The following is a 72089-nucleotide window of genomic DNA, read 5'->3' on the forward strand; positions in this document are numbered from 1 at the left end:
AAATTTAAAATCATCAAAAAAATCTAAAGAAACTAAAGAACATGTAGATATATAAAACATAAGCACGCACTTGCCAGACAAACTGACTGAATATTCAAAAAGAATAGACCAAATAAAACACGAACGGCCGATTCTTCGCCAGACGTGGCTAATCAAAGCGGATCCTCGGATCCTAATGTAAAAGTAAAATCGATTGCTATTAAAACAATTAGGCCCCTCAAATTATTATCAATGGTGCAAAGGCTTTAAAAAATTGAATGCCCAACTTATCGCAACTATAAAAGACAAGTTCTTTTAAGGATTATAAATAGTTGTTCATATAGTGTAACTGCCTTTGACGCTCTTGATTATCGTTCTGTTACAAAATTGCATTTAAAAAGGAGTTAGTTCCTTGAATAAAAATTGAAACTTTGAAATATATATATATATATACATATATATATATATATAATATATAATTGGCGCGTACACCCCTTTTGGGTGTTTGGCCGAGCTCCTCTTCCTATTTGTGGTGTGCGTCTTAATGTTGTTCCACTAATGGAGGGACCTACAGTTTCAAGCCGACTCCGAACGGCAGATATTTTAATTTTATTTTTATGAGGAGCTTTTCCATGGCGAAAATACACTCGGAGGTTTGCCATTGCCTGCCGAGGGGCGACCGCTATTTTTCTTAATTTTGGTGTTTCACCGAGATTCGAACCTACGTTCTCTCTGTGAATTCCGAATGGTAGTCACGCACCAACCCATTCAGCTACGGCGGGTTGCTTAAGTGATAAGACAACCCTGAAATTACAAAAAGCTTAATTTTTTGATTGATTTACTCATGAATGTCTTAAGATGTTTCCGAAAAATATCTAAATAGTTAAAGAAGTTATTATTATTTGAAAACGGCGGAGGAAAGCGGGAGGGTTCTTTTTATTTTTATTATTAAAATGGTGGGATTGATAACTCAAACAGTTTTCAACCCATTGACCCAAAAATTTGTACACATCTTCCTAAAGTTATTCTATGTAATACCGAAGACAACGATCCCGAGCATCGAAACCGAAGGTGAGAAAATAGCATCAATGGGAAATGTTGCATTGGCCTTCTCAGTCGCCCGATGCCAACTCTATTGAAAATGTTTGAATAATTGTTAAACAAAACTCTAAGGAAAACAAAAATTGACCATCCATTTTTGTTTTACGTTATCACGGCAAATTCAGTTGATTTAGAGCGACAACTTGTGCAGAAATTAACACCCCGTATGACCCGAAATTGTAAAAACCATTATACAGGGTGGGCCATATAGCGTTTGCTTTTTGAACCACCTATTTTTTTGAGAATGGTAACACAAATGACATATCAAATTTGTTTCCAAAAATTGAAGAGGATGACATGGACGACATTTGGTTACAACAGGACGGTGCAACTTGTCACACTGCCAAAGTTACACTCGAACTTTTGGCTACCGTTTTTGAAAACCGAATAATCAGCCGAAATTCCGATATCAATTGGCCACCTCGGAGCTGTGATTTAAGTCCGTTGGACTAATTTTTGTGGGGAGCCGTTAAGGACAAATGCTATGCGAACCATCCCGAGACGATTAATGCTTTAAAACAAGAAATCAAAGTTGCCATTCATGAAATTGGAGCCCAAGCAATCGAAAATGTGCTTAAAAATTGGGTTGATCGATTGGCCTACTGTAAAGCCAGTCGTGGCAGTCATTTGAACAATATTATTTTTCATTCATAATATTCAATCTTCAAAATAAAAAAAAAGTTTGAAAAAATATGAATTAGTTTTTTTCTTATAGCCGATTCAAAAAGCAAATTTTACATGTCCCACTCTATAACAGTAAAAACCTTAATCACTCATGTCATCAAAACCAACCGAGCAAAAAGCGAATCACTTTTCTGAGGATTTGAAGAAAACTTATAGCCTATATATAATAAAGATACTGATAGTGTAGAGCATTTTGGAAACTGCCTGAGTACCATGAATCCAGTTACATCAAAACAAGTTGGTTGGTTGGTTGGTTGGTTGGTTGGTTAAAGTGGTGATTCTTCCAGAATCCAACTAGCGCTTCCGCGCCATTTTGTTGCCACACCCTCGTTACCAACATGTTTAACGGTTATTTACAGCATAACTATATCCAGTCTGTGCAGTTAAGGAACCTCATTAGGTTGTTAACGTCTAAGCCAGATAGTTGTTCGCCATTCTCCATAGGGCAGGGCATTCACAAAGGAAGTGGAATATTGTCTCCTTTTTCTCAGGTTGTTTGCAACTGCGACAGTATGTATTGTGAGGGATACCCATTTTGGCTGCTTGTTCTCCGATAGACCAAAAGCCAGTTATGACTGCCGTTATTCTCCAGGCGTCCCGTCGTTTCATTCTTATTAATGCCGACGATTGCTTGAGGTTGTAGGTGGGCAATAACGTTCTGCTAATTTTGCATTTCGTCTGGACTTTCCACCTACAGTCCGCGATTCGGAGGTATTTTTGGGAAATTGTACTCTTGACTGCACCTAATGGTGTGAGTACCGATTCTGCAAGAGCGTTATTCATGGCAGATCCCCCTCTTGCCAGTTCATCTGCTTTTTCATTACCTTCAATGTTCCGATGCCACGGGACCCAGATTAAGGTAACTTTATGGTGTTCACTTAAGATGGTGAGGCTATTCCTACTTCGTTCTACCACTTTAGAGGTTGTTGTGGCCGAATCCAGTGCCTGGATTGCAGCTTGGCTATTCGAGAGAATAGCGATATTACCCTTAAAAGAGAAATCTGCGATTAGTAGCCTACAGGCTTCCCCAATTGCTAGTACTTCCGCCTGGCAGACACTGCTGGTATTAGGGAGACGCACAGATTTCTCAATTTTAAGACTGTGAGAATATATACCAGCTCCAACACCGCAGCCCATTTTACTTCCATCCATATAGACTGTAGTGTCGAAGTTGTTTAGAGAGAATCCCTTATCCCATTCTTCCTTAGTTGGAAAGAGAGTGGCAAAATTTCTATTGAAAGTTACCATCGGGACGATGTAGTCAGTTCTCACCGAGATTAACTGAATTTGTCGCAATAATAGACTAGCATGACCATAAGTTTTTCCTCTCCAGCGACCCGCTTCGTTTAACCTAAATGCACTCATGGGTGCCATCTTCTTAATATGTAGGTCTATTGGAATAACGTGTGTCAGTGCATTGAGAGCCTCTCTGGGATCTGATCTGATTGCACCGACCGTTATTGCACATGCTGATCTTTGTATTCAGCCGAGTAGTTTGGTATTGTACTCTGTCCCTAGAGCTTTCCACCAAACTACCGAACCATACGATAGAATAGGTCGTATAACCATCTTATACAGCCATAATGTATGCTTAGGTTGAAGACCCCATCTTCTTCCAAGCATACGTTTACAGGCATATAAAGCAATTTCTGCCTTCCTTACCCGTTCTTCAACATTTAATTTCCAGCTTAGTTTGGAGTCCAGAATCACCCCTGAGTACTTTGCGCTGGGTGATAGTGAGTGAGTGTTTTTAGCTACAATACGTGTTCGTTACCTTCTATCCGTTTATAGTAGATATTGTAGGTTTTCCCAGTGAACCCCTTCACCTCGGTGCTCCGCACCCAGGGTTCCTGAATTAGTGCGATGTCCACGTCTTCTTCCGCCAGGAGAACGGTTAGGTTGTCCGTTGCCCACCGTGAATGCTGCAGATTAATTTGGAGAACCTTTAAACCCATGTTTATTGGCTTCCTTTTTCGGACTCGGTGTCATCTAGCTGCATGCCAGTCAGCAGTTCGTTGGCACCATCGACCTCATCCTGCTCCTCTTCCGAGTTTGCAGAACGGAATATCTTCAGCTGGGTCTTCCTGATCCCAAACTGAAGTTTGTTTCCCACTTTCTCCAGTGGTTCCAGACTCTCTTCTGTAATTAGAAGGAGGAATGACCTGCTGTGCCTTTGCAGAGCCTCCGCTTTGATGATCGACCAATCGGTCATCGGCACCGAGCGATTATGCGCCTGAAGGTAGGGGATTAGTTGATTGGCTTCAAACTCCATGTTTGGTACCCAGAAGCGAGCCCTCGGCCTTCGTGGAATCTCGCTAGCCGGAAGTAGCTTGAGTTTCAAGCCTTCCCGGCTGTTCTGGATTTTACCAAACACGTTTGTCAGAAAATGCAGTGAGAATTGGTCAACACATTTAATGACACGGTTACCGCGGACTACCTCCACCGAGTCGAAACCTGGTGTTTGGCCCTCCTAGTTCGCCATGACATGGTCAACGGCTATGCGAGACAACCGTGCCTCAATCTCTTTCCATTTGTCAAGCACTGTTTTTCCGTGGTTAGAGGTTTCGTCTACCAATGCCATTTGGAGATGGTTCCGTGCCACCTCACTAAATCGCTTGATAGGTTTGGAGGCAACTGCACCCTGATCCGATATCTTGTGCTGCTTTGTTACCTTCCCAGTTTCGTCATGCGAGCGGTTTCGTTTTTTGGCATCTGTCCTGTTGGCGGCCAAGTATTCATCAACCACCTTTTGACATCTTGCCTTGTCGGTCTCATCTTTGGGATGAACTTTACCTTCGGTCTCGTTTTTCCGAATCCTGCCAAGGATAGCGAGAGACCTCTGGTAAAGTTTATAACTCGAGGGACCTTTATTACCGCGCTTTTGCCCCATGGCTTTAGCGGATGTTGTTGGTTGATTTATAGTTGTTGGCGTACTGTGGCCCACAGCTTTGCCCTCAACTATTGGCCTCCAGCCAAGAGCTCATCCTCTGAGGGTGACCCCGTCATCCTCAGTTCGTCCTTACTCGTACGTCTTGTCCAACTGTCTGACTGTTTTTTAAGTGCGTCCGTCACTTCCTCCTGTCGGTCTGTTTGCTTGTCCTGTAGTTCTGTCCGCGTGTTTGGTTTTTTATCAGTTCGTGCTGTCGATGCGTCAGTATGTTTTCCCGCCATTTTGTCCGTTTGTTCCGTGTTTGTTTTCCCGTCATCCGAATTTTTAAGTTTTTGTTTCAGCATTTCATCTGGTTCGTACGGTCACCTTCCCCGCCGAGGGAGCTGCGCATGTCGCCATGCGCAGTGACCAAAGAGGATAAAGGGGAAATATCCGGTCGACCATGGCAGCGCCCCATACCATGGCAAGGCCACCGTTACAACCTGAGGCGGCCTGATATCAGGAGGGCTCCGTACGAAGACAGCCTTATTTAGTCCCCCGGCTGCCAAGCCCACCCAATAGGCACGGGTCGCATCACACCTTGGGTTGAGGGAGTTTTTTTAACGAAGTTTACGTCTTCGACCTGTGTGGTTCGCGGGAGACCTTCTCTCCTACCTTCCATATCTGGAAGGCGTTCCCCTATCCACCACCTGGGGATGCGCACTATAGGGATAACAGGTTCCCCCAAGGGAACAAGCTGGTAAGGAAATAAACAAAATCAAGCTTAAAAAGTCCCCTGGATTTGATTTTATTACGGCTGAATTCCATCATAATCTGCCAAAACATTGTATTGTCTATTTGACCTGTTTATTTAACAAGTGATTCAGCTTTAAAACCAGTTACAACAATCAACAAACTTAAATTGTAATCAACAGAATCGCTTGATATGTTTCTTTTTACATTTGGACAATCTGAAGATCCAATTCTTAATACAATTTTTAAAGTCGAACCAATAAAATCATCTAATTCAATTCCTCAGTGTAAAAAATCTCAGCCCTTTCTGTGGAAAACCCCCTCAATGTATCAAATATGCTGCTATAAATAATATTCTACTACTGATTGCCAAAAAGCGATTGCCGGCAAAAAAAAATGTTGCGATCGCGGCGAGCCACACCCAGCTAACTATCGCGGTTGCATCATTGCAAAAGGATTGCAGAAGATTAGAACTAAAATTTTTGTATATATATGTATATAACTGGCTCCTCCTATTTGTGGTGTGCGTCTTGACGTTCTTCCACAAATGGACATCATTTAGATTAAGAAATTTGCACAAAGGAATTCCAAGCGACATTCGTTACCGTTGAAACTGTATACGAGTATGTATAAAGCTATGCAGCGTGCAGGCTATAATTCAATTTCTACTGGTAAATCGATTTTCTGGTCATCGGATACAACAAAAATTTCAGATTTAATTGATTTTTTCGCCTACAAAAACAATATTTGTCTGTTATTAAAGGTTTTGATTTGAGATCGGATCATTCACTGGTATAGCCACTAATATCGCAAGATGCAGCACAAAACTAAAGGTACAAAGCTAGTCAATGCTTTCACCGACAGGAAATATTTTCCACTTCAACTAGAGCAATTAGACAAATACTACAACGTAACTATATAACTACTCAGCTCAATGACGCAGAGCTCAATTTTAGGCAACAACTTCAGTTGGCAGCATGGAACAGTATACGCACACCAAAATAGGCTCCAAGTGCGAAAAATAATCACCCTTTATCAGAAACTTAGTTGCTGAAAAACAGAAACTACGGGAACGCAAGCAGCAAACTAGATATCCAGAGCTTAAAATGAAATTGAACTCGAATTGAATCGATTTCTGTCTGTGCTCACAACTGATTAAAACAGAGAGTATTCTTTGTGGAAAGCGACTAAGTTTTTCAATAGACCATTTCAACATAAACAACACCTGTTAAAACTTACGAGAGGAACTGGTCTCAACAAACGAGCAAAAAGCGAATCACTTTTCTGGGATTTGAAGAAAACCTATAGCCTATATATAATAAAGATACTGATGATGTAGAGCATTTTGGAAACTGCCTGAGTACCATGAATCCAGTTACATCAAAACAAGTTGGTAAGGAAATAAACAAAATGAAGCTTAAAAAGTCCCCTGGATTTGATTTTATTACGGCTGAATTCCATCAAAATCTGTCAAAAAATTGTACTGTCTATTTGCCCAGTTTATTTAACAAGTGATTCAGCTTTAGGTAAGTAATAACATATATAGTATATAGGGAATCCGCCAAAGTTACTATGATACCAAAGCCTGGTACATCACCCATCGAAGTGTTCTTTTACAGGCCAATATCATTGTTACCAGTAATGTTCAAGCTTTTTGCGAAAACTTAAAAAAGAAACAAATAATTTCAGAAACAACAGTTCAACAATCGATCAATCAGAATGTTCAAAGTATCAGAATGTTCAAAAATATAAATATTGCAGCACTGTAAATGCTAAACATTCAGAAACTTAGTTTTTCTACTAAGCGTCAAAGAAGTTTTCGTTGCGCTTTTGACACTTAACCCTTCGTTAGGCACGTGGATTTTTGTAACATGGTTAGGCACGTGGTCTACAATCGTAGACCATTTTAATATTATGACTAAAAGTGTTATTCATTTGTGTTTCTTAATAATACTTCATAAGTATATTCTGTGACTTAATGTGAGGAATATATAGTAATATTTTCACTAAAATATTTGTGTATCTTCTGTAAATTCAATAAAAACATGAATGTATGTGTGTTTTAACATTTATTGCAATTCATAAAAGTTTTTTCTCATAACTAATGGACGATTTACAAAAGAGTTTTTATTATTCGTAAAACTTAAAATAAAAATATGTAAAATTCACTTCTTTAAATAAAAAAATAAAAGTTCAGTACAAAACTTATATGTTGTGGTTTCTGAAAACTGCTTATATTTCCTCACTGAGACATTGCGTGCAGCTTTCCCTCATATAATTTCTCCAAAGAAATCTGCCGCATTTAGTACACGACTTTCGGGATGATTTGTTCATATTGCGAGGGCAAATATGACAACGTCCGACATAGTTACTTGGTGATTGAGTGGGTTGTGGTGCAATTGTTGGGATGCCAAGAAGGTTGTGGACTCTGGGTAGTCGAGGATTCTTTGCTCTAACTTCCATTTGTGGTCGAATGAGCTCCCAAGCGCATTTTTCAAGAAAATCATAATCAAATATGCCCTTTAACCTTGTATGATAACAATACACACAACACCAAAGCAACAGAGCTTGTCACTAAGACAAACAATAGCTATCTACAGGGTGAACGTTATGAAGTGTTACCTATTCAAAACACCATAACTTTTTTGTGTGAAATTCGTTTTTATTGATTTCAAAGACAAAATTGTTTAAAATGAATGAATTTTAACATATATTCACTTTAGCTCGATATGACCACCTTTTGTTGGAACATCCATGGTCTACGACCGAAATGCTTGCGTGTCCACGGCTCTAATGCAGCTTCTAAAACATTTTCCCGATAATAAGTCGCATTCACTTTGACACCAGGTTCGATAAAAACGATTGGAAACCATCCATCAGCGGTTACTGCGGCCCAAGCCATTACTTGCGAACAACTCCTTTGCTCTTTCGCACCGAATTTTTTTTTTCTGGGGTGCAAGATCATGTGCTTTTTGGAACTTGTAAGCCTTGACCATGAGCTCATTTTTCAATATGCGTCGAATGCTGTCTTGCGATATTTTCAGTTCTTTGGCCATTTTTCTTCCACTTCGATGTGGATTTCGTTCAAGTCGAACCTTCACTTGCCGAACAATTTCTGACCTTGTTGCGGTTTTTTTTGGTCTACTTCCATAGCGTTTTGCAATGCTACGTAACGTTGCGTGTACGTTGTAACGTTTTATAGTGCGATACACAAACACTTTGAGGTCACTGAGCTCACGAACAATGGCTGGTTGTGATTTTCCAGCCAAATAAAGGAAAATTAAATTTCAAGGGCCGATGTTGAATGTAAACCACACCTAAACGTAAAGTTCTTTTCTGCATTTCATCCGACATTTTTCAATTTCAGACTTACTCAATTTAAACCATGGAAAGATACACAATCGAACAACGCATTAAAAATATTCAGGCTTATTATGAAAACGGGCGTTCAAATCAAAATGCTTATCGCGCACTTCGTGATTTTTTCGGTCAATTTAATCGTCCAAATGTGCGTGCAATCGGAAAAATTGTGCACAGGTTTGAGCAAACAGGGTCTGTAGGAGATGTGAAAACAACAGGGCATGCTCGTGCAGCTCGTACTGCAGAAGATATTGCTCCTGTTCGCGATAGTGTGGTTGAAAAGCCGTCCACCTGAACTCGTCCTCGTGCCCAAAAATTGCACCTCTCGCGCTCGTCGTTGATGAAGATTATGCATAAAGACTTGCATTTACACGCTAACAAGATGCAATTGACTCAAGAATTAAAGCCTCTGGACTATTTCAAGCGTCGTCAATGGTCAGAAAGATGGCAGGAAATGGCAACAGTGAATGACCAATTTTCGAAGAAAATCATCTTCAGTGATGAGGTACATTTTCACCTCAATGGATTCGTCAATAAGCAGAATTGCCACAATTGGGCGAATGATAATCCAAGAGTGATTGCCGAAAAACCAATGCATCCACAAAGAGTGACTGTTTGGTGCGATTTATGGGCCGGCGGCATCAGTGGCGGCGCTAGGCGTTGGCGACGTCGGCCACCGCCGACGGCCTCGCGCCTGAAGGGGCCTCGCAGATAAACGAGTTACCTATTTATTTTCGTTTCGCCAATCATCCTGGCTTCGCTCTAGTGAGCGTTTTCACACACACTGCCCGACACGATATTTGTATTGGGTGAAAATGTTGGTAAGTAATGTGTGTGGCATTTATCATTTATTTATTGATTGAATTCATGGGTGCAGGTAAACCTATGAATGCAATAAATAAATCAGTTATACGTGCAAAAGATTTTAGTTTAGCATATATACAAACATAATTTGTGTGTGTCCGCTTCATTATGAACGTCCAATACCAATATCGAGCGCTCGATTTCGCGCACGGCGCACGAGACTCTGGACGGGGAATCCCCGTGTTGTTTATTTATCTATATTTCATTTGTCGTGTTGTGAGAGTAATTTTCTTCATACGGCAACTTGCAGACTCGCAAGCGCAAAATTTCTTTTTATTGTATTGTATACCTAATGTTAAGGTAACTCAACGTCAACTTTTTAACGACTTTAACGATAGTATATTACAACCCAAGCCCAGAAAGTTGGATTTCCTGGCGGGTGTGAGATGGTGGCCGAGACAAAGCCGAGCCGACCACGAAAGTCTTGTAATCCGCTAGAGCGCGCTGCGGCTCGAGAAGGCCTCAAAAGTCGCTCTTCCTGGAGTCAAATGCGGCCAGAAAGACCGTACTTTCGGCAGAGTGATCATGAAAAATTGTTTCGTCAAAATCAATAGTTACCTATATCTTTTATAAGTCGTAAATACTCGTAATATTAATAAAGAAATAGATTCAATTTTATATTTACCTAGATAAGTAAAGTACCTACTTACTTATTTTTAAACCTGCGCTAGTGTTTTTTCTCGAAATAATAGAAATATTTCGCCTCCCGACCAATGCCCTCGAGTATATTTTGTATGCGTCAAAATTCGTAACATTATTTTCACAGAGTTCTTTTTTCATACATACCTACATCTCATGCGGTGTTCCTACAATAAGTACAAAATCATATGAATGAATAGGTACCTACAACGAATTATTTCACTTATTTCACTTCTCCATAGAAAGACTTTGCTTATAATAATTTGCTTCTGCATTTTGTTTTTTTTTTTTTTTGGCGGTGAGGTTGGGTTAAAAATGCTTTCACACCATATACTAAACGTCGCTACTACGTGAGTGGTGATTCCACTAAAAATATCCCCCCTCTTCTCTTGGAGTTTTCCCTCCACCCCGGGACTGCTTCCGCATTGCTTCGAGGTAGAGGGCGAAGACAGCGTCCTAAGAAGGACACTTACTTACTCACCCTGCGTCCAGGGCCGCCTGTTTTGAGAAACCTATGCTCAATGCTCTTCAGCATGACTTTCCATTTCGTGCTTCTTTTTTCGGATAATATCCTCTACAAAGTATGTGACGGCATTCCATTTTTCTTCGTCTATCATCATTTTGTCGATAATTTCTTCAGGTGTAAATACACCAATAGCTCGTTGCAGACCTATTCTCTCTACGTTCCACCTCTCGCATTTAAAGAAGGTGTGCTCCGCATCATCATACTCAGTATCTCCATATATGCAGTTTGGTTGGCTCACTTTACCCATTCGCCACAAATACTTGCGAAAGGACCCATGTCCGGACAAAAACTGTGTGAGGTAATAGTTAACTTCACCGTGCTTTCTTTCTACCCACTTTTTTAGATCGGGTATTAGTCTCGCTGTCCATCTACCATACCGTTCAGAGTTCCATCTTGCTTGCCAAAGTGTGAGCGTTTGGACTCTAATATTGGAGAAACGTAATACTGGGGTTCCTGTGTTTTTTGCCTCCCATCTCCGTTTGCGCTCTTGTGCTAGAATATCTATAGGGATGGTTCCGCTGATAACTAACACCGCTGCTTCAGATACTGTTCTATATGACGAAGCCACTCTGAGAGCGCAGGTGCGTTGCACAGACTGCAAAGTTTTCCGCCGGCATTGCACCCTTAGCGAATCTGCCCATATTTCGCATCCGTATAAGAGAATCGAGTTCGTCGTGTCCATTAAAAGTTTTCGCTTGTTCTGCGTTGGACCTCCAAGGTTTGCCATGAGCTTTCTTAACATGCCACTTACTTTGGCAGCCCTTGTGGCAGCATGGTTTATATGCGCCCAGTAGGTTAGTCTTGTGTCTAATTGCACTCCTAAGTACTTGACCACTCTTTTTGTCGATAAAGTGGCATCGAGTACCTGTATGTCTACTTCTAATGGGATACGTCTGTTCGTTAGAAGGATTAGCTCTGTTTTCTCTGTGGCCAGCTTTAATCCATGGTCTTCTAGCCATGTCTGAACTCGGATCATCACCTGATTTAACTTTCTTTTGGCTTCGTCAGTGTTCCGGGCGATTATTACAGCCGCAATGTCATCTGCGTATCCCACCGAATGCACATCCTCGGGCATCTCTATTCGAAGGATTTCATCGTAGCTTATATTCCAAAGTTCAGGTCCGAGTATTGATCCTTGGGCCGCACCTGCTGTTATTTGTTTGGTCTTACACCCTTCTCGCGTTTCGTATAAGAGCACGCGATTGCTTAGATAGCTGCGAATAATCTTCAATAGATTACTCGAGGTCTTGAATTTTACTTTTAAGGGTTCAATTACGTCGTCCCAACTTAAACTGTTGAAAGCATTTCTGATATCCAGTGTGGCTAGTAATACTAAACGTTTGGAGTATCGATTACCTGCCTGGGCATGTTCTACGCTAGTTATTACATCTTGGATGGCTCCTAAGGTAGATCTGCCACTTCTGAAACCATGCTGCCTGTCGGAGAGGCCGCCGCTGTTCTCGACGGCTTCGCTAAGCCTATGCTTTATCAGTTTCTCAAAGAGTTTTCCTGCGCTATCCAGCATACATAACGGTCTATAAGCAGACGCTAATGTTGGGTCTCCCTTTCCCTTACTGATTAGTACTAGTTTTTGTTTTTTCCATATTTCTGGAAAAATTCCTTCTTTTAGGCATGCGTTGTACATGTTTAGTAGCAAAAAAGGTCGTTCGATTGCCAATAGTTTCAATATTTCTGCAACTATGCCATCAGGTCCTGGTGCTTTATTGTATTTCATTGCTTTTGCAGCATCCATAAGTTCTTCTTCTGTGAATGGGACAGGTTCCGTTGTTTCATACTCGAGTTCTTCCCTCTCATCACAGTGTCTTGGGAAGAGTGTGTCGACTATTTTGCTTACCATTTCGGTTTCCATATCAGCAGCAGGGGATTTGGCCCCTAGCTTTTTCATAACGATTTTGTAGCCCAACCCCCATGGGTTATTGTTAAGATCGTTTCGTAGCTCTTCCCATTTGTCTTTTTTGCTTTGGTTTATAGCTTTCCTCAATTATTTTCTGCTCTTTTTATATTCTTCGGATTCTGTTATCGCCGGGCCCAATCTTCTGGCTCTAATATACTTTCCACGCTTATGGATACATATCTCTAAGTTCTGCGTTCTCATGTGTCCACCAGTATACAGCATTTCTTTTTTTGTTCTTACCTATTTTAGGCATAGATGCGTTGCAACCTATCTTAATGCATTGCATTGTTGTCTTGACTAGTGTTTTTGCTGTACTATTCGTACAGATCGTCGTTTTATTTTCGTCAATAGTTGCAAGGAGCGTCGCTGGGTTTAGCTTGTTAATGTTCCATTTGCGTGTACTTTTATTTCGATTTTCATGTACTCTTTGGTTTTCCATTTCAATGCAAAACGTGATGTATTGATGGTCACTCGCATTGTAATCTTCCAGGACTCTCCAGTCTTTAGTAAAGGTGACTATGCTTTCCGATGCTAGGGTTATGTCGGGTGTTGTGCCGTCACAACCTGGCTTTCGGTACGTAGTCGTTCCTGTGTTGAGTACCACTAAACCTAGTCTGGCTGCCATGTCCAGCACTCGTCTACCTCTTGAGTTGGATCGCCGAGCCCCATTCGGTTGCTTTTGAGTTGAAGTCTCCCGCTATTATTAGCCGTCCCTCTAAACTAAGGGCTTTGTCTTCAATACTTTCCAGTTTCCGGGTGAATTCATCTATACTGTCGTTCGGTGTAAGATAACAGCTTATCATTGTGAATTGGCTGTTTTGAACGTAGACGAAACCATCGCCAGATCCTTTCGTGATTGTTACGAAATTTGTGCCCCTAGGCAGCCAGATGGCGGCAGTTCCCGAATCGTCTTCGATCCAAGCTTTCTCGGATTGAGCGTATTTTTCGCTTATCAATACTGCTTGAACTCCTTTTTCTAAGACCATCTGCTCCATTAGCAGGTCTGCGTTTTTACTTCTGTGCATATTTGCTTGAAGTATAATCATATTTTATCTTGTCTTGGCATGTTCTTTTGTCATCGGGCATTTGCCCGAGCCTGGCATATGTTTTGTCTCGCTGCGATTGGCATCAGTGCGTAGGCAGTATTTGGGCTCTTTGGTGCACTCTTTCATTTTGTGCCCAGCTTCTCCACATCGGATGCATATACCTTTTCCGCTTCTGTCTGGTCCTTTACAGTTTGATTCAAGGTGTCCGACACCGAAGTACCGGTAGCAGCGCTTCAGAGATGTGCTAGCTCTCATCCTTGCACTAACCCATCCGATTTTGATATTAGTTTGCTTGAGCAGCTTTTCTGCGCTTTCAATAGCGAGAGTAACATAAACCCGTACTTGTTGTCGCTAATTAGGTTTTGTGATCATAACATCGATATTTTCATTAGTGCCAGCTAGCATTTGTCTCACAGCGTCATCAACTTGCTTCTTCTCCGTGACGGCATCCAAGTCTCTGATCTCTACAGTTGAAGTTGGTCTGAGAGTTGTAATGGAACCGACCGCTTTTACGGTTTCCTCTAGTTGTTTCAAAAAATCAGCGTTAACTTTTTTCCCCTTTTCGAATTCAAGTAGAAGAGCGCCAGTTTTGGTTCTTCTTATGCCTTTCACCGTTGTGGTTTCGTCTAGCATGGTATTTTTACGGATGTTTTTGAGGATTTCAGCATAACTGTGGCCCTCTACCGGCTTTACCAACACAGCCTCCGATTTTGGTTTTGATATTTGTTCACTCTTCTTTTGTTTGGCTTTAGCCTTCCTTGCGCCATCGTTTTGCGCTTCATCACTTCCTTTTGGCACGGTATTGGGCCTAGATTTTTGCCGGCTTACCACCTGCCATTTCTCACGCTCTCGAACTCTTAGTTTCTTCGAAGAGTCGGGTGCGGCAGGACTTGGTGCATTCCGTTTTGCGGTTAAAGGAGTACTCTCCTGGGCAACACCTGTTTTTCGGGCAGTTGCGGGGGTGTCACCTCCGACTTCTTTAGTGGATGTTTCCGGCAAGAGACGACTTTTACCGGCTTTCTCAGCTCGAATCCAACCTCTTCTGCAGTTTTTCATGACGTCAAATAGTTCGTCCAGCTCTGAGACTCCGGTCTTTATTTCCGTGGAAGTATTTCTACTCTTCAATATAACTGCTTTCATCTTCCTAAGCACTCTCAAACATTTCTCGGCTTCCTCTTCTTCAGCTCGCATTTTGAGAATGAACTCTTGTCGTGGAGATGCAGTGGTTTCCCGTTCTGTGTTTGCATCCTTTGCAGTTACAGGGGTATGTGATGGCGCATTGGGCGCATTTGCAGTATTTTTAACCTCTTTTGACGATACTCTTACATCTTGTGGCGTCATTTCAGCTCCTTCATTGACCGCCTTTGATTTCCCTATAGTCGGCAATGTTCCACTCGTAAGGGGCAAATTCCCTTTTTGTGGTGGCGAACGAAGCAATCGAGGTTTCCTTACGAAAAGGCTCTGCTCTGTATCTCCATCAGTAGTGGCCTTCTGCTGTTTTTCTTCTTTTTGTTTCTTTTCCATAATTTTTTCCATTCTTTTTTATTTAACCAGCGCATCGTGCTCCTACCCCAGTTCGCTGAGGCCTGACCTACGCTTTACCGATCCCGGAAAACACGGACGGACCGGCGCTCGCCCGGAGCAACGAAAGCTACTACTCTTTCGCCCAATGAACACTTCCTGACCAGAGTCCAAGGCGGCTGGTTACTGATATACAACGAATCTAACACATCGGCAGAGCGAACTCACATCACCCCCTTGAGGTCGCAGGTGGAAAGCCATAACGACCTATCCAGGGACTCCCAGTGCGCCCCGTTGCATACCGGTCATGCTTTTTACATACAGTCGCACCTAACATGGTGAACAGACACTGACCAGCACACCGCCCAATATGGGAACAGACATGTGCTGGATTTTGTCTCCTAACTTTCTAGCTAACTCTTACAAAGTCGCTGAAACGGGGGACATCTTGACTAGGGTCCGCGAGGTCGTCGTACCCGTCACCTCCTCATGGGAGATGCCCTTGCGGCATTCAACAAAATAAGTAGGTTGGTACTACTTACCTTTGCCTTCTTAATAGTGACTATAAAATAAATATATTGGATCTGTGGGATGTACGTACATACATTTACAGATAAAGTGCAAATACGATTGAGACCATCGGCCCGCGACAGATTAAGGTGGCGCTCTTAGGGGAGGCCTACATCCAGCAGTAGATGCCTACCGGTTGAGATGATGATGATGATGATACAAAGTTGGCAGCTGACTCGTAAATTTTGTATAGTCGTTTTTTTTCATTTCCGACAAAAAGTTTGACAAAAAATGTTCCGGGTATGTATCGTAATCCATGGTTTTCGGGTTTTCCCTTTATACAGGACCTCCCTATGTAACAATCATCAACCAACTCTTATAATCTGTATCCTGTAACATTGCGTTCTTACCAAACTTAACTAAAAAATATTTAAGGTTATCATGTCTAGAGGACCCTCTAGAGACAGAGATGTAGGGAGAAAATGGGAATCCAGTGCGTCAAAACGAAAAAGAAAGGCTGAAACGGTTGTATCCAACCAAGCTCTGAGTTCCAGTATGATGAAATTTCTTAAAAAGCCTTCTTCAGGTGCCACTGCTTCAGAGTCATGTGATGAATCTTTCTTTTCTGAAACAGAATTTGCTACATAGTTCAATGAAACTTTTAGACAAATTTCTGATAGAACTTTACCTTCAACATCCAGTGAATCTGCTGTGACCCAAATTTCTGAATCCAATAAAGAGTTAGAAAGTGAGTATATGTGTGAGTCAGAAAATCAAGAGCAAGAAGTTCATTTAAGCGAGCCATTAATGGACCTAGATCCGGGAAAGTGGGTATTGCCACTAAATGATGCGCAGCGCCATCTCTTAATTCAAAACGTTCCCGATCAAGACCTATAGTGAACTGATGAAAATTACCCAAGAGACCAAAGTAAAAGACATTTTTCTAAATTTCATTATACTAGAAAATTGAGTAACGGCGAAACGCAACATCGCAGATGGTTACCTTACTCCATGTCTCAAGATAAAGTTTATTGCTTTCCATGTAGACTTTTTTCACATTTGCAGACACAGATAGTAAAAGAAGGATGTTGTGATTGGAAGGATCTGAGTCGGATACTGCAAAGACATGAATAAAGTCAAGGACACATGGAGTGCATGATGAAATGGACGGAACTCTTTAAAGGAATCAAACACGGTAAAACAATAGATAAGGATAACGAGAGAGTGATTAGGAAATCCCAAAAGTATTGGTATAATTTGTTTGAAAGATTGATAGATATAATAAACTACTTGGCCTCACACAATTTGGCATTTAGAGCTCATCGAGAATCCTTGAAATTGAACAATAGTAAAAATTCTGGCAATTTTCTAGACTTAGTTAAGTTGTTATCTAAATATCATCCGACATTACGGGATCATATGCAACGTATTAATGAAAAACAACTTAATCAACTTTATCCGAGCCACGACATCCAAAACGAATTAATTACTTTAATGTCTAAATTAGTTATTAACGAAATTATACACAGGGTTAAACAAGCAAACTACTATGCCATCTTGCTCGATTGTACCAGGGACGTAAGCCGTGTTGAACAAATGTCAATAATATTAAGATTTTGCAATTTGTCAACTGGAGCTGTAGAAGAACATTTCATTGGGTTTATTGACGTCGCAGAAACAACAGGAGAGTATTTAACAAAATCAATATTACAAGAACTGGAAAGAAATGATCTAGATATCCAAAACTGTCGAGGACAGGGATATGATAATGGTGCCAATATGGTCGGAGTTAGAAAAGGTATCAGAACAAGAATACTCAATATAAATCCAAGATCATTTGCACCATGCGGATGCCACAGTTGTAATTTACTTTTGATAGATGCAGTTAACTCTTCAACGACAGCCAAAACATTTTTCGGCTTTATCAATAAAATCTATGTGCTGTTTTCAAAATCAAGGATGCGTTAGGAGATAGTAAAAAGTAAATTAAAATTGACTTTACAAATTCTGTCTGAAACGAGGTGGGAGATTAGAATCGGAGCAGTAAAAGCAATATTTTTACAATTTGATGATGTCATCGGTTCAAGTCAACTTGCAAGTTGCTATTGATACCTTACGTTCATTTTGTAGCTAGATTCAAGAATTCCGAAATACAGGATTTGAAAAAAGCGTAACAGAAGCTAGATTATTTGTGGACAAAAGTAATGAAATTCAGTCTCAATTTACGGAAAAAAGAATAGCCAGGAAAAAACGAATGCTTAGTTACGAACATACTGATAAACCAGTTGAATCTCCTGAAATGCAGTTCAGAGTTATTTATTTTAACACAGTTATTATAACACTGTTATAATAGTCGATACCGAATGTCGATTTACAGCGCTCAATGAATATTCTGAGAAAGTTGGTTTTATTTATGATATCAATTATTTAAAATTTATGCCAAAAGAGGATCTTCTCAAACATTTTACTGATTTAGGTACAAAACTTTGGAAAGGCGAAAACAGTAATATACAGCCTTTCGAACTATATGAAGAACTTCAGCTTTTTAAAACTAATTCACTAGACTCTATCAATGACGCGAAACAACTCATCCAATACATTTTAGAAAATAATTTAGAAGAAATATATCCAAATGTTGATATTATAATTAGAATCAAGCTCACAGTTACGGTCAGCACAGCTTCCGCTGAGAGAAGCTACTCAAAGTTGAAATTGCTAAAAACCTATTTGAGAAGCACAATGAGCCAAGACAGACTATCCGCGTTATCAGGTCTGTCAATCGAAGCTGAAATAGCTGATAAAAGCCGAAAAGTTCGACTATTTTAATTTTTGTGTGTAATTATTTTTTGTCATCATTTTATTAACAATAAAACTCGTTAAACTCATAAATTATTTTATAATTTGGCTCACTTAATTTTACGGGTTTTTTCACTGCGAAGTAAAGATGCCTCGCGAAGTTGATGTCGCCGACGTACACATTTGGTCTAGCGCCGCCACTGGGCGGCATCATTGGGCCGCATAGAACCTCAATTATGCCTAAGCGTCATCGAAAATTTGGACCATCGGATGGAGGTGTGCCGCCAATAATTTCCTAAAAAAATTGTATTTTATTCAAAATGAATACCGGCCCTTGAAACTTAACCACCCTTTATAACGCAATTACACTATTACGTTTGAACTCCATCACAGAAAAAAAAATTCAGCAAAACTGAGACACAAACGCTTATGATGGCCTATAAACAATGTATTGAACTGTCATTAAAACAATTTTGACGTTGATGTCATGAGCTGTTTTACAGATACAAGCAGTGTGAAGTTGGTAACACTTTCATATCGTACCACACACATGCGTAACACATCTATGTACTAGTAAACAGATAACGACCGACGCATCTCAATAACTAGTATAAGTAGCACTAAGATTATGTAAACCAGTCAGTCTAAAGATGATAAATAAAGAGTGCACATTTCGGTGTAACCAAAAAATATCCTTTTTGCTCAAATATCACCAAATGATATCAACTTGCGGCTCAACCGTTTTTAAGTAATTTTTATAATTAAACGTGAAAATTATTAAAAAACTAGTTCCACGGGAAATAAGATTTCCAGCACTAACATTTGAAAAAAGTACATAAATAATTAATGAAAAGAAAAAAATGTTATAAAAAATTCAAACAACATAAAACGAACAAAAAAGCGACAATGCATCTTTTACTCAACACGTTTATCATCGGATGCAGAAATGAGCGCACAGGAAATAGTAAACCTGAGGGCACAAATAGCTGCTTTGACCACAACCCTGACTGAAACCAAAGAGAGGATGAATTCTCTTAAAACCAACGCAACAGTCACAGTCACAGATCAATACCAAGACTGTGCACCCAACATTGCTGATGCGTCGCAAATTAACTTGGAAATTTTTAAAATGCTACTAATATTCACAGGCGACACGAACCATTATAAATCGTGGAGAAAACGTGCCTGGACACACATGAAAAACATCAAGAATTACTCTACTACACCCACGTATTATACGGCGCTCTCGATCATTGGTTCCAAAATTTAAGGAGAGGCGGCCGATATTCTAATTAACCACAACACAAAATTTAATTTCTACTCCATAATTAACCGTCTTGATTATACCTTTGTGGACCAGAGACCCCTGTATGTGTTGCTCGAAGCAATGAAAATAATAAAACAAGAAAAAAGGACGTTTTCGGAGTTCCATAGTGAAGTTAGTAAATCGCTTAACCTTGCACTCACTAAAGTTGAGATGGATAGCTCAGGGAATCCGTCAGCCAAAAAAAAACCCAAACCAGGAAGCTGTGAGGACATTCATCACCCTCGGTCTCATTCTCAGCAAATACGGCACCCTCCATAGCCACAGTCCAAAGGACTTAGAAACCGCTTACGCTATCGCAAGAACTATACATCACGACGACGTGAACTTTCAGCTCGACTTTCCGCAATACAACCACAGACGTTACAATGCTTCGCCAAGTAGAAGATACGAGGAACCACAAAGGTACAGACCTAAAATGCAGGTGCAATACAACCAAACTGCATCCAGGCAAGAGTACCAACCAATGGAAATAGATCCTTCACAAAAATACACGAGATCCACAAACTATAATAGGACCCATTCCGCACCACAAAATAGCTATGACCGCCAGAGGCAAGGACTACATCCTAATAACCCATTTCGCGGAGAGCCTCGAAAAAGGGAACGACATCCTTCATCTCGCAATTTCAACATACAACAGAACGTATCACGAGTCAATGAAACACGAGACGAAGAAATACAATTACTTGCACCGGAAAATGACGAATATGAAACAGGCAGTGTTTTTTAGGCGTATGAACGATTTGCCTTGTCTGCAACGCAGGGATACAGGCAAACTTATCAACACCCTGATCGACAACGGAGTAACAAATAATTATATAAGTGAAAATTGCAAAACCGGTAAGCCTATGCCAATCAAGCCAGTTAAAGTAAAAACCCTTCATGGTTACTCAACGGTCGCTAAAAAAGGTACCGATGAACAAGGGAAACCTAAGCGCAGAATTCTCATAGACTTTCAGAAGATAAAGGCTCAAACTATCCCAGATAGATACCCCATACCTGATGTGTTTATGACCATACAGAATTTAGGTAATGCAAAGGTGTTTACTACTTTAGATTTAGAGTCGGGCTTCCATCAAATGCTTATTAATGACTATGACAGGGAAAAAGCGGCCTTTAGTATAAATGCAGCTAAGTACGAATTCCTTCGTATGCCGTTCGGCCTGAAAAATGCCCCATCCATTTTTCAAAGATGCTTGGATGATATCCTTAGACCATATATCGGGAAGTTCGCGTACGTTTATATAGACGATGTTCTCATTTATTCTTCCTCTCCCGTAGAACATACCGAACATATCCGCATAATAATAAACGCGCTTCACCAAGCGAACATGAAGATTTCCAACGAGAAATCTCACTTCTTCCAAGATTCTGTGGAATACTTAGGGCATATAATGAAATACAACAGGATCACAGTTGACCCTATTAATATACAAACTATTAAAGATTTTCCTATTCCCACAACACTGAAGGAACTCAGATCCTTCCTAGGTCTCACTAGTTACTATAGAAAAGGTATACAGGGTTTTGCAGCCATCGTCAAACCACTCACTACGTTCCTCAGAGGAGAGAATGGTTGCATATGAAAGAATCAAAGCGCAAAAATAAAAGTCACTTTAGAGAAACTTGCAATAGAAGCAGTGAATAAAATAAAAGAGGAACTGCAAGCCAAAGTTAAACTCTTCCAAACAAATTTTAACAAACCTCTCGAATTAACTACAGATGCCAGTAACTACTCTATAGGAGCCGTATTATCTCAAAACCAAAAACCCAAATCATTTATTTCACGAACATTCAGCCAAACAAAACAGAATTATTCTACGAATGAGAAAAAGTTACTCGCAATTGTTTGGTCACTACAGAAACTACGTAATTACTTGTATGGTATAGCTTATTTAACAATTTACACTGACCATCAATCTTTAATCTTCTCTATATCAGAAAAAAACCCCAATACAAAATTGAAAAGATGGGAAAATTGCATCTAAGAATACGGCGCAAAACTCGTTTACAAACCCGGACATCAGAACGTTGTCGCTGATGCACTTTCTCGCCAGCAAATAAACAACACTGTAAGCTCTGATGACTCCCAACGTTCAACACAAAGCTCCCCAATACAAACAGTCAAACGAGTAAAGCAACCACTAAACGCATTTACAAATCAAGTTATTGTAAGACCATCGATATATCCTCACAAAACATATTTTCTAACAGCCGACATACGATTTTTTTTAACACCAAAACTGAATTGCTAGACAGACTAAAATATATAATTAAACCAAAGGTAACTAATGCCCTGAAAATAGACGTGGGAATATTATTTTACGACGAAAATGATATTATCGACACATTTCCAACCATATCGATTGCAAATACTAGCGCAAAAATTGGTTGATGACATCACCGAAACCGAACAATAAAAACAAATCATACAAGACACACACAGACGAGCTCACAGAAACTACAAAAATAACGCACAGGAAATTTCACTCAAATATTTTATACATGAAGTACTGGACTGCGAAATTTGACTCGCAAACAAATATGAACGCCGACCAAATAAACAACCAATAGGTTCAGCACCAGTACCGAACAAGGTAGGCGAATACATACACTTAGAGTTATTTTTTTATGAGCAATAATATAGGGTTATTCAATAGGTGCGCTTCAACTTTTTTCCGATAGAGAGGGCGAACGACGCAATATTTCTTATTTTTCGCTTTTCATTTGTAAACTTCATTAGCATACATTTCATCATGGAACGCTACACACTTGAGCAACGATTGCAAATCGTGCAAATTTTTTATGAAAATAATCGTTCTGTTGCTGCTAGTTCACAGTCAACGTAGAACAATCTAAAGGACTTCCTTAGTTATCTAAGCTTATGACTAAGTTAGATCCGCCTGAAGATGAGGAAACAACAGACGTCTCTAGCTCAGAAAATAGCATCAATTTGTAGACAGCTGCAACAGAGGAACCTATTCGTAAACTGGACATAAGCAGACCCCCACAAAACCAAACAAGCTCATGGTGTAAAACTCAAACTACTATGAAGAAAAACAGGAAGACTTTAGAATGCAGAAAAGGCGTCAAAGACGATAGAGGATTGGGACTGATATCGAAATAGTTTCAATACTTTTAAGAGATAAGCAAAGAAGGCAAAGAAAGAATCCTGGATGAGGTTTTGTGAAGAATTGGAGAATACATCTGAGTTCTAAAGACTCAGCAAATGTCTCTGCAAGGAAACCTGCAAACCAAGCTGTTTGCAAAGACTGGATGGCAGCTTCACAGGGAAGGAAACATATGAATATCTTATGCAAACACAATTCCCTGGATGGCAAGAATGAAACAATATCCAAATCCAAAGTTCTAGCCCTTCTGGAATTCAGATAGATGAACTTGCAAAAGATATTATCGATGATACTAAGGTAACCTGGGCGGTAAATTCCTTCCAACCATACAAATCAGGAGGACTGGAAGTGGGGAATGTTACTAATCGCCGCTCACTTGGGAGTGGCCAGGACGATTCTTCTACATATGGTTCCCGCAGCTTACAACTTCCTTGAATAGCCCAAGTATTCTCGGTGTAGCTTCCGAACACCCGTTCGAGATTGAGAAGACGAAGTATCCCAGGAAAACTGGTTGTACGCTGGGTTTGGGACCCGCCACGTAAAAACTTGCGACGTCTACTACAGCTACCATGTAAAGGAGAGCAAATTCAGTGTTGGTTTTATATTCGAGCAGAGACTTCGTCGCCAAGTATTGTCGTTCACTCCGATAAACGAGCGTCTCGCAGTAATCCGCTTCAAAGCGCGATTTTTCAACATCTCGCACATTTGCACCCACGCCCCTATGGAAAAAAGGACGATGCGACCAGGGATTCCTTCTATGAGCTACTTCCGCCACGACATAAAAATCGTGGTTGGAGACTTCAAAGCCTGCGTGGGCACCGAGGGAATTTTTCGACTTACAATCGGAAAATCTAGCCTGAACAAAGAAACATCCGGTGAGGGACAGATTGTAGAGTACCTCCACTTCACTTCCAAATATTCCTAATACTCCAACTCAAATTAAGTAAACCACTTCAATTCACTCTACTTTCAATTTTAATGACATAATTCTTTTATTTCAATTTACTCCACTTTAATGACATAATTCTTTTTCAATTTCAATAACATAAACTCTTTGCCCTTTTCTTTGAAACCCGAAACATAAGTAAACACATGGCACACACCAAATGCACTTTTGTCACACGATACCCCACTCCAAAGCAAAGCCATAACTCACTGTGAAGTAAGCTAACCCCGAATAAAATTTAAGTCAACCTAAGCAGAATTTTATTTGTATAGTATTTTTAAGTGTTTACAACTTTGTTATTGATTTGTTACTTGCAACAAATGTTTGATTGTAATTATGTATATTGATGACAAGGCAAAAAGAAAGTATAAAAATAAAGCCATTCTATCAGAAGTCAGCTCAGTCAGCTCTAGCAGCTCACACAGCTCACTCCTAATAGTTGGAAGGCAGTCGTTTGCCCTAACTCTAAAAATTTTATTTTAAAGGAATCTTTAGTCGGCAGGTTTGCCCTAAAGCTCTTCCATAAGTTAATAGCTCCTTTACTTTGACGATCCTGTCTCACATACATGACGATTCAGCATTACTTAACATGGCGATCCTGCGGCGATCCTGCGGCGATCCTGCGGACGATCCTAAACGCTAAATAAATCATTAGTAAAAATGGCTGTCTGGGAAGGAAAGAAATACAAATTAGAAAAGAGTGAAAACTTCGACGAATACATGAAGGAATTGGTTGTCGGTATGGTTCTACGCAAAATGGGTAACAGTATCAGCCCCAACGTTGAACTGAAGAAGGATGGTGATAATTACTCTTTCACCACTACCTCAACCTTCAAGACAACTACGGTCAACTTCAAGCTGGGCGAGGAATTCGATGAAGAGACACTTGATGGTCGCACGGTGAAGAGCGTCTTCACTCTCGATGGCAACAAATTGGTGCAAGAACAGTAGGGTGACAAACCATCGACCATTATTCGTGAATTCACTAACTCCGAGCTAGTGACTACTCTCACCCTCAACGACGTGAAGTCCGTCAGAGTCTACAAGGCTGTATAAATGCGCAGTGCGCTACATGTGAAGTTCAAAACAACAGTAACAAAAAGCTAAAGTAATTTAAAATAAAAAATGCCACTTCTTGCAATAAAGTAATGATTGAAAAACTAACTATCATACAGCATACATTGTACTTTATATAACTACATATACATATATTATATATATTTTAGATTGTGAATATCCCAATTTTGTTTATGACTGATTATTTGCTGATTAATGCATAAAATAATGTAATTAAAAGTATGAAGTTGTTATTAGGTAACAATTAACTATTTTTATGTGATTAGGCGGCTAATTAAAGTGAAATAATTCTCAATATTATTAACGACGCGCATCAAACTGTTCACACATGCTATGATAAATATTGTTGAATAGAGATTTTTTGCTAATGCATTTAAATATATTAACATTTAATTTAAAATTTTTAATATATCATTGACAAATATAATATTTAAGCACAAAACAGGCATAAGAACAAATGTGACTTTTTGCATTCAGTTAAATAAACATAAAATTGAATATTCGTGCACCTTAATGAAAATAAAAAAAAAGTGTAGATTAGACTTAGATTAGGATTAGACTTGATTTGTCAGACTATGATTTCGAAATAGTCTACAAGCAAGGCAAAATGAACACAAATGCCGACGCATTATCACGAATAAAGATAGACTCAGACATACTAAAAAAAATTATACCAACGAATTGTGATGACAATAATAAAATGTTTGTAATAACAAGGGGAATGTCTGCCAAAAAAAACACCAGGGTAGACAAGGAGAACTACAACTCTCATTCGAAGTCAGGCCAACTTCACATTTGGGAATGTACGTCCGTAGCTGATATATGAAATATAAAAAGATTAAAATTTGTATACGAAGAAAAAATTAAAGGATCCGAAATACAGATAAATAAAAAAGGGGATATAATAGTCCGATATAGTGAGGAGCCTCTGAAATACGTTTCAATCATGGCGAAACTATCATCAATAGCGATTAAAAGAAATATAGAAAAGCTAGCGCTAGCAGAAGATAATTTATTAAAAGAAATGAATATTGAAGACTTTAAGAATGCATTCAACAAGTTACAAAGTGAAAGATTAGATCAAAAATTAAGACCCTTAAGAATAATTTTATATAAAGCCCCAAAACAAATTAATGACGAAGAAATAAAAAAAAAATTAATCTTTGAGTATCACAATTCAGCACTAGGAGGACATCTGGGTATAAGAAAAACTATCTTAAAATTAAAGCAAAAATACATATGGAAGAACATGAGAAAAATGATAAAACGATATATAAACAGTTGTAAAGAATGTACTCGAAACAAACAGACAAAGTACATAAAAGAAAAAATGACAATAACGGACACACCTAGTACAAGCTTTGAAAATTTAAGCATAGATACAGTAGGACCATTGATTATATCAAATGGTTTCCGATATATTTTAACGGTACAATGCGAACTGACAAAATACGTAATCTTATTCCCAATGACAACTAAAGAAGCAATTTCTATCGCAAAGACACTAGTAGAACAGGTAATACTAAAATACGGACCTTTTAAAACATTAAAATCTGATCGAGGTACAGAGTTTGCAAATGAATTAATGAAAAATATTTGCGAAATACTAAATATAAAGCAGACCTTTTCAGCACCCTATCACCATCAGACAATAACAGTTGAAAGAAGTCACAGAGTCCTAAATGAATTTCTGTTACACTTCGTAGAAAATCACGAATGGGACCAGTGGTTACCTTATTTTGCATTTGCTTTTAATACCACACCAAACATAGAGACGGAATTTTCACCGTACGAGTTAATATTCGGAAAACTTCCACGCTTACCGACTGACATAATCGAGGACAATCAACCAGTATATAACTTAAACAATTACGCAAATGAGATGAAACTTAGACTAAAAGAGTCACTTCTTAGGGCACAAGAACTGATAAAACTAACAAAACAAAAGAGAAAAGAACTATATGACAAGAACAGTAACACACCAGAACTAAAAGTAGGTGACTGGGTATTTGTAAAACTAGAAACTAGAAGAAAACAGCAAAGTCCATATCATGGCCCTTATCTCATAGTAGAGCGTAAAGGAGTCAATTCTGTATTACAAATTAACAATAAGCTTAAGGAATATCATAATAATACCCTTAAGAAATACAAAATCACCTAAAATATTATCATATTAAATAAATTTAAGAAAAATATACTATAAAACATAGAATTAAAAATAGATTTAGATATACTAAGAAACTTTTTAAGTCATAAAAATATTTTATTGAAAACCACTGTACTTACAAAATTTAAACAAATTTCTTAGCACAGTAATTTTCAATCTTAACCATAGGGGTGTAGAGTACCTCCACTTCACTTCCAAATATTCCTAATACTCCAACTCAAATTAAGTAAACCACTTCAATTCACTCTACTTTCAATTTTAATGACATAATTCTTTTATTTCAATTTACTCCACTTTAATGACATAATTCTTTTTCAATTTCAATAACATAAACTCTTTGCCCTTTTCTTTGAAACCCGAAACATAAGTAAACACATGGCACACACTAAATGCACTTTTGTCACACGATACCCCACTCCAAAGCAAAGCCATAACTCACTGTGAAGTAAGCTAACCCCGAATAAAATTTAAGTCAACCTAAGCAGAATTTTATTTGTATAGTATTTTTAAGTGTTTACAACTTTGTTATTGATTTGTTACTTGCAACAAATGTTTGATTGTAATTATGTATATTGATGACAAGGCAAAAAGAAAGTATAAAAATAAAGCCATTCTATCAGAAGTCAGCTCAGTCAGCTCTAGCAGCTCACACAGCTCACTCCTAATAGTTGGAAGGCAGTCGTTTGCCCTAACTCTAAAAATCTTCTTTTTATTTTAAAGGAATCTTTAGTCGGCAGGTTTGCCCTAAAGCTCTTCCGTGAATTAGTAATTCTTTTATTTCGATGATCCTGTTTCGCTCATTTACATGACGATCTCTGATACTATCATTATAAGTACACTACTTCGCTTGTACTTTACAAGATGCTGATCGAGTTCGCCGGGGCCCGAAACATGGTAGCCTGCAGCACCAGGTTCCAGCATAAGACGATAAAAAAAGGAATATGGCTGTCTCCTGATCGAAAAACGCGAAACCAAATTAATCATGTTGTGATAGATGGAATACACGCTTTTAATGTTTTAGAACACTAAAGAACAACAAAGCCGAGAGAGCCGACGGACCGCCAGCTGTGATATTCAAACATGGTGGCGAGGAGCTGGTAAGGTGCATGCTTCAACTTTAGTGCAGAATATGGTCAGATAAAAGTATGCCTGTTGATTGGACATTGACGTCATCGGCCTTAATAACCGCGCTATTAATTCTCCTTTTTCAAACTGGATAAAGAGGCAAAGAGTATGGATCTGATGGTGAACGAGGACAAAATGAAGTACCTCCTGTCATCAAACAAACAATCGGCGCACTCGCGTATTGGCGCCGACGTCACTGTTTAAAGTTATGATTTGGAGATTGTAAAAGACTTCATTTATTTAGTAACCAGCATTAACAACGATAAAAATGACAGCCTTAAAGTCCAAAGAAGAATCTCTGTTGCCAAGAACTGCTACTTTGAACTAAGAAGGCTACTTAGTAGTAAACTCCTCTCTCGACGAACAAAACTAACACTCTATTAGGCTCTCATCATGCCTGTCCTCGCGTATGGCGCAGAAACTTGGACGATGACAACATCCGATGAGGCGTCCCTTGGAGTGTTTAAGAAAAAAAATCTGCTGAAGAACTTTGGTTCTTTGCACGTTGGCGACGGCAAGTATTGCAGGCGATGGAGCAATGAGCTTAATGAGCTTTACAATGACATAGACATAATGCAGCGAATACAGATCCAACGGCTACATTGGCTGGGCCATGTCGTCCGAATGGATACAAACGCTCCGGCTCTGAATGTATTCGATGCTGTACCAGCTGGTGGTAGCAGAGGGGGAGGCATTTCCCGCGTTGGAGAAGAACTCGGCTTTACTTGGTGTGTCCAACTGGCGCCGGTTAGCACGAGAAGGAAACGACTGGGGCACTTTGTTAAACTCGAACAAAATCGCATAAGCGGTTATCGCGCCAATTAAAAAGAAGCAGAAAAGATCTTTAGGGAAAGCCTATCTTCAGGGTATATCCCTAACTAATGGAAAAGAGCTAGGCGGTCTTTCTTCCCAAAGCAGGGAAACCGGTCCATATGACTTCAATTATTTTAGACCAATTACTCTATCTTCGTTTTTGCTGAAAACATTAGAAAGACATATTGATTTACATGTCAATAGCACTCTTAATACTGAGAACTTCAACAATGTATAGGGTGGGCGATGTAAAATTTGCTTTTTGAATCGGCTATAAAAAAAAAAAACTAATCAATATTTTTTCAAACTTTTTTTTTTTATTTTAAAGATTGAACATTGTCATTTATGAATAAAAAATAATGTTGCTCAATTGACTGCTACGACTGACTTTACAGTAGGCCATTCGATCAACCCAACATTTTCGATTGTTTGGGCTCCAATTTCATGAATGGCAACTTTGATTTCTTGTTTTAAAGCATTAATCGTCTCGGGATGGTTCGCATAGCATTTGTCCTTAACGGCTCCCCACAAAAATTAGTCCAACGGACTTAAATCACAGCTCCGAGGTGGCCAATTGATATCGGAATTTCGGCTGATTATTCGGTTTTCAAAAACGGTAGCCAAAAGTTCGAGTGTAACTTTGCCAGTGTGACAAGTTGCACCGTGCTGTTCAAACCAAATGTCATCCATGTCATCCTCTTCAATTTTTGGAAACAAAAACTCGTTGAGAATGTCACGGTAACGCTCGCCATTTACTGTAAACTCTCTAAGTGGGCGACCTCAAAAGGTCTGATGGTTAGTCCAGCCAAACCGGACTAATTCTGTTTACTAGAAGGTACAAGATACCGAGTTTTCAGTTTGTGCAGTAACCCTATCAAATGAAGCCAAGTATCTTGGCATAATTCTGGACTCAAAACTTTATTGGAAAAAGAACACCGAGCAACTGGTAAAGAAAGCTTTTAATGCGCACTTTATGTGTAAGAGGACATTTGGAAAGAATGAGGTCTGAAACCGTAAGAGGACCAAAGAATCTCATAACGGTCCAACGATTAGGTTGCGTAGGAATAAGACTTGCGCTCCGATCTATCCCTCAGGTGGCACTGGAAGTGTTTCCACCCGTTGCCATATATGTTAAGGGTATAGCGGCCATATCTACTTCCAGGATCAAACCAAGCGTGCTAAAAGAAAACACGCACGGTCATGCATGAATTCTACTATCTGTAGAACACTTGCAAGATGCATTTGGTTTTCAAGATATATATAAGACTGTAAAATAAGAAAGAAAAGGATTGGCATGCCAGTTTTACCCCACATCCATTAAGATTCTGCTGAGGAGTAATCTTATGGACTCTCTTAGTTATGTTGTTAGAGGTGATCCAATTTTTGATACAATTTTTCACCCCTAAGTCTAGTAACGCCCGTTGGATAGCATCAGTCCTTACGTTATTAAATGCGCCTTTTATGTCTATAAAAGCTGGCATGGTATACTGTCTATTATTCGGATTACCTCGTGAAGCACTGTCTCCGTAGATTGGCGAAGCAAGCGTATTGTGCAGTTGATGTACTAGTGCTCTCCAGCGAGCTTCTAATGTGTAAAGGCTGTTCAAAAGTTTTTAAAAGAAGGACTAAAGACTAATTGGTCTAAAGTAATTGTATGAAGACGACAAGTTTCCAGCTGTTTGGAATATAACCTAGGCTCAGACATGCTTTGAAAATTTCCATTAGCTATGGTAGAATATTACCAAGAGTTTCCTGTAACATATTAGGAAAGATCCCGGCTGCCAAACTCACCTAATAGGCACGGGTCGCATCACACCTTGGGTTGAGGGAGTTTTTTTAAGCAACTTTACATTTTCGACCTGTGTGATTCTTGGGAGATGTTCTCCTACCACTCATATCTGGGAGGCGTTCCTCTATCCACCATCTTGTGACGCGTCGCCTAGGGATAACAGGTTACCCCGAGGGAGAATGGGTGTACATCACAATAACTTCTGAAGGAGCCGTGGAGGTGAAGGAAAAATTGAGTGGGTACTACACATCCTCTGCGAATGCCCTGAACTTAAAAGAAGCCGTGCCAAATATCTTGACGATTCTTTCTTTGAAGGCCTGGGAAATTTGCAAAGTATCTCACTGGACGGACAATTACCTTCTCTTTTCTTAGACAAAGAACCTCGCTAAGCTAACCAGCTCATTCGTGACGTTATCTCAGTAGTTAAAGATTAAATAACTTCTTAACTTTATGGCAGATAGACCCATGGTCTATGCATTACTAATTAATAACTCCTTTTGAATTTCATAATTTTTTAAATAAATAATCTTTTAATTTGTATAATTTCCTATTAACCTCGAAATTTACAGATGGGTACCTGGTTTCATTTCATTTTAAATTTTCCTTGTAAAGTTTTATTTAATACATTTTAATATTATATTAACACAGAGGTGGGAATTGAATACTAAATATATGACTGAATACATTTGTCATTTTCAATAAAATCAGATAATAATAATACCTTTTTTTTTGTAGTCAGGAGGTGTACACACCAATGGTATGTGGGACAAGCTAGTGGAAGCACTATAACATTCCTCCTTCTTGGCTGATTTCCATTCTGGAACCGCGTTAGCACTTCTTCAAGGGGAGTCGCGTTTATGTCTATTAACATAACAGGTTCCTGCGTCCAGGCTCTGCTCCTTACGCCATCGATAGTATTCACGCCTCCAACTGCCTTCGAAAGCGGTTGTGGGAGGAATGAAACATCGGAGAATGTATAGGGTTTTTCAGTAAGAGCGCTTCAACTTTTGAACTTTTTTGAATAAAACACAAACGGTTTGACTTTTTTAACTAATTTTTTTTTATTATCGAGTTTGAACATATACATTTAAGTATGAAATTCGATTTCTTTTGCATGACCACCGCGTGCACGTTTTACGAAGTCCAATCGTTGAACCCAATTTTCGACCACTCTTTTGCATAAATCGGCCGAAATTCCAGCAATTTCGCGTTCAATATTGGCTCTGAGCTCACAAATCGTCGCCGGCTTGTTACTGTAGACCAATGACTTCACATAACCCCAAAACGGGACGGCTTGTTAAATGGACCGTAAAATGGCCGTAATGCTCTTAAAGTAGCAGCAACAGAACGATTATTTTCATAAAAAATTTGCACGATTTGCAATCGTTGCTCAAGTGTGTAGCGTTCCATGATGAAATGTATACTAATGAAGTTTACAAATGACAAGCGAAAAATAAAAAATATTGCGTCGTTCGCCCTCCCTATCGGAAAAAAGTTGAAGCGCACCTATTGAACAACCCTATACAATAGTCCGATACTCACAAACAATTGTCTTGTCTTCAGTTTTGTACTGTTGTGAGTGTTTGACTAACCGTCTGTATCGGGCATAGGTTCATATCAGATCATCAACAAACCTTAATAATAAAAGGAATATATTGTAATATAGTTTATAAGGTTTTGTTTATCTATTTTTCCTCCTTCGTTTTTTTACTCAAAACTGTCAAATTATGACTTAGCTGAATTAAGTACATAACGTAAAAAATAATCTGGCCGGCCTTGCTACCTATTAAATACTTTAATAGTATTAAATACTTAACCTATCTGTGTGCTTCTGCTGCTGATGTCGCTGTTGTTCCTGCAGTTGCAACTGCTGCTGCCGTTTCTGTGCTTTCCTCGCCCAATCGATGTGGTTAAGCCTTGTTACGACTGTAGCCGCGAACGTTTTTACGGCGTCCCATTTAGTGATGGTCGAGCACATGTCCTGGACAAATCTTGTGTCGGATAGCAGATGCTTAAATACCTTCTCCAGTGCTCGTCGTTCTTTACTGCGTTTGCCGTGGCAGGTCACATGTTCTGCGCTCTTGACTGTATTCGAGCAAATTGGGCAAAAAGGGCTATCGGCCTGCTGGGAACGGTGTAGATATTCCACGAAACAGCCGTGTCCGGTGAGTATCTGAGTTAGGTATTAGTCAATATCACCATATTTCCTATTCATCCACATTTCAAAGGTTGGTATGAGTTTGTAAGTCCACCGGCCTTTGGTTGAATCATCCCATCTTTTTCGCCATTCGGCCATCGATCGCGTTCTTTCTACCGCCTTTTCCGCTACGGTCGGTTTCACTCCTTTTACTTCATACTTACTTGTTGGTGATACAACTCCTTCATATAGATGTCCACTGGACACTGTTCTAGTAACAACGCATATTGCGTTGTCTGATACCGTTTTATAAGCGCATGCAGTACGTAGTGCGCTCCGTCTGTGGGTACGAACAACCTCACGCATATGGCTATATTTGGAATCAACTCATATCGGCGCTACATATAACACGATTACAAATCATATGAGTCGCCTCCTCTTTCCTTGCAGAATTCATGGCGAACATCCCCGACAGCCGCTACTTTACAATTAACTGCTGCCGAATGATGCTTAAAGCTTATCCTCGTGTCGAGCATGACTCCGAGATACTTAATCGCCTCCTGTGAGAGTATTTGGTGTCCACCAACCGCGATCTTCATAATCCTGTTTTGCTTCCGTGGGCTTATAAGCACGGCCTCTGTTTTCTGAGCTGTCAGCTCCAAGGAAGTTTCACTTTTACGACCTCGTCGTGCTCGAAGTTCCAAAGAGTTAGCTCCATGACCGATCTCTGCAGGACCCCACCAGCGACTTCATACTTTTTTGTCCATTATCAGTATCGTACTGTAGGATACGATGGCTGAAATATCATGGCTTCTGATGATGCGCAACAAATAACGTGGCACCTTCAAAAGGCTTAGGACTAGCAGTGTCTTAGACCATTTAGCCGAACTAAAACCATTTTTTAAGTCCACTGTGATGATTGCGCAATATTTCATGGAGTTGCTTTGCCCGCTGATAGCTTTCCGAGCTATGTTTGGGACTATTCGGATAGCATCCTCGGTTGACCTTGCTCGAGGGAAACCAAACTGTTTACCAGAGAGTTCGCTGGGTCTATCTAAATTCTCCCTCAGGCAATCGTATATGATACGTTTAAAAATTTTCACTACTGTATCCAACATTCACTGTATGCGGATGGTTGGTCAGGTTGCTTGCCTGGTTTAAGTAGCAGCACCAAGCGTTGCAATTTCCGTCGTTTCGGGAAGGTTCCATCAGCCAGGCAATCACTGTATAGGATGGCGAAAGTGTGGGGTTTTGCCCGTACCATAGTTTTAAGTGCAATGTTCGGAGCTCCATCTGGGCCAGGCGCTTGCAATTTTTTACACGTTTTAGTGTGTTTACCACTGCGTCCGGTGTCACCGGTGGCACGTTTGCAATTGCATCCAAGTCATATTCTTCGACGCTTGCTTCACCCTGTGGGAGAAAGAGCGCTAATACTATTTGTTGCAATAATTGTGGACACTTGCGCTGCGGTGCTCTAGGCTCTTTCAGCCTTTTTCAGATCAGATATTCCAAGTTTGGCATATATTCAGTCTGATTGCGTCGCAATTAGCATGAAATTTGCGGAGAGGAGAACGCATAATAGCCTCAAGAGTGTTGGTGAGGGTAGAAGGCAGCGCTCCTGTAATAAGTATGGTTTCTTCCCTTTCCATTTTGTTCTAGAACACCATTTTTTCCAATGTTGGCCCCGAAACAGTGACCCAATAGAAAAGAAGTCTTGAAAGCAAGTATTTTATAATTGTTTTTGTGGCGTTGACATTTGTCCACCCTCCTTGGTCCAGCTATATATGTAGAGAGCGGTTTGTAACAGTTCGGTCAGAACTTAAAGATGTTTTCCTGACGCCGTCGATGGCATTACAGCCCGAATTTTTCCCATTTAGAGTATTTACAGAGTCGGGGGGAGAGGATGAAACCCTGATCCACGCCTTGGCTGCATGCCTAGTAATAAAAACTAAACGTAGTGTTGCTTCTTCTTGACCACGCTAACTTCGACTGTCCTCTAGCCATCGATGGGTATTCCTTCGTTGCCAAGTTTGATAAGCTACAGAGTTTCCTGCGGCTTGTACGGTTTGAAATTTGAGCCACAATATTGGTACTAGGCCACATCTGCTCCACACAAGAGACGGCTTCTTTGTAAATCTTGACCGCGCCCTCAAGATAGGGACGGTTTAGGACCGATTTCCGGTTATACTTAGATATGTATACCGCCAGGTGCCTCCTGTTGATATTTAATTATCTATATATATAAAAATTAAGCCGAAAAAAAGTGTGCATTTGTCTCCGGTAATCTCAGCAACGCGTGTAAGGAAAACAATGAAAGTTTGTTGGTGTTGCTTTGGCAAAGGTTTCTGTGAAGTTTGGTTGAAGATAACGCGTGTGTGTGCGGTGCGTCAGTTAAGTGTGTGTGTTTTTGCTATTTGCCGCACGTATTTTTTGTACCGCACAAAGCATTCATTAGAATTGAATACATTTTGGTCGTGAGTGTCTGGGCCGATTATTATGAAATTTGGTATATACATATATATATTTTTCCACGGTGAAGGTTAGTATAACATGCTTATTGATTCCACTCGCCACCAGGTGGCGCTGCCGAAGGCCAAAACGAGGACCCCGGTAACCCTAGGATGTGTTTTTACATTGTGGGTATCAAATCAAAGCTACTGATGAGTGCTTTAATACAGAGTATTTTTAAGATCTCTGAGTGACCAGGGTCTCGAGATATAGCCGAAAAGGTGGACCGAGTTACCCTTGGATGTGTTTGTACAATATGGGTATCAGATGGAAGCTGTTGATGAAAGCTTTTAAGTGAAGTAATTTTTACTGCCCGTTTCCGGGATAAAGAAAGGAGATGGAGCTGGAGGTGGAAGAGGAAAAGGAATAGCTACAGGAAGAGGAAGACCACTTATTATTAAAAATTAAAAAAAAAATTCTAAAAAAATTGTAAAATGTTACATATATGTTTATTATGTAAACGTTAATCTGAAGTCAGTTATAGTGAAAAATTCATTGTATCATTGCCGGCGTGATTGGTGATCGCTTGCTTAATTTTTTGCAGAAAGGTTATGCTAATATGAGATATTACCTATATCATTCATATATTTACGTATTACCTATGTACTCACAAATATACGGTTGAAGCAAATAATATATATGTCAGTTTTTTTACTTCGCCTGGAAAAGTTTATATTATATAAATTTAAGAAGAGTAAATACAACTTATTTTATATCAGACTTCACGCAAAAAAGTCATTTGCACCTGAACACATAGCTGGGTTAAAGCGGGGGGGAATAGAACAGTTCTCTTCTCCTTCTCCGCTTTTTCGCACACGTAATTGTATGGGATCAGCACACGATGGCACATAAAAAGTCACTGGAAGCGCTTGATAGGACATTACGAGATTTACGTAGTAAAAATGCAATGTTTGGTCGTGCCTTAGTGCTGCTGGCAGGTGATTTTAGACAAACACTGCCTGTTATTCCTCGAGCAACTGTAGCAGATGAATCGGTTGCATGTTTGAAATCATCATATTTGTGGAGACATGTTCAAACACTCAAACTAATTACAAATGTACGTGTTCTAATGCAAAATGATCCATCAGCTGCTGAATTTTCACAGCAATTATTGGATATTGGAAATGGCAAAGTTCCTGTCGATAATTTAACTGGCTTAATAACTTTACACCCAAACTTTTGTCAAATAAGTCAAACGAAAGAACAGTTAATTCAAAGTATTTTCCCAAATTTGCCTCAAAATTACAAAAATCATGATTGGCTTAGTGAACGAGCCATCATGGCTGGCAAAAATAAGGATGTGAATGAAATGAATGCGGCTATTTTGGCTAACATACCAAGTCCAGAACAAACATATCGGTCCGTTGACACTGTTACAAATCAAGATGATATTGTAAGTTATCCTACTGAATTTTTGAATTCCCTTGATTTACCTGGATTACCGCCACACATGCTAAACTTGAAAATAGGAGCACCGATTATTATGTTGAGAAACATAAATCAACCACGACTATGTAATGGCACTCGATTAACAGTTAAGAGATTGATGAATAACGTCATTGAAGCAACAATTTTGAACGGAATATACTCTGGTGAAGACATTTTAATACCGCGAATACCAATGATACCATCGGATATGCCGTTTGAATTCAAACGTCTTCAATTTCCTTTTCGCCTTGCATTCGCGATTACTATTAATAAGTCACAAGGCCAAACTTTATCAATTTGTGGTATTGATTTAGAATACCCATGTTTTTCTCATGGCTAACTTTATGTTTCATGCTCAAGAGTTGGTAAGCCATCGGTATTGTTCATTTATTCAACAACGGATGGAAAAACGAAGAATATTGTATACCAAAGAGCATTACAATAAAAAAAAAGTAACAAAGTAAATCACATCAAACGTTTTTTAATTGCTACTACTATTTAAAACTTCTTTCATTACTATTCATGCGCGAGAATTTTTATAAAATACACACAGTATTTTTCGGCTTAATTTAATTAATTAATCTAGATTTTTTTAAAGACGACCAGCGGAACGGGCGGATTTTCGCTAGTTTATTATAAATATATATTAATTATGAATAATTTTATCACACTACGAAATGCCCTAGTAGCTAGGATAATGGGCCCAAAATACTAACAGGTTTTTACTAATTATAAACAAAGAGAAGAGGGACGTATTATCAGAAAGAAAAAACGAGAGGCCGAAATACGTGAGTGCGAGGAGCTTGAGATCCTGCCCGATTGAAATAACGCCCGAAAACTGTACCAGAAAATTCGGCGGCTTACAGAAGGTTTTAAATCAGGGGCGTTTTCCTGAATGAACAAAGACGGAGCTCTGGTGGCTGACATTAAAAATGTGCTTAAATTATGGAAAGAGCACTTCTCGAACTTGTTAAATAGTGACAACTACGCATGTCACAGAGCATATGAATATCCCGATACCCCATCGTTACTCTACCCGACCATGACGAGGGGACAATTGCGATAACGAGGCTAAAGAACAACAAAGCTGAGAGAGCCGACGGACCGCTGGCTGTGCTATTCCAACATGGTGGCGAGGAGCTGGTAAGGTACGTGCATCAGCTCTAGTGCAAAATATGGTCGGATAAAAGCATGCAATCCATATGAGGGGTGACCCTGCAATTTTTTTCAATTACCCTGGGATTGGTCTTCTAAACATCTAAGATTGTAGCTAGTGTATAGTGTGAAAGGCTGAAGCCCACCATCATCGAACTGATTGGTGACTTTAGACCTGGAAAATCCTGAATCGATCAGATATTCACAATACGTCACGTCTTGGAAAAGACCCATGAAAGAAGAATCGACACACACCTTCTCTTTGCCGACTTCCAAGATGCATTTTACAGTACCAAAAGGAGTTGCTGATATGCAGCGATGTCTGAATTTGGAATCCCCGCAAAACTAATGCGGCTATGTAAAATGACGTTGCCCAATTCTAGCAGCGGCGTAAGAATTGGGAAGGCCCTCTTCGATACGTTTGATACCAAACGAGGTTTCAGAGCGAGTCGCTATCGTGTGACTTCTTCAGCTTGATGCTGGAAAATATCGTGTGAGCCGCAAAACTGAATCGCTCGGGCACAATTGATATCATCAGCTTTAAGGGGGGCAGCTCCACCAAACAACGAGTTTTTGAATCATATTTTTGCGAAAAATTGAGACTATTTATTATCTTAAAATAAATTACATATTAATATTCATGTTTAAATTAATAATACAAAGACTTTTTTGAAATAAAAAAGGAAACAAAATGGTGGCGCTACCGCTGCTCAAAGTTAGGTCTTTTAATTTACGTCGTGGAATGTACAGCCTCCTGTAATCAACTGAAATTAACCATAAAAAATGTCTTACTTAAATAAGTTTTTCCGCCTTGCACTTATATATACCTATATATATGTATATATATATATAATTGGCGCGTACACTCTTTTTGGGTGTTTGGCCGAGCTCCTCCTCCTATTTGTGGTGTGCGTCTTGATATTTTTCCACAAATGGAGGGACCTACAGTTGCAAGCCGACTCCGAACGGCAGATATTTTTTATAAGGAGCTTTTTCATGGCAGAAATACACTCGAAGGATTGCCATTCATTGCCTGCTGAGGGGCGACCGCTATTAGAAAAATCTGTTTGTTAATTTTGGTGTTTCAGCGAGATTCGAACCGACGTTCTCTCTGTGAATTCCGAATGGTAGTCACGCACCAACCCATTCAGCTACGGCGGCCGCCTTGCACTTACTTATTAAAAAAAAAAACAACAAAATGAAAATTTGAAGTGAAAAATAAAAAATGTATCTTTTTTTAAACAAATTAATTAAAACAATATTTTTAGTGATAACTTATATAAGATTTGGGGTACATGCTAAGGCCAATATGTTAGAGAGTATTGTTGTAAGATTTTTAGTTGATATATTGATTACTTTTTGTTTTATAGTCGACAGCACGGAAAAAACGTATTTCGAGAAAAACACGATTAAAGTTTTCATTCTTACTCATCTTTCGTTCGACGCTCATCACTTCACTGACTTTTAGGGAACTTTTTAGACTTTCTATTAAGTTTAAAACGTCCTCTGGATGACTTGTTTCGTAAAACTAAGAGTACACCATGTATTTAGTGGCTCACCAGAACAAATTGCTGAAAAAGAGTCATTCCGACAGAAGCGACTTGAGGAACATAGCGCATTAGGCAAAGAGAGTTGGAAACAGGGAAAGAAATAGAGAAATAAAGGAATCGGGCAATGAACGAAGAGATAGAGGAAGAGAATGAGATCAAAGGCATAATCGATCCAGTAATCGCCGTTTTCGTAGTCGTAATCAACGTTGTTAGTAAACAATTATTGTTATTGTATACACAAATTATCATTACATCGTCGCTGCATTTGAAATTTATTCTTTTTCAACACATGCAACAGCGGATGCATGCTGAAATAAATTTCATTTTGCATCGTTCTGAAGTTAAATGAATTTTTAAAGGAAATAAAAAGCAATTGGTGCTGGAGGAGCTGCCCTTCCTAACAACCGCACTGTTAGTTCTGCATTTTTAAAACTAGATAAAGAAGCAAAGCGAATAGGTCTGGCGGTGAACAAGAACAAAACGAAGTATCTCCTGTCATCAAACAAACAGTCGGCACATTCGCGTATCGGCACCCACGTCACTGTTGAAATTAATGATTTGGAGATTGTAAAAGACTTCGTTTACTTAGGAACCAGCATTAACAACGATAAAAATGTCAGCCTTGAAATCCAACGAAGAATCTCTCTTGCCAAGAAGTGCTACTTTGGACTAAGTACTCTCTCTAAGGACTCTCTCGACGAACAAAAGTAACACTCTACAAGGCCCGTCCTAACGTATGGCGCAGAAGCTTGGACGATGACAACATCCGATGAGGCATTCCCCGGACTATTTAAGAAAAAAATTCTGCGGAAGAACTTTGGTTCTTTGCATGTTGGTGACGGTGAGTATCGTAGGCGATGGAGCAATGAGTTGTATAAGCTTTACGACAACATAGACATAGCGCAGCGGATAAAAAGCCAGCGGCTTCGTTGGCTGGTTCATAGGTTCGAGTGGATACGATGCGGTACCAGCTGATGGTGGTAGAGCAAGGCCTCCTCTGCATTGGAAAGATCAGAAGGACTTGGCTTCATTTGGTGAGTCCAACTGGTGCAGGTTGGCACGAGAGAGATATGGCTGATCCGCTCTTTTAAATTCGGCCAAAATCTCGTAAGCGGTTATCGCGCCTTCTTCAAGAAGAAGGAGAAGAAATCTTTAAAGATAATTATGAAGCATAAATTAGTCCAATTTCATATAAATATAAAATCATAAATTCCTGACATATTTTATAGAGAAATCTATTTTAATAAATCTGAAGGTTTCTTGCCTGTTAACGTTGTTTCTGCTGTTTTTGGACATGATACAGTCGTCTAGTATGTGAATAATGGAGAGTGGGCAGCTACACGTTGAGGAAATTGGTTCAGGTATTCCTTTAAGAAGGTGGTGGTGAGTGATATTTCCATGCCCTAGTCGAATTCGGCTGAAAATTTTTGTCCGCTGCAGTGTTGCTCCTGTTACAAGAATTGCTTTTAGTCGTTCTGGCTTTATGGATTTATAGCTATGTTGGTATGTAATCCAATTCTTCCTTACAGATTAGTAATACGAATCGACTATCCTAAGAATGTCGGTTTTAAGGAAAGAATATATACATAAAGTAGGCATTTTGCTGATGTTTTTTGCTGTTTTATCAGTGTTTTTGATGCCAATAATTTCGCTGTGGCCAGGGACCCACATAATTTTTTGTTTTTGCCATTTGCTGGGACAATTTATTTTGAGCCGTTTCAATTCAAGATTCTCTGCTGTTCGCGTTTGAAAAAGCTGCGATAGCAAATTTACTATCTGTGCAGATTATTCATACATTTTCCCTTAGTTGATGAGCCGTCAGTGTAAATAAAGCTGCAGCCTTTGGCATTCCAACAGTTCTTGACGGCTAAGGATAGTATTTGGTAAACAAGATTAGAGGTGTTTTGTTTTTAATACATGAGTAGGCTGGTGATGAAATTGGACGGAGGAAGTTTTCAGGATGGGAATCTTGATGCTAAAGTTAACATAGACAAAATATTCATCGCTTCCATCGCTTTATATATGGCTGACGCACGCTTCAACATTGTAGTTGCTCTGATGAAATTTTGTATGTTATTGTTAATATTTCCTTTGCTGGAACAATAAAATACTTGCAATGAATACACAGCTTCGGCTAAAATACTCTTTGTAGGAGAGGTTGGGAAAGTTCGAAGACTTTTTCGAACAGCTGAATGGTAGACTGCTGTCATACTCGCGAGTCTGCTTTTTGAACTTTGTCCATACTGGGTTGCCCATATTGGACGAACCCATCTGGCAAGCCTTTCCATCTTTTGACGGAAACGTTAGAACGCTTAATGACATATCGCGTTGGAAGCGTCAGTCGAAGCAGATTTTTTCCATGGAACCATACACGCCACACGAGCGCTCCCAAATTGTTGAAATTTACATTCAACAAAAGAAGTTAATTGTGAAAACACAACGTGCGTATAAAAAATTAAATAATGTGAAAAGTGCGCCTTCTAAGAACACCAAGTTTGTAAGAGGAAGGTTTGTAAAAGAAAGGTTTTCGACTAGTGATGCTCTTTCTAATCGAAAGAGGCCAAATCAAAACCGACCAAGGCAATCGGATGAGAATATTGCTCTTGTACGGGCCAGTTGGGCATTGCTCGGACCACTATACAACGAACTACCCGCATTGATTTGCATTTATTCCCGTATACCTAAGATTCAATTGACGCAAAGATTGTTGCCTGCGGACAAGCCTCGTCGATTGGAATGGGCCCAAAAAGTCATCGAAATGACTGAAGATCACGAGCAATTTTGGATCAAAATCATCATGTCCGATGAGGCAAAATTGCCGTATTTACGCCTCTGAAAATCCTCACGAAATTCAAGACGTACCTCTTTACGACGAAAAAGTCACTGTTTGGTGCAGCGTTAGTGCGAAAACGATTATTGGGCCGTTTTTCTTCGAAAATGAAGATGGTCAAGCTGTTACCGTCAATCAGGAGCGTTATCGCAATATGATAACCACTTTTGTGATGCCAGTTATACGTCGAAAGCGTATGAGGCAGTTCTGGCTTCAACAAGAGGGCGCTCCACCACACACAGCTCGCACCACAATCGATTATTTGAAGAAATTGTTTCCTCATCGTTTGATGTCGAAAAATGGCGATTTTGACTGACCACCGAGTTCGCCCGATTTAACGCCACCTGACTTCTTCTTGTGGAGATATGTAAAATCAAAGGTTTATATTAATAAGCCAAAGACCATAGAAAAGCTGAAGAACAACATCGGTGAGGAAATAGCCGCTATTCCTGCCGAAATGTTAGCTAAAACTATGGAAAATGCTGCAAAACGGGCACAATACGCCGTACAGTCTCAAGGCGGCCATTTGAGAAATATCATATTCAAAAATTGATTTCAACAAATCTATTTGAACCAAGTAAAATGACTTTTATCGTCTACATCAAAAAGCTTGCGTTTTTTCTTTGAAAAAAACACATGGGTCCGTTGAATATGGGCAACCAGGTATATTGGCAGACCATAATCAACGATTTTGTTAGATTTATTAGAGAATTTTGGGGGAAATTACTCTGTTTTTAGGCAAAGTATTTAATGAGATTTATTCTATTATTACGTTTACGTTTTAGGTATATACAATGTTTCTTGAAGCAAAGAGTTTTATCAAACATTATGCATAATATTTTCAGGTTAATAGCGATTTCTTTTGCCTCATTGCATAAATTAAAGCTATAATAGGACTTTTTCTTACATTCATGTAATGTTTTGCACATACTATATATAGGATTGGCTAGCTCCGGAACTAAGTGTCCAGAGAGAAATTTCAAGTAAATTATGGAATATGTTATTAATTTGTTTAAGCTGTTTTTTTTTTCGAAAAGATAAATACGTCATCAGCCAAAATAGGGTGTTTGACGTTGTATTTTGCTAATATAAAGCAAATATAAAAATGCAATAATAAAAAAATATTACTGATAAGGAAGAAACCTGTGCTACTCCATTGTACAGGGGTACTCTATCAGAGTATGTACGAGGTTAGTTGATTTTTGTTTGAGACCTAGGGGAGATAATCAAATACACTTTTTTATACTTATATATAAATCTTTGATCAAAGTTGTCGTTATTAGAAAATGCAGACCAAATTGAGGAGAAATGATTGGCGATTTCTTTGCTTCCAGTGATGATGTACCTTTTTTTGTTTTAAAACTTTTTTTGCTTGTAAGGATCTGAAATCAGTCTAATACCAGTGCCAAACAACTTTTGGGTTAGTGCTGGGATTGATTGAGGTAGTAGTTGTGTAGTTATGTTAGCAAAGCAGGTTCTTTTAGTTAATTTGGAGTTGTATCTAAAAGTAAAGTTGCCTTTTTGTAAATTATTAAATTATATTAATTTTATAGCTGTTTATACTTAGCCCAGTCTATTTTTTTTTATACCTTCAGTTTGTTAAATCGTTACTTAACCTTGGAACCGATGGTTTGAGTAACCTATTTTTTGTTTGGGGTATATGGAGGTGAGCTACATCACGTAGCATCTTTTTAATACTTCCTGTTTCTTTATTGAAGTTCTGGGATATGACAATTTTTAAATATAGATCATCGCAGGTCTTTTGGTACTTTGATTTGTGGGTAATGAATCGAGGTTCTTGTGGTTAGATTTCATCGTTATAACAATTGGAAAGTAATCACTTCCACGGAGATTATTCAAAATTTCCAGGAGCATTTTGGAGCTAAATTAGGGCTACAAATGTCTATATTGGTGAAAGTCTTGTAGGTTGAGAAGTGGGTGTAGGACTCGTCATTCAGAACGATTAGGTTTGAGACAAAAAGTACGTCTTTAATATTTTTCCTATTTAGTTTACAGTATCACAGCCCCAGAGAGGGTAACAAAACTAATGTCAAGGAGGACATAAATGAGATCACTTGAATTTAAATTTAGATCGTGTCGGATATACGTACTCTTTGAAAATACGCAAAGTTTAAGTCCAATATTTATTTCTGTTGCAATTGTTGAAATGTTTTATGTGACATTTAATTTTTGTCTGCGGAATATCTTGTTTAATTTGGGGGTTAAATCGAGAAGTGATGTGAATCAACATAGCCACTCCTCTCCAAATGGCAACCTCTACCCACCGTCCAATATTTGTTGTCCTGGACTTGGTACTGCCTGTTTTCGCTAATGAGGCTTTGTCGATCGAGACAAGGCGGTATAACCTTGTCAGCACTTTAAGCAAAGTTTTGAGGTACGCGTGCCGAGAATTGCATTGCTGGTAGTGCCTTTCTCTAACGGTCCCCTCCGAGGCCCAGGCAAGAACTGTTGCATTAAGTACCTTACCACGGCGGACCACCCCTTCCATGCCACCTCGTGGGACCAAATAGCGAATGGAGTTTAAAACAAGAAAAGCAAAAGAAGAAGAAGTAAAAGAAAAAACCGAGAGTTTGCTGGGCAAGCTCTCTGAGGACGATCTTCTGGCTTCCAGCCAGAGCGGTGAACGTCACAGCACCCCTCTTCTCAGGCCAAGCCGACTTCAGTCAGCCTCCAAGACGACCTCTGGTGAGGTTTTCAAGGGGGCCTCTGATAAGGCTGTCAAGGCGACCCCTGCCAATGATGTCCCGGTGACCACTGTGAAGGTCACCAAAAAGAAAAAGAAAAAATCACCCGGCGCCTTGCTCCAGGCGCATTACCTCAGAGCGAAATTCATCCTGGCAAATATTGCAAAGAATGAACAGGCCGGTAAAGCACACGAGCGGGACATCGAGGATCGTGCTAAGTGCGAGGCCGCGACCGCAGCTAAACTTAACCAGCTACAACAACCACAACAACAGCCTAAATCGGCACGGAGCTCGGCTAAGCGTAACCGTTCACAACATGTGAGTGGACGCAAAGCCAAGAAGAGCAAATACTTCTCAGCCCAGGGGGCTGAGGACCCTTCAACCAGTGAGACAGCTGCCCCCGGGGGGCGTCTTACAGTGAGGTAGCCAGGGATCATCTCCAAGTTGTCCTCGTGACGCAAAAACTTATAGTAGAAGGGAGTTGTTGCCCCTCTGGGATGCTATTGAGAGACGGTTATCTCGTCAAGCACCTCATAGCCAATAACGGACCCGCACCACTCTTCGACTCGGGTGAAATCTGAAGGGGTTTCTGGAGAAGGGCCTTGCTATAGGCCTTGCTCATCCCTGCTTCAGAAATTCCAAGGCGACCACGAGCTCGAATTGGGTTACCGAAAATGAAGTTGAATAGTTCGGAAATTGTCTAGTGTTTCAGACTATAAAACCCTGAGGCACCGATGGCGAAAGTGAAGATATTCCCCACCTCTATTCCCGGATGACGACTTGGAGGAAATAGGGGGCGATAAAAAAAAGCTGCTCGATGATCTGCGATTGCCTGAGACGAACGCAGACTCCGAGCAAAGGGAGCAGACATAAAGGTAGGCAACTCTTTTGATCAGTTTGTTAAAAGTAGTTCAACCTTCATCACTCGAAATAAACCACTGATACCCTATGAGTCATCCTCCGTGAGGAGGACATCGATGTCTGCCTGATAAAAAAGCCTTCACTCGTGTGGAACAAGAGCAGCACCCTATCTTTTGTTTTTACGGCATCGGAAGCATAAAGAGCCTGGGAAGAAGTTCTTGACACTTCTCTTTCAACAAACTCTTCTGCCGTTAACGTCACAAAAGAACTATTTTTCGGATTACCGGCTGATCCTTTTCGAAATCTATTTCGTTCGGGAAACCTCGCCACCGCGTAGGAACCCCACAAGAACTAACTAGTCTCTTTTCCATAGGGGTTTTAGGAAGAAGATGAACAAGAGCAAGGTTTCGACTTCCACTAGGGAACAACTGGACATGCAAGTTAGACACTTAGAAAGGTCTTATCAGACTGTCTTTAAAGTGGCCTGTCCAGTATCTTTTAGCAAGAAAGACTTTCCTCCCTGATGGAGCAAAAAGCTGACCGACTTGGAAGAGAAGGTTAGGAGAGTCTTCAACAAATGCTATCAAATTAGAAACTTTCAAGCTTACCGAGATGGTTGGTTGCCTCGTTGGTAGGTTGGTTGGTTCTTCTTACAAAACCCAACTAGCGCTTCCGCACCTTATTAGGTTTTTGACGTCTAAGCCAGACAGTTGCTCGAGATTCTCGAACAGCGGTCGACCTAGGGTTAACATTATGTCCTTCCATAGGGCAGGGCATTCACAGAGGAAATGGAAGATTGTCTCCTTTTTCAACAACTGTTTACAACTGTGACAGTATGTTTTGTGAGGGATACCCATTTTGGCCGCTTGTTCTCCGATAGACCAAAGGCCAGTTATGACTGCCGTTAGTCTACAGGCGTCCCCTCGTTTCATGTTTATCTTCTTTTTTTTTGTCGGGACAATTAGCAAGTGCAGCACTCAGACATTAATTGAGTCCATTGTACTACACTTGGATTCCCTTTTAATTTTCTTTAAATCTACCCGATCTCCGAAGAAATCTGAGTAGATCTTGTGGTGCCAAGGAGCCAAGATGGTCGCTTCTTAACACATCAGTGCCAAAGACCTCAAACCTGATTCGGGCGAAGGCGGGGCAGACACACAGGAAGTGGTCCGCCGTCTCATCCTCCTCTTCACAAGCTGGGCAGAGTACACTGTCTGAGATGCCCAACTTTTCCATGTGCTTTGCCCACAGAAAGTGGCCCGTCATTAGTCCAACCAGCCGTCTGCACTCCCCTCTGCTTAATGACAGAAGGGTTTGCGACAGTTGATCGGACATGACAGGTAACATCAGTTTTGTCCATCTGCAGCCTCTCTCAGCCTGCCAAGCTCGCTTGTGAGTAGTAGTTACCCATTTGCTAACCGTGGCCGTGATGGCCGCAGAGGGGAGTGGCAAAGCGGGCTCTGGGCCAAAGAAGTTGGCTTCAGAGCCCATCTTAGCTAAGGAGTCAGAGGTCTCGTTACCCGCGATACCCACGTGTCCCGGGACCCATGTTAGCATCAGGCTGTTATGTCTGCCGACATAGTTCAGCCTGGATTTACAGGACTTCACTACCCCTGATGTGGTTGGAGGGCTGTCTAAGGCCATAAGCGCTGCTTGGCTGTCGCTGCAGACACATATAGATCTGCCTCTCCATCGTTTTTCCACAACAAAGTTCATCGCTTCTTGAACTGCATACACCTCCGCTTGAAACACAGATGCATGCATTCCAAGAGCAAAGTGCAGTTTTGTCCCGCTGGATTCCACGTAGACCCCAGAGCCGGAGCCATGCTCGGTCCTGGAGCCATCCGTAAAAATGCGAAAACAGTGTTTGCCGGGCTCATTTTCTGAGTCTCCCCACAACTGAGCCTCTGGTAACACTACACTGTATCTCTTTTCAAGTACGACTCTTGATGGCATTGAGTCAAGGGGCATGGAGAGAATCGTTGGATCGATGTCCATGCCTTCTCTGTGTTCCAATGCCGGACAAGGGCCGTACCAGTTCCCACTGTGCTTCAGTCTGCAGATGGCCTTCAGGGCCTCTCCTCGGATGAAAGCATCAAGTGGTGGTAAACCAATCAGAGCATCTAGTGCCGGGCCTGAAGTAGTCGGAAAGCTCCGGTGCAACAGATGGCCACAGTGCGTTGTAGTCTCGATAAGGTCCTCCTGACTCCCACTAGGGATAGTCTACTCATCCAGACCACTGGTGCATAGGTGATAATGGGTCTTATCATAGCTGTGTAGATCCATAGGACCTTGCTAGGAGAGAGACCCCACGTTTTCCCAAAGACACCTTTGCACTGCCAGAAGGCTGTCAGAGTTTTGGATGCCTTTGTCTCAACGTGTGATTTCCATAGGAGCTTACTATCGAGGATTACTCCTAGATATTTAATTTCCTTGCATAGCTGGATTGTGACTCCTTTTAGCTTTGGCAGAACTATTCCGTCAAGCTTCCTCCTTCTGGTAAAGAGGACAATACCAGTCTTGGCGGGATTTGCCGACAGCCCGTTCGCACAGCACCAAGTGTCAATCCGATCCAGAGTTTTCTGCACTTTCCTGCAGATGTTCATAAGCGAAGAGCCTGTTACTAAACAAGCAACGTCGTCCGCATATGCTTGTGCGTAGACTCCCGAATCGTTTAAGGTGGTGAGTAGAGGATCGATTACCATGCACCAGAGTAACGGAGACAGCACACCGCCTTGGGGGCAGCCTCTGTTAACCCCAGATGACACCAGCAGATCTTCCTCTGCTCGCACCGAAACGATTCTTTGGGCCAGCATCGAACGAATCCAATTTACTAGCACCCGGTCTACGCCGTGCCTACTAGCAGAGTTACACATACTATCAAAAGTGGTATTATCAAACGCCCCCTCTATGTCTAAAAAGATACCCATAGCGTAGTCCCTCCTGTCGATGGCCAGCTCTATCCTTGCAACAAGGTTTTGCAGTGCCGACTCGCAGGATTTTCCACTCTGATAGGCATGCTGAAATAGAGACAGAGGGTGAGCCTTCAGCGACTTCTGTTCATGTTTATCAATGTCGACAATTGCTTGAGCTTGTAAGTGGGCCATAACGTACTGCTGATTTTTCATTTCGACACTGCTGGTATTAGGAAGACGCACAGATTTTTCAATTCCAAGTCTATGAGAATATATACCAGCTCCAGCACCACAATCAATTTTACTGCCATCTGTATAGACTGTGGTATCGAAGTTGTTTAGAGAGAATCCCTTATTCCATTCTTCCTTAGATGGAAAGAGAGTGGCAAAATTTCTATTGAAAGTTACCATCGGGACGATGTAGTCAGTCCTCACCGAGATTAACTGAGCTTGTCGTAATAATAGACAAGTGTGACTATAAGTTTTTTCTTTCCAACGACCCGCTTCATTTAACCTAAATGCACTCATGGTTGCCGTCTTCTTTATATGTAGGTCTATTGGAATAACGTGTGTCAGTGCATTGAGAGCCTCTCTAGGACATGATCTGATTGCACCGATCGTTATTGCACATGCTGATCTCTGTATCCTGCCGAGTAATTTGGAATTGCTCATTACCTTAAAGGTACTTCTTCGAAAGAATATAAGAAAGTCATAGGAAATGCGAAGCGCAAAACTTGGAAAGAGTGTTGAGAATCTATTGAATCCGTAAAAGACTCGGCCAGACTCAGCAAGATCCTCTCCAAGAACCACTCATGTAAAATCCTTGTCAAAAGAAAAAATGAGGAGTGGGCTGAATCTGCCGGAGAATCTTTAAAAATCCTTGTTGATGCCCATTTCTCGGAAAATTCTTTTGCTGCAGTCTGTAACAAAAGTGTAAGGCAGGAAGGAGGGACCATGCCTTGGGCAAGGACTTCAGACCCATAAGTCATACCTCCTTTAATCTGAAGGGGTTCGAGAGAGTGATCGACTATCTCATTCAAGAGCAGTTTGGAACTAAACTATCTCCAGCTCAACACGCTTACCTGAAAGGAAAATCTATCGAAACAGCCTTACATGAGGTTGTAGGGACTATAGAGAAGTCTCTGGAGGGAAAACAATCCACTTATGTGGCGCTTATAGCCATAGAGGGCGGCTTTAATAATGTTACCGCTGAGTCAATTGTCACTGCTCTAAATAGGCTAGGGGTAGAAAAACCTATCTACCTCTGGATCTCGTCCTCGCTTGGTGGTAGGGAAATAAATGCTGCGACAGAAAGGGCTAGAACCATTAGGTTCGTATATAGGGGTACACCGCAGGGCGGCGTCGTCTCGCCTGTTCTTTAGCAGGTAGCTATTGACGAAACCTTAACTCGTTTAAACAGGGGTAGAGTAAAGGTGGTAGCATATGCCGATAACTTGGTCCTAATGGTTTCAAGACCGTTCCCATCAGTAATAGCTGAAATTTTGGAAGGTGCATTGTCTACACTCAGTGGATGGGCTGCCAATTGCGGTGACAGAGTCAACACTGACAAACTGGAGTTGATGCTATTTACCAGGAAATAAAGCCTCCCCCTTTTAAGCTTCCAATACTAAAGAACCAGCGTCTTACACTCTCATCGGAAGTCAAGTATCTTCGTATAATACTTGACTCCAAACTCCACTGGAAGCTGCACATAGAAAATCGAGTTAAGAAAGTCAGCTTTCTACGCCTGTAAATCTATATTAGAACTCTGGATGTATAACTTAGTAGTTCTGCCAATTTTAACATATGGTTCCCTAGTTTGGTGGGTAACTCTTCAGAAGGGTGTTGTAAATTGGAGAGATACATGTGTGGGCATCACTGGTGCATGTAGAACATGTCCCGCCGCTACCGTCAACGTCATTCTGCACTTACTTCCCGTAGATCTTCAAGTTAAATCCATTGCTTCTCAGAGCGCTATTAGGTGGAAGGAGATTGGCCTCTGGAGGCCACTTCCTGTAGGATATGGGAGCATCTTGAAGCAGATCCCCCTTCCTTCTCTGTTTTTCGTACAGATCTCTCCATCCGCAAACTGGGTTTTAAGGGATGTTCTAGAGCTATCTTTCCGAGCAGGCTAGATTGTCGTCGCTGTATTGCAGTTCTCTTCTGGTAAACAGCTGTAAGGAGGAACTTAAACGTTTCGAACGTGCAGGAAACGTTTCCCTTATCTGGGTTCCTGGGCACAGGAATATAGAGAGAAATGAAGTTCCCGATGAGCTTGCCAAGAAGGGGTCGAAAGACATCGGTGTCCCCTTGACCGTTGTTAAAGGGAAACTGCACAATTTCTTTCTCAGAAAAGCGCAAGACAGATGGAGATCTGTCTCATCGTGTACTATCTCACAAACAATATGACCTCGGTACTCATGCATGGAAGCTTGGACTTCCGTACAACCTCTATTGCAGAAGCTGTGGGGATCCTACAGAAAAAGAGACTGTTGAGCACTTTCTTTGCAATTGCCCGGCTCTGGCGGCTAAGCACCTGAGAAAATTCTACAGATCGCTTTCCTCTCCTCCACTACAACAGCAGAACTGGTTGGCTGTAAATAATTTCTCTGCCTTACATTTTTCGCAGGTAGTGTTCCTCATTATGGTGTCAAAACGGCACGTAAGTGCTACTTGAAGTATACATGGGGTACACTTGCCATCTAATCTACCTACCTACCATCCTGTTTAATTAATAGGCATGAAAACACATGAAATATTTACTTGTAGTATTAATTAGTAAATTGTTATAATGTTCAGCATACGATTTGGGTGGAGTAGGAGAGTTCTTATAGTGTAAATTGGTTTCCTGTACGGCAATAATTGTCGGATTATGTTCTTTTATCAATCGTTGCAATACATTATAGTTATTCCAACAGCATTTGATATTCCATTGGAGTACTAGTCATTATTCAATAAACAAATAGGACAAAAGGAAAATGGATAGAGAGAATGTGTGACCGAAAAACGTTGAAAGTTAACGACACAAAAATTGCAAGCGAAATAAATATTTTTCGCTGCGCATAGCTCTTTCACACGCGCACCCAAGGTGGATTTATTATAGGTGACAGTATTCACCCAGCTGAATTTTTCGCCGTAGATATGGCTTACGTCAAAATGATATGCTTTGTATGTACATTCATATATATGTTTACATTTGTATTTACTGAGCTATTGACGTAAATGGAACCTTTATTCACGTTTGCCAATTTATTGACTCGCGGTTGTCCTTTAATTCAATTAATTTAAAAGTTTAGGACAATTTATTGTGGCTGTATTGTTGCTAGACCGTGGTGAATCATACAAAGCACTGGTTCCACTCGCTGCTTATCGAAAAGACGTACAAACGTCTCCAGAAATTGACAATAATTTTATCTGGTTGTGGTTTATATACGGCTGCACTGAAGCTGCTTTCTGGCTTCGGATTATCACTTCTTCCCATATGGTTACACCGCATTACCAAGGAAAGCGCCAATGAAGCATGAGCGTGGTCACAAGAAAATTAAATGGGTGGTGAGAAAAACATTTTCTTTGCTATATGATTTTTTCTATTATTTAGATTTGCCTCATCGCAATAAAGCAACCAATATGGACCGGTCACTGTTACAGAAACTCATTTATGATTATGAGTTAGAAAATTCTACTAGCGTACGTAAATATAATATATAGCAAACAAGCTGCTTAATTGAAGCTGCCGATTTACCACATGCACTGTTGGAAGCTAGAAGCGAATACTCAGTTTCAGATATCGAGTATATGCAGGTATGCATAATAATAATTCGAATAATAGGCATAAATAATAATTTGTTTTTTATATCATAGGAGCTCACAAATTTGGAGGACGATACCACACAGCGCACAGCAAATAAAATATCCAAATAGATGAGATAAAATTAATATAAATTTAATTAAATTAAATACTTAATTTTTAATCAATTTTTCAATGTTCAAGAACTTATGTTCCAAATACAGGCTATAAAATCAATAAAGCTGAATTATATAAAATGAATTCACAAGCATGTTGCAAATTTGTTATCAAGAATTTTTAAGTGTTCAGTTTTAGATGTCAATCATAGCGATCGATTTTCCACAAAAAACATGAAGCAAACATTTTTATGCAATATGGTATGCGCATCTCAACAGTATTTAGTATGAAGTCATCATAGTCATTAGCAGCCAAGGTGGGTTTCTGATAGCCATCAATATCCTATGAGGATATAGAATTACACATGTAAAAATTGCAAATTAAAAATGTGATACAAATGCAATTGAGCTCAATGTTACATACATTATTTTCTGTAAACAGAGACTTTAATTTTGCCCTTGTTTCGAAGTTTTTTTGCGTTATGTTTCTCTATTTTAAACTTTTCCGCGTCCAAATTTCACTCTCTACGTTCAATTTCACCTTATGCATGCCCGTGGCAAATTCTGAAATATGTATGTATTAATAATTAAAATACCGCAAACTCAAATGATTTCTTTCATATCCACAAGAACTTACAATTCACACATAATAAATCCACCTTGCACATAAGCTACATACGAAATTTTCAATGAACTGTGGGAAATGTGGCGACTTTTTATTTTTTGACTATTTCCAGCATACGTTTCACAAGCAAATCACACTGCAAATGAACAGCTGATTTTGACTTGATGCTTGGACCAAAGGCAACAACAAATACAGGTAGGGTTTTAGTTATGTGTGGTTGCGGTCACCTATAATAAATTCGCCTTGCGCGCACCATAAGCTCAGTATTTTGTTTACCTGATAGTTCGGACTAATTCGCTGACGCTATGTCCGCACCTCAAGCTAACGACAAGCTACTGATCACGTTGCAGCGACATGCGCAATTCTTTGAATAAATTCTTTTAAAATATTTTTAAAGTTCGCTTCTAAAGTTAGTCGTAAAGTACCACTCACTAGAAGCAGTTGCATTTGCATTTAAAATAAAATTATTATACAGAAATAATAAAGTATAGTTTTTATTTAACTAATAGAATTATTATAAAAAAAATAACTACTGGCGCCCAACGTAATAAGAAAAAAAGGGACTTGCGCGAACAGTGACTCAAATAAAATATCGTGTACGCGTATGTCTTATTGTGCCGGATCGGAAAACATTTTACCCAGTGTTAAAGGCTCCCCGAGTCACCAGTAAGGAAAAAAGAGGGAGAAGCGTTAACACCGGTTAGACTTTAAGAAAAAATGCTAAAAATTTAACAGTGATAATGATTAAACCTATTGGAAATCGTAATAACGAAGTGGCAGTAATATAAGACATTTTAAATAAATTATAAAGCCAGCGGCAGCAAACTTAAAATTTTCTACAACACAGTGCCAACAAGTTTAAACAACAACAGACTTAAAATGTTCTACAACGACACAGTGCCAACAATTGTAAAAGCAGCAGCAGACTTCAAAATTTTCTACAAAGCAGTAGCTGAATCAGAGAATGTTAATGCAATGAGAAGGTGCAAATGTTACTGTGAGCTTTTTTTAGTACAATTGAGATTTGAAAGATTTGTAATAAGGAAATTTAGCACAACGAGTTTATAGACACCACACTGAGTTTTGCCCACACAAAAATTGAAAAAAATTGAAAACACCACACATATTTCACCTCAACACACAACACATTTCTCACCTCGTCCTTAAACCAATTAAATTTTTACTATTTTCGTATTTTTGAATAATAAGCGAATACGTAAAATTTATTACACAAAATTTTTTTTCAATTACATTAAAAAAAAACTAATTACAAAAAAAAAATTATAAAAAAAAGTTGGCGCCGGGAATTGATATCGAGTCTAACATGTGGCGAGGAAAAATAGGCAGTGCGTTTATTTCTTCGACTGCTTATTTTTTTCCCATTTTGTTACTTTTGAAATGAGAAGCGGATACATAAAATTTATTACAAATTTTTTTAAGATTACATTAAAAAAAAAAAAATTTAAAAGATAAAAAAAAAAAAAATTGGCGCCGAGAATTGATGCCGAGTCACATGGGTAGGATAAATACGCAGTGCGTTTATTTCTGCGCCTGCGTTGTGAACCAAGGTTTTGTGCATGCGCGCGACGCGAATTAATTTTAATAAAGTTCTGAAAGTAATTCATGAAGTTTTTCATTACATACATTCAAAAATAAACTGTAAAGAAATATATTGATTGAAAGAATGTATTGTTTTTAATTTTATATATATTCATTTTATTTTATCATTTCAAGCTAGGCATCCAGCTTGTGAAACGATTGTTTTCTTTCTTGTGTCTTACATACTACGTACAAGCGTTTTTATAGTAATTTTTGTCAATGCAAGCTAATAACAATTTTTCGGTGTTTACTTGTGTAATATGATTCTAGCATTCACGCGCCGCACATAAAATAATTACGTTAGCTATGTTTGCGTTTAGTTTCAAGTGTAATGAACCTTTTAAGAAATATGATACTCTATTTAAACGGCACAGCAAAGTGAATGCATAAGTGGACAATAAAATAAAAACCAAAACAAAATGTTTATGAATATTAATGTTAAGGCATATCCGACTTATAATCATACTACACCTCCCTTCTTCGGAAGAATGCTCATACAACTTTTTTTTTGTATGAACATTCTTTTACATTGAATTGTTAAAATAAAATATGTACATAAGAGTAATCTTAATTTTATATATATGTATATATTGTATTAATTTTCTAAGTTTAGACGCGTCTTTAAAACTACTTATTGTTGATAAATCTTAAGCCTATTTTTGTGAACTATTTGTTCTTTTAAAGATAACTTATCGACTATAGTAACATTATTTTTATTATCTATTGCTTTAATGGTATAAGGCCCACAATATTGGGGTTCCAGTTTATGGGCCACTTCATTCCTAAGTAAAACTAAATTGCCTATGTTAAAATTGTAATCTAAACTATTTTTATCATAAAATGTTTTTTGCTTAATTTTAGCTATGTCTATCATATTGCGAGCTCTTTTATGTGCTACTTCTAGCCTAAATCTTACTTCTCTAGCGTAGTTATCTATGTTATATAATGGAGTAATTTGGTCTACATTTTTGAACTGCTGAAACATGTTTGGTGTTTTTCCAAAAACTAATTCATACGGACAATAGTCATGTACTGTATAAGGAGTGGTGTTAAAACAGTATGTGAAGTATTGTAGCCACTCATCCCAGTCGTTTTTGTCAATCAATATGTAAGATCTTACGTATTGATTGAAAGTTTTATGTGATCTTTCTATTACTCCTAGTGTTTGGTGGTGGTAAGCAGTTGAATTAATTTTCTCTATTTTTAGCAATTCACATAGCTCTGTTAGTATTGAATTTTTGTATTCTGTACCCATGTCCGAAATGAACGTCTTCATTGGACTGTAGGTAAGAATAAACTTTTCAAATATTGCTTTCGCCACTGTCTTGGCGTTTTTGTCTTGGATGGGTATCGTGACTAAATATTTTGTCATGTCGCATATTATTGTGACTGCATAAGTATTGCCATTAATCGTTGTCGGTAGTGGGCCTATTGTGTCTACAATAACTGTATCAAATGTACCTGTAGGTGTTGGTGTTATAGTCATTGGGCTTTTTAAATGCTTTGTTATTTTGGTTTTTTGGCATTTTTCGCAAGTTTTTACGTGCTTAGCAACATCTTTTGACATTTTATTCCAGAAGTAATGTCTTTTAATTTTCATAAGTGTTCTGAAAATTCCGCAATGACCGCCTTCTATAGGGTCATCGTGGTATCTTTTTAGAATGTCCATTACAGTTTTAGCATCATTAATGTGGGTCACCTCATTCAGTAGCGCTACTTTTACTTTATTTAATATCATATTGCCCTTATTTTTAAAATCATTAATCGAGACAAATTCGAAAATTTTCTCGCTAGGTGCCACTTGTAAATTATTAATGCCATATTTGTCGGCCACTTCGTCGAGCCTAGAGAAGAATTGTCCTAAGTCAATTTTCCCATTAACAAATAAGTCATCAATTTTTATATATGCCATTATAGATTTTCCTCGTTTGATGTAACATCGCGTGGGTGTAATCTTTAATTTATTGTATTTCCTGACGTCAGTGTTATTAATTGGGACATATATTTTGGGCTTATCATATGTTTTACTGTTCTGCTGTGTAGTTGGACTGCTGTTATTTTTTGACATTGATCTAGTCACTATTTTGTATAAATTTTGATTCTTTTCATTTATTTCCTTTAAGTCATTGATTGTAATGCGAGACAAAGCGTCCGCGACGTGATTATCTTTTCCTCTAAGATATTCTACTACGAAATCATACTTGTTAGTTTTGAACTTGGATTCTTCATTGAGAACAGGTAAGACAGGGGTCTGTGATCGGTTCTAACTAAAAACTTTGTACCATAGATATAAGGTCTGAAATGGGTTATTGCCCAGTGTATGGCAGCTAACTATTGTTCAATTGTCGATTTGTTGCTTTCTCCTTTTGTGAAACTTTTGGAGGCATATGCTACTGGTAAATGTTTTCCTTCATATTCCTGAGTAAGTACTGCACCACACGCGTATTTGCTTGCGTCTGTTGTTAAGCAAAATGGTTTCTTAAAGTCGGGATATTGTAACAATGTAGGACTCATTAATGCCCTTTTGAGGTACACAAATGCATCATTGCATTCTTTTGTCCATTCGAAAGCAACTCCCTTTTTAGATAACCTTGTTAGGTGTCTTGAATATTCAGCGAAGTTTTTAATAAACCTGCGGTAGTAGTTGCAAAAGGCGACGAACCTTTTTGCACTATCTCCGTCTGTGGGTGTAGGATAATTTTTTATTACCGAGTACTTATTGTCGTCTGGAAGTATCCCCTTGTTTGTACATTTATGCCCGAGGTAGGTTACTTCATGCATAAAAAATGAACATTTTTCAGGGTGTAATTTTAGATTATGTGTTCTACATAAATCGAAAACATTTTTCAAGTTTGAAAGCATATGTTTTTCAGAGCAACCAAGAACTACTAAGTCATCCATATATAAGAAAGCTTGCTCTGGTTTTAAACCACTGAAAGCGATTGTCATCATTCTTTGGAATGAATTAGGTGCTACCTTTAAGCCTTATGGTAGTCTAGTAAATCTGTATGAACCGTTGTTGGTTGGAAAGGATGTGAAATTTCTTGAATTTTTGTCAAGTTCTAGATCGAGACATGAAAAATACTTTGCCCTTCCGAGTTGGTCTAAAATGTCATCTATTCTCGGTAACGGGAATTTATCTGCAATTAATTTTTTGTTGATTTGTCTGTAATCGATTACTAATCTCCATCTTTTTTCAACTGAGTTCGGTAGAGACTTTTTTGGTACCAATAGTATTGGACTATTGTATTCTGAAAATGATGGTTCGACTATTTTGTCTTCTATAAGTTTGTTTACTTGTCTCTCAATTTCATCCTTATGTGTGTGGGGTATACAGTAGTTCTTTATGTATACCGGCTGTTTGTCTTTAACCATTAACTTTTGCTTATAAAAATTATTTGTTGTTATTGTTTCTGTTTCTAACCCAAATATGTCACTGTATTCGGAACATAGGTTTGTCAATTGTTTTTCATATGTTTTAGGAAAATTTTTTCTCAATTTGTTGAGATTATCCGTTTTTCTTTGTGCATTTCCTGTGTCATTGTTTATTATGTCGTAATCAGAAACATTTTCAGTTAAAATATTGCTTTGCTTTAAAGATACTGTATTATAATTTGTATTTAAAATGCGGATATAGGCGTTGTCAGGTTTTACCAAGGTATTGGCTATAAATATTCCAGGGTGTGGTTCTTGATTTGGAATCAGTGCTTCATCCAAGGTATTAGGTAAGTTTATTTTTCGTATAACTTCTGACCTTGCGGGAATGATTATTTCGTCGTTACAAGTTGTTGTTATTGGTATTTCTATAATTTGTGTTAAATTGTCTGGTCTCAGAATTAGAGCATCGTAATTTTGAGTAAAGTCTAATACACAATTGAATTTTTTCATGAAATCCATGCCTATTATACCATCACATGGAATTGGAAAGTTATCTGGGATAACGTGAAATTTATGTGGAATTAAAAATTTCGTAAATTTTAAATCAAAAAATATTGTACCAATAGAACTGATTTTGCCTTGCCCTATACCGCTTAATGCTGTAATGTGTTTTGTGTTTATTTTTTGAAAAGTGGATTTATTGAATTTTAAGAGTGATATATCTGCGCCAGTATCTACAAGTAGTGTAATGTTTGTATTTAAATCTGCTATTTTAAGTTGTACAAAAATGCTAAAGTTAAGGTTAAGCGTATGTATCTTAGAGGAATAGATTAGTTTTCCGAGTTGTTTTCGTCCGATTGGGCAACTCGTACATTGTGTGTCATGTTCCGGTTGAAATTTGGTCTGCCTTGTCGGTAACGATTTCTATTTTGATTATTATTTCCTAAATTATCAAAATTTGAACGATTTTGATTTCTAGGGAAGTTGTTTCTTCTTTGAAACCTTCCATTTCTTGCAAATCGTCCATTGAATGGTCGTTGACCAAAATGTAGTATTGTGTTTTGTTGTCCTGTAGCTTCAGTACAGCTACCAATGAATTTGCTTATCGCATCGTTCATATTGTTAAAATGGCCAGCTTCTATTATTAATTTGACTTTTTCAATGCTGCAGTTTTTGGTCAATGCTTTTACTGCAGTTTGTGTCGAGTATTTGCTTGCGAGTTCTGCCGACAACCCATCTGTGATATAGGCATTTTCTAAGTTTTTTGTAAGAGCTTCTATCTCATTACAATAACTATTAGCTGGTTTGTTGTTGTGTCTGATACTCATTATTTTTGCAGCTAATACTTCTACCGATTCTCCTTTAACTGACCTGTTAAGTTTTGTGATTATTTCAGAGATTGTTGTTTCTCTGTCTATGAGATTTCTGGCATTCCCTTTTAATTTTGTTCTTATGAGTGAAACAGCAACAGTTTCGTGCTCACCCTTGATCACTTCAACTAATTCTAAGGAATCTAAGAATGACCGTAGATTTTCTGGGTTACCATCAAATTCAGTCACTAGCTTTGCAGCCGTGCTGAGAAACTCCACAACTGTTTGTGTCATTTCGCCTTCTTCTTCTGACTCTATTTCTGAATTAGTAATTGGATAATCAGTTTCTGAGGAAACTGCTTCAAGCTTTGTTAATAGATTAGCTGGTGGGTTTTCAATAATATTTATTGAAATTTTCTCATTAATCGAATGAGATACTTCCTGTTGAATGTTGTATTTGGCTAAAACTTTTACTAATTGATCTCGTAGTTGCCAAAATATGTCAAGAGCTTCTTTTTGATGATCCCTAGTAAGTCGCTCGAAATTTATATAAGTTAAATTTCTAATTGATTCTAATGCTAATACTAAATTTTCTAAATGTTTTTTAACTGTTTCCTGTTTTATTTGTATATTTTTATTAATACATTTAAACGATTTTTTGAAATTTTCCTTTTCTATCAGTAAAGTTTTATGAATTTCGGACCATTTGTTTATATTTTGTCTAACTCATTAGATCTACTCATATACTTTTTCTTTAGTTTTTTATTATGCATAGCATATAATTTTAATGCTAATATCATACATTGGCATTGGGTTTATCAACTTTTGATAAGGTTTTTCCCATTTCTGAAAGACTATCTATTGGGGACCTTATACTGTAAATCAAATAATTTATGCAATGTAATAATTTATAATGTAAGGAAATAAATTTTGTTTTTTTTTTTTACATTGGATTTATGAATTTTTTTTTTTTCAAGTTAATTCATTTATTAAGTAAACACATTATATTTAACATATTATAACAATTAAAACATTTTCATAAAAATGACCTTCTTAGTAAATTTTATTCATTTACAGTCAAATTTTTATAAGGCAAACATATAATCGACAGAAGCCAAAGTTGTTTAACTTTGCCATGTAAAGAAATAAATGAAAATTATTTTTGTCTCGAGCGGTTAACGCTTACAGACTCTAACTGTCTGCATTCAATCATGCACAGTGTTTTATGTATATTTACTTAATTTCTTTTCTCTGCTGGAGCAGGAATTCCAGTTGGGTTATGCGCTCCCAGATTGCACTAGCTTTTTCCCAGGATGGTGGTGGCTGCTGGTTTACCTCCCTGATGAGTATGCTGATTTCCCTCTTTATTCTGGTGGTGTAGCCTCCTCTTCTTTTTGGCTTGCTCACCTTTGGGATGGAAATCTCTTTTGGTTTTTTGTTGAGGCCGTTCCGTCTCCTGTATTCCTCCAAGGAGATTGGTTGCGGCCCTTGAGCTCGGTTGTTCATCTATTTTTTGGTTGTAATGGCTTAACCAAGTTCTTCCTTCCGCAGCTGACGGATCGTTTTGGCTGATCACGTCAGGACTTAATATTTGGTGCTTTTTAGGGCACTTGCAAATATATTGCAATTTTTGGTGCAGATATCGTCAGCACTCATGCAATATTTTGCACTTTGTTTGTGCAAGAAACTTGCATTTAATAGCTTAGCAAAATTAATGCTCAAGCTGGCAGGATCGCCATGTAAAGAAATATATTGATTGAAAGAATGTATTGTTTTTAATTTTATATATATTCATTTTATTTTATCATTTCAAGCTAGGCATCCAGCTTGTGAAACGATTGTTTTCTTTCTTGTGTCTTACATACTACGTACAAGCGTTATAGTAATTTTTGTCAATGCAAGCCAATAACAATTTTTCGGTGTTTACTTGTGTAATATGATTCTAGCATTCACGCGCCGCACATAAAATAATTACGTTAGCTATGTTTGCGTTTAGTTTCAAGTGTAATGAACCTTTTAAGAAATATGATACTCTATTTAAACGGCACAGCAAAGTGAATGCATAAGTGGACAATAAAATAAAAACCAAAACAAAATGTTTATGAATATTAATGTTAAGGCATATCCGACTTATAATCATACTACAAAACGTATACTCTATATGTACATAAATGATGGTATATGACAATATGCATAATATGTATGTACATGTCAATAGGAGGTATTTGCATTCAGAAAATAAAACGGTTTAAGATAAATCAAGACTTATTTTATATTGTATGTCAATTTATAATTTATGTATTCGGTAGCATTTACATACATATGTATGTATGTACATTTGTATATGAAAAACAATAATGCACAAGCGTAAGAACATCATCTTCCTTTCATACATATGTACATATGCATGTATGCCCAATAACCTTGACTTATGTACATATGTACACATGTCACAGCACATCAAGAAATCAAATACACATACATACGCACTAGAGAACGAGTTTCTTCCTAACAAGTGCAAAAACAATTCTGCTCTATGTATGTATATATACCCACTTTATGTCCTAGCATATAGACATACATATATACCTACTTTCCTTCTAAACTTCCTACAAAATAATTGCATTCATATGTTACTACATCCATGCACGTTCATACATTCATGCATATATGCGCGAGCACAGCGCTCCCTTCTTGCTTCCGTGTACTTTTGTCTTTCACCAATCGATATTCCTAATATTGTACTTACAAAAACACAATATGTACTTTGATAGACGCAAAAGCAACAGCAAGCGCAACGCCATGGCCGCTTTGCCACCACACATTCTAAAATGTTCTAGAACACAACAAAAACACATACCTCACATGCGCATGTCGCCCGAAGTTAAAATCTAAGCCTAGCGACTACAAAAACAAAATACATTCGTAGACGCAGTCGCAGCGGCCATGATTCTATCAGCGACGGCGCTGACAATTTAGAACAAAAACAAAAAGTTCATTCATAAGTTCGAGCTCATATTTCAATTTCATTCATAAAACGAGCCCATATGCCAATTTTCGCGACCATTCGAAAATAGTCAATTTTGGAATATTTCGCGTGGAATTATTTGCCAATATTTGATAAATCTTGAATTTTTGTCATGTCGAGTGGCCGCGGCTCCGTATGTATGTATGCACCCTTATATGTATGTAAATATGTCTTCTAACTGTTCGACGGTCGCGAGTTAGTGCGACTGAGATTCCTTGAACAATTCCAGCGAATCACATATTTCTGTCCGCAAAGCCGCATATATGTACCCTATGATCAAAAAGTACGGGGAATGTTTAAATAAAACACAACAGAGTTAAATGTCAGGCAAATTTATATTATCTCCTTCAAAATATGACCCGTCTGAAGCAACACACATGTGCCAACGTTTAACCCAGTCCTCCAAACAGCCCCGGTAGGCCGACATGGCCTTCAGCTCCTTCGCCGTATTCTCTTTGATCTCTTTGATCGGTGCGATGGCGCGTTATCATCACGCAAAATCCAAGAATTGTTTGCTCACATTTCCGGCCGTTTGCAATAAACAGCATCTCTCAAAGGCTTCAAAACGGATAAATAATATTGTTTATTGACTGCCTGGCCCGATGGAAGATACTCATGGTGGACTATGCCTTGGCAATCGAAGAAAACAGTCAACATAACCTTACCGGTTCTTTTTGCTCATAGGGTATACATATCCCATCTTTTCAATGACGGGCAAGAAGACGGTCGCAATTGTTGTTTTTTATATACATACATTTTGTGTTCGTTGAAGGTTTGTATAGATTTATATACATATGCGTGTGTACGCGTTTGGCTTTCTGGATGCATCCATGCCCAGCAAAACCTGCGTGACCGAAACTCTAACACAATTACACTTTTTGTATGTTACAAACACATATGCACTCGTATTTGTTTGAAAATCGACTTTTTTTATTCTCCGTCACCTTTGGAAAATGTGTAAGCAGTAAGCTAACTTCATTCATATATTTTTTCTCATTTTTGCATCAATCGAAAAAAAAAACAAAAAAAAACGGCAAGTGGCTGTCAAAGCAATAAGTCAAAAAGATTTCTTTTCTCTCTTTTTGATATCAAAATAGGCCGAGAATCAAATTGTCAACCTTTGGCAAATGTGTAAGCAGTAAGCAAACTTCATTCATATATTTTTCCTCATTTTTGCATTAGTCAAAGTAAACAAACGCCGTAGCCGAATGGGTTGGTGCTTGACTACTATTCAGAATTCACAGAGAAAACGTCAGTTCGAATCTCGGTGAAAGCAAAATTAATAAAAATATTTTTCTAATAGCGGTCGCCCATCAGCAGGCAATGGCAAACCACCGAGTGTATTTCTGCCATGAAAAAAATCTCCTCATAAACATATCATAAAACAAAATAAAATAAATGTATAAAAAAATTTTTTTTTGTGATTCGAACCCAGGATTTCGGATCGGAAGCCCACATTGCTAGCCGCTGGGCTATCGCGCTGTGCTGTCGGCACTGGCCTAAAAGTTATTTTGTTCGTCGCTACGTTTATATGAAACTGGCACTGAAACGAATCCATATGTATGAAAGGGATAGAAAATCACACGTACACAAAGTTTTTGGCACGATTTTCCCAACGCTCTTAACAACGTGATTGTAAAGAGGTGTGGTTAGTGACCGTTTAACGGTCACGCGTGCCGGTTACGTGATCGGTAACGTGACCGGCAGTCTTCTTGCTGGGTGGATATTAGAAAATTTTCTCATCAATATGTGTATGTAAGTACATAGTTCAGATTTGACTGAAGAGATTAAATATAGGAATGCATATTCATATGATTGCCTTTATGGCTGTTTTACATATAAATCAATTCAAAAGAAGTGTGAATAATGTTAAATAGAAAATAAATTTCTAAATAATAGGTATTAGAAAAACCTGAATACACTATTTTAAATCAATTCTAATTAAACCAAATACAAAAAATTAAATAAAAATATCGAACAAATAAAAGTGTGTACAGGACTTGGACCTGAGTCAAATATGGGACGATGTACTGCATACACGACACGTCTTTCCCGATTGCGCTAAACTATAATTACTAATGAACTTTTCTAAATCACTCATTTATTCGATTCGCAGTTTTATATGCACATATTCTGCGTTAGTTGAAAGTTTGTATGCGCAATTATATGCATATGTATGTGTGTATGCGCGTTTGGTTTTTTGGACGGATATTAGAATGATATTTTCTCATCAATATAATTTGGATTTGATGAAAGAGATTAAAGACATATGTATGTATGTACTTATTTTCTGTTTTGGTTGATTTATATAAAAATCAGGTCATATCCAGTATGAACTATTTTATACCGAAAAGAAATTTCCCTTTATGAAATACAAAAAAAAACAGTACGTTAAAGAAATTTTAACTAAAATAAACTCAAAAATTTTACCAAACTTTCCTGGTTTGAATTGTAAAAAAAAAATGTGCAAGAAAAAAAATATGACTTCAGGACTTGAACTTGAATTAAATACGTGCCAAAAAACAAAACGAATAATTCCGCCGACTTTAGCTTCTGCACCACAAATTAACTGCCGCGCGGTCCTCTTAATCGCAAATTTATTCGCTTCACATGAAATAAGTCGATTTCCTTAGTAGTGTGCCGAAAAATTTTATGAAATTCCTCAGTAGTTTGGTCAACGCAGAAAAAATCAATTCTAATTAAACCAAATACAAAAAATTAAATAAAAATATCGAACAAATAAAAGTGTGTACAGGACTTGGACCTGAGTCAAATATGGGACGATGTACTGCATACACGACACGTCTTTCCCGATTGCGCTAAACTATAATTACTAATGAACTTTTCTAAATCACTCATTTATTCGATTCGCAGTTTTATATGCACATATTCTGCGTTAGTTGAAAGTTTGTATGCGCAATTATATGCATATGTATGTGTGTATGCGCGTTTGGTTTTTTGGACGGATATTAGAATGATATTTTCTCATCAATATAATTTGGATTTGATGAAAGAGATTAAAGACATATGTATGTATGTACTTATTTTCTGTTTTGGTTGATTTATATAAAAATCAGGTCATATCCAGTATGAACTATTTTATACCGAAAAGAAATTTCCCTTTATGAAATACAAAAAAAAACAGTACGTTAAAGAAATTTTAACTAAAATAAACTCAAAAATTTTACCAAACTTTCCTGGTTTGAATTGTAAAAAAAAAATGTGCAAGAAAAAAAATATGACTTCAGGACTTGAACTTGAATTAAATACGTGCCAAAAAACAAAACGAATAATTCCGCCGACTTTAGCTTCTGCACCACAAATTAACTGCCGCGCGGTCCTCTTAATCGCAAATTTATTCGCTTCACATGAAATAAGTCGATTTCCTTAGTAGTGTGCCGAAAAATTTTATGAAATTCCTCAGTAGTTTGGTCAACGCAGAAAAAATCTGAATGTTAATGCAATGAGAAGGAGCAAATTTTAAATGAGCTTTTTTCGAGTACTAATTTGTATATTCATACTAAGGTAATTTCAAATTCAATTGTGCTCACTAGTGGGGAATTGCAAATAACAGGAATTCAGATTTTTTCTGCGTTGACCAAACTACTGAGGAATTTCATAAAATTTTTCGGCACACTACTAAGGAAATCGACTTATTTCATGTGAAGCGAATAAATTTGCGATTAAGAGGACCGCGCGGCAGTTAATTTGTGGTGCAGAAGCTAAAGTCGGCGGAATTATTCGTTTTGTTTTTTGGCACGTATTTAATTCAAGTTCAAGTCCTGAAGTCATATTTTTTTTCTTGCACATTTTTTTTTTACAATTTAAACCAGGAAAGTTTGGTAAAATTTTTGAGTTTATTTTAGTTAAAATTTCTTTAACGTACTGTTTTTTTTTGTATTTCATAAAGGGAAATTTCTTTTCGGTATAAAATAGTTCATACTGGATATGACCTGATTTTTATATAAATCAACCAAAACAGAAAATAAGTACATACATACATATGTCTTTAATCTCTTTCATCAAATCCAAATTATATTGATGAGAAAATATCATTCTAATATCCGTCCAGAAAACCAAACGCGCATACACACATACATATGCATATAATTGCGCATACAAACTTTCAACTAACGCAGAATATGTGCATATAAAACTGCGAATCGAATAAATGAGTGATTTAGAAAAGTTCATTAGTAATTATAGTTTAGCGCAATCGGGAAAGACGTGTCGTGTATGCAGTACATCGTCCCATATTTGACTCAGGTTCAAGTCCTGTACACACTTTTATTTGTTCGATATTTTTATTTAATTTTTTGTATTTGGTTTAATTAGAATTGATTTAAAATAGTGTATTCAGGTTTTTCTAATACCTATTATTTAGAAATTTATTTTCTATTTAACATTATTCACACTTCTTTTGAATTGATTTATATGTAAAACAGCCATAAAGGCAATCATATGAATATGCATTCCTATATTTAATCTCTTCAGTCAAATCTGAACTACAGTGCACTCGCGAAAACTCGAACTAATGAAAACCAGCCCTGTCCGAGTTATCGAAATGTTCGAGTTTTCGAACGTTATGTATTTTTAATATACATATATGTATTCGTTTTAACAGTTTTTATACCCTGTCCATTTTTAGGCATAGTTAATCAAAGAGATTATCTGGTTTCATGTTTTGTAATTCATTGCCAGTTTATTTAATAAAAAATGTTAGGAAATATGAATGTTGTTTACAAATTATTAGAAAAAAAAGCAGTGATCTTGGTTTGATGTTTCTTATTTTCTACCGCATTCAATACAGCCTTTTCGCGCAGTGATTGTAGCACATTAACTCTCCTCGGGTTAATTTTTTCAGCAGTTGCCCATGTTATAGCTTTGTTGAAAATTGTTACGGCTTCGGATGAACTTATGCGCTTTTGTTCATTTCCACCTGTAGCTTCAACTTCATCTTCGGATTCGCTTTCTTCAATAGCTTCAGCCTCTTCAATCAAGTCGTCGTTATTCCAGTCCCTTATTTCTTCTTCTGTGAAAGTAGCCTTATAAATATTTATTATTGTTATCGTGTGTTTTTGTATTTACATCAAAACCATAACTACCTCAGGATGTAAGTGTTCGAGAATTTCGGCAGCTTCTTTTTCTATACTTTTAGCTTCAGCTTCTATTTGGGTTTTCAAGACACTAAGTTGCAAAGTTTAAAATATTTGTCCAGCATTTCGCCAACGTCTCCTGTTTCAATTTATTCCAATCTCTATCCAAAATGTAACAGCATCTCTCAAGCAAATTTTTTTTAATGATTGGATCAAATCGCAATCATCGGAGAAAATAGCTGCCAAGAGAGAATTTCGGTAATGTAGCTTTGTTATTCTTATTGCGTTTTGATCCATTGGTTGAGTCAAAGGAGTTACATTCGGCGGCATAAACATAACCCTAATTAAACCATCTTCGGATCTTAACGTGTCCTCGTTTGGATGCGAAGGTGCATTGTCAAGCAAAAGTAATGCCTTTTCCTATATTTTTTAAAGAAGTTTTCACCTATGTAATAAAAAAATAGGTTTTTTAAAGGGTGTTTAATTTGTAGTCAAATATGAACTTGCCTGTGGTAGAAACGAAAAGTGAAACCAATTTTGGAACAGAGTTGGTGTCATCCAGGCTGATTTTGAGGCTGGGCAGTTAAAATGCCTAAATGCACGCGGATTTTCGGCTTTTCCAATGACAAGCATTTTAACCTTGTGTTTCCCAGTAGCATTCGCACACGCCAGAAATGTGATGCGCTGTTTTTCAGATTTGTTTCCCGGTGCCTGCTTGTCCATTCTAGAAACGTATGATTTTCCCGGAAGGAGCTTCCAATATAACCCGGATTCATCTGCGTTGTAAATTTGTTCTGGGCATAGTTCAAGCTGAGATTGAAATCAATCGTATGCCATGCCGTTTTTTTTTTTAATTTTGTAGCCATCCATCGCTGGCAAAGAAGGTTGAGCCATTCTCTCCATATTTGGCATGTAACTTCTTAGCTTTCTCTTTCAAAATTAATCCATTTATAGGATAATTCTTGCTGCGTTGTAATAAAAACCACATGTAAAGCTTTTTTCCCATTTTTGGCAATTCTGAAGCGCGAAGCGTTTAACGTTCTCCAGGGCCCGATAGCGTGTTATTAACGCATTCCAAAATTTTGTTTTCATTTTTCACAATTCCACAAATTGTGGACTTGGCCATTCTTGGCCTCGTTAATTATTTCAGCCCTTTTTGATAAACTCAAAACATTTAGTTTTCGTCCCATTATAAAACGCAAATAAATTTGATCTTAACCGCGCAAAATCCCGTGTATCACTGACAAATATCAATCAATTTAAAAGAAAAGTTCCGTAATTAGCAAGAAACCTACCCAGTGCGGCGCCTTAGAATGAAACAAAAGACGCACATAACGACAAAAATTTGAATACTGGCCGTTACAGCACATGCAAAACGACAGTTTCTCATATGTTTTTCCATGAAAAAAGAAAATACTTGTTCGAGTTTTAGAGTAGCCACATTTTGTTCGAGTTTTAAAGTAGTCAATGGAGAAAAAAAAATGTTCAAGTTTCCGAATGTTCGAGTTATCGTGTGTTCTGGGAACCAACAATTTCCCACCAAAAAGGCAATCTAATTTTAACACACCACAACAGCAGTCGTTACACTACGCCAGCCCAACAACAATAATTGGCTCCACCTCCAAGACCTTTCAGGCGAAGCCACCAATTCCTATGGACGTGGACAGGTCCTCGACCAGGTCCAGACTAGAGCAATTAATTAGACAAATAGACCACAGGATACGAGACAACCAATTAGAAGACAGGCTCCAATTTCGAATTAATTTCATCAATCACAACCAAAACTACAGAGAATGAACCAAATTGATAGCACAGAAATTGCTGAAGAACAGCAAAATGTTAATGAACATTATTTTGAAAGGAATGCTCAGGACCATGAACAACAATCTGTTGACGAGTATGTGCAAGAATACTCTAACGCAGAGAAAGAAGGATATGAGGGATGGCATTTTCTGACATCCATTTTTTAGACTAACGCATTCCTTTTTACCCTACTTTGAATGTACGACAAAAGAAAGCAATATTTTAAAATTTCTCATAGATACCGGTTCGAACAAGAATTATATTTAACCATCTTTAGTACTAAATCAATTGCCCAATGAAAACATTTTTTATGTAGATTCAGTTGGTGGTAGAATCCCTATGACACACCACACAAAGCTTAACCTTTTCGGAACTAAAATCGACCTTAAATTTTACATCAATTGAAATCTTTTCATGCATTCTCGGTATCGATAGTTTAAAATCATTAGGCGCAGTTATTTACACCGCAAACAATTATATGTTGATAAAAAACTCTGTTAAAGTCAAAATTCTACAGCAAATTTCTCAATCTGTCAATACACTTGAAATTCGAGCCAGCCATTTATCTCATTCACAGGAAGGAAAACTTCGCATACTATGTGAAAAGTACCCAAACTTATTCATGGAACCCGACGAAAAATTAACGTACACTACTACAATAAAGGCGGACGTAAGGACAACAACTGGCACTCTTATTTATTCAAGATATTACCCATACCCCATAGCAATGAAAGATGAGGTAAAAAACAAATAATAGAGTTATTGAATCAAGGAATTATTAGACAATCAGAGTCACCGTATAATTTACCGGTATGGATAGTACCGAAAAAGCTTGACGCTTCACATGAAAAAACAAATCGCATGGTCATAGACTATAGAAAACTTAATTCGGTGACAATTTCGGATAGATATCCGATTCCGGAAATAAATGAAGTCTTAGCACAAATGAAAAATCAAAAATTCTTCACGGTCTTAGACCTTAAAAGCGGATTCCACCAAATTCCACTTAACGAAAATGACATTCCAAAAGCAGCATTTTCGGTAAACAATGGAAAATAGGAGTTTACTTGACTGCCGTACGGGTTAAAAAATGCTCCGGCTATTTTCCAAAGAACCTTAGATAACATTCTAAGAGGTCAAATAGGGAAATGTTGCTTTGTTTACATAGACGACATTATCATTTTTGGAGAAAACGAGGAAAAACATTTGCGAAACATAGAAAAAGTATTCAGGATACTAAGAAATGCGAACATGAAAGTCTAAATTGATAAGTGTGAGCTCCTTAAAAGCGATGTCGAATATTTAGGATTCATCGTATCCTCAGAAGGAACTAAAACTAATCCCAAAAAAGTTGAAACAATGAAAAATTTTCCTTGTCCTAAGACTTTGAAGGACTTAAGGTCATTCCTGGGAATGTCAGGCTTCTATAGACGTTTCATCAAGGATTATGCGAAACTCCCAAAACCGTTCACCGCTCTTTTGAGAGGGGAAGAGGAACGATTGTCCATAAACCTGTCTAAAAAAATTCCAATTACATTTAACTCTGAAGCTACTGAAGCCTTTGATACAATAAAAAACACACTCGCATCTACCGAAGTTATGCTACAATATCCGGACTACATATAAAAAAGAATTCCATCTCACATCTTAACAACATTGAACAAAGCTGAAGAGCACTTTGCTACTAACGAGAAAGAGATGCTCTCTATAGTATGGGCTCTCACATCGTTAAGAAATTATATTTACGGATCAGCTTCTATAAAAATTCACACTAACGACCAGCCATTAACATACGCTCTTAGTAACACAAGCAAACTCAAGATATGGAAGTCAATACTTGAGGAATACAATTATGAAATGAAGTACAAACCAGGTAGTTCTAACGTAGTTGCAGACGCTCTATCAAGACCGACACAAGACATTCAGGTTAATTCCATGACCGCCACACGATACAGCGATAAAAGTTCTTCTAAAAATTTGATACCCTTGCATTTAAAAATCGAATAATCATTACGAAGGGAGAAAATGCATCTTATAATTTCGATAAAAGCGAGTATAACAACGACAACCTAGTAAACACTTTAAAAAAATATCTTAATCCTTAAGTCACAAATGCCATAAAGACAGAGGACACCATTCTTGGAAAAATTCAAGAATTGTATCCCATTCATTTTTCCCAAAATAAAGTAAAATATTGCCGTACAAGGACGAAACCGACCAAGAAAACGAAATCCTTAGAGAACACAATCGTGCCCATAGAAACGCACGAGAAAATAAAACCCAGTTATTAGAAATGAGTGCGAAAATGAGCCGGATAGTA

The 72089-nt window shown here is 38.4% G+C and overlaps 2 pseudogenes; both read left to right on the forward strand.

The window, feature by feature from the left end:
• The first annotated feature begins 19950 nt into the window (after nt 1-19950).
• On the forward strand, nt 19951-20620 carry LOC129251257 (uncharacterized; annotated as a pseudogene).
• Nucleotides 20621-24606: 3986 nt separating this feature from the next.
• LOC129251337 (probable fatty acid-binding protein) lies at nt 24607-25359 on the forward strand (annotated as a pseudogene).
• The last annotated feature ends 46730 nt before the right edge of the window (nt 25360-72089 follow it).

The sequence above is a fragment of the Anastrepha obliqua genome, unplaced genomic scaffold, assembly GCF_027943255.1.
Source record: "Anastrepha obliqua isolate idAnaObli1 unplaced genomic scaffold, idAnaObli1_1.0 ptg000012l, whole genome shotgun sequence".
NCBI classification, from domain to species: Eukaryota; Metazoa; Arthropoda; class Insecta; order Diptera; family Tephritidae; genus Anastrepha; species Anastrepha obliqua.